Source organism: Camelus bactrianus, chromosome 3 (genome assembly GCF_048773025.1).
Source record: "Camelus bactrianus isolate YW-2024 breed Bactrian camel chromosome 3, ASM4877302v1, whole genome shotgun sequence".
NCBI classification, from domain to species: Eukaryota; Metazoa; Chordata; class Mammalia; order Artiodactyla; family Camelidae; genus Camelus; species Camelus bactrianus.
The window spans coordinates 116,351,185-116,410,378 of record NC_133541.1 but is presented as its reverse complement, the minus strand read 5'-3'; the positions used below and the strand labels follow the sequence as shown (position 1 = coordinate 116,410,378).

General features: G+C 42.4%; 2 protein-coding genes across 5 annotated transcripts; both read left to right on the top strand.

Moving 5' to 3' along the window:
* Window positions 1-12,140: 12,140 nt before the first annotated feature.
* Window positions 12,141-56,145, top strand: LOC105067789 (germinal center-associated signaling and motility-like protein). Of its 4 annotated transcripts, none has more exons than XM_074361066.1 (6): window positions 12,150-12,486; window positions 25,204-25,267; window positions 43,961-44,020; window positions 47,321-47,370; window positions 54,564-54,592; window positions 55,490-56,145. In XM_074361066.1, the coding sequence occupies exons 2-6, from the start codon at window positions 25,251-25,253 to the stop codon at window positions 55,730-55,732; spliced, it is 399 nt and encodes a 132-aa protein (XP_074217167.1). In that variant the 5' UTR covers window positions 12,150-12,486; window positions 25,204-25,250; the 3' UTR covers window positions 55,733-56,145. The 4 variants fall into 4 exon arrangements, with proteins under 4 accessions (XP_074217170.1, XP_074217167.1, XP_074217166.1 ...); XM_074361065.1 differs by lacking the exon at window positions 12,150-12,486 and adding an exon at window positions 16,315-16,390; XM_074361069.1 differs by lacking the exon at window positions 43,961-44,020 and having other exon boundaries at window positions 12,141-12,486.
* Window positions 16,316-32,780, top strand: PGBD2 (piggyBac transposable element derived 2). Its single transcript, XM_045523483.2, has 3 exons — window positions 16,316-16,390; window positions 25,204-25,267; window positions 27,522-32,780. The coding sequence occupies exons 2-3, from the start codon at window positions 25,251-25,253 to the stop codon at window positions 29,275-29,277; spliced, it is 1,773 nt and encodes a 590-aa protein (XP_045379439.1). The 5' UTR covers window positions 16,316-16,390; window positions 25,204-25,250; the 3' UTR covers window positions 29,278-32,780.
* Window positions 56,146-59,194: the final 3,049 nt, after the last annotated feature.

The window sequence follows — 59,194 nt, the reverse complement described above, 5'->3', positions numbered from 1 at the left end:
CCTAAACCCGCGGTTGCTTCTGCTGCCTGCGACCACACCGGGCCCGCCTCCCGGGAGCAGGCTGACCTGAGGACGTGCCTGGGACAGTAGAGGCTGCCTCCAGGCCATGCTGCGGGGAAGATGGGGACAAATCAACCAGTTCGCCAGGGCAGCGCCCCTCTCCCCCCGCCAGTGCCCCAAGTTCATGGGACACTTCCAGGTCAGTTGGCTCCGGAAGGCAGGTGCGGTGCGGTTAGAGGGCGGCAGGGGGCAGGTGGACTTGCTCCCATCTCCCCGGGGCCTGTCGTGGGGGCAGCCTCTGCTGCCCCAGGTTCACAGGAAGCATGTGTTCATGTCAGCCTGCTACTGGGAGGAGGGCGCAGTGCGGTCAGAGGGCAGCGTTAGCAGCAGGAAAGGACTTTAGGAGGACCCGGCTCTAGCCCAGGGTAACTCACTCTCCTTTTTTCTTCTCTTGCTTCCTCAGTTGGTGGCTGTAGCAGCTTTTCCAGTATAGGTTATTAACAGATTTTGAACATAGATTTCTGTGCTATACAGAAGAAACTTAAAAAAAAATTTATTGTATATTTAGTGGCTAACATTTGTAAATGTTAAATAAACTCCCACATTTAGCCCTTCCCACCCCCTTTCCCTGGTAACCATAAGATTGTTAACCAATTTTGCGAACCTGTTTGTTTTGTAGATGAATTCATAGTGTCATCTTTTTTTTGATTGCACATATGAGTCATATCATTTGGTATTTTTCTCTTTCTGGCTCACTTCACTAAGAATGACGATCTCTAGGTCCATCCTTATTGCTGCAAATAGCATTCTTTTAACCTTTTTAATGGCAGAGTAGTATTCCATTGTATAAATATACTACATCAGCTTCATCCAGCCACCTGTTTTTTCATTTAGGTTGCTTCCACGTTTTGGCTATTATATATAGTGGTGCTATGAATACTGGGGTGCAGGTACCTTTTTGCCTTGGAATTTCCTCTGAATATATACCCAGAAGTGGGATTGCTGGATCATAAGGTAAGTCTGTTTTTAGTTTTTTGAGGAAATTCCATTCTGTTTTCCATAATGGCTACACCAAACTACATTCCCACCAGCAGTGTAAGAGAGTTCCCTTTTCTCCATACCCCCTAGCATTTATCATTCATGAACTTTGAAGTGACGGCCATTCTGACTGGTGTTTTGTAGTTTTGATTTCCATTTCTCTGATAATTAGTGACAGTGAGCATTTTTACATGTGCCTATTGGCCATTTGCAGTCTTCACTGGAGAATTGCTTCTTTAGGTCTTCTGCCCATTTTTGGATTGGGTTGTTTTGTTTTCTTAAGTCATATGAGCTGCTTATATATTCTGGAGATCAAGCCTTGGTCAGTTTCATCTTTTGCAAAAATGTCCTCCCATTCCGTAGGTTGTCATTTTGTTTTGCTTATGGTTTCCTTTGCTGTGCAGAAGCTTTTAAGTTTCATTAGGTCCCATTTGTTTATTCTTGCTATTATTTCTATTGCTTGGGTAGACTGGCCTAGGAGAAGATTTTTGAGATGTATGTGAGATAATGCTTTGCTTAGATTTCCTTCTAGGAGGTTTATTGTATCTTGTCTTATGTTTAAGTCTTTGATCCATTTTGAGTTTATTTCGTGTATGGTGTAAGGGAGTGTTCTAACTTCATTGGTTAATTTTTGTTTAAATGTTTGGTAGAATTCTCTGCTGAAATCATCTCAGCCTGGAGATTACTTTTTCATGAATTTTAGAATTATGAATTAAATTTTGTTAGCAATTATAGGGCTATTCTAATGATCTGTCCTGTTGGGTGAGTTGTGGTAGTTTGTGTGTTTCAAGGGGTAGGTCACTGATCTGAGCTGTCAGATTTCCATGTGTGCTGTTGTTCGTGGTATCTGTCATCCTCTTCATGTCTGCAGGATTGGTGGTAAAATCACATTTCTTTCCTGAACTTGTTAGTGTCTTTCTCTCCTTTTCTTTGTCACGCTTGCTAGAGATTTATTGATTTTATGAATATTTTCAAAGAACCAGGTTCATTGCTGTGGGCTGGGCACCGTCCACTGCTCACATGTGGGGCCCAGAAACCCTCCACACGGTGCCAGCACTCAGGTGCTGTGACCCACTTACAGACACGAGGGCCCCAATACTGACGATGAGGTAACTCACCTGGGATCTCACCGCCAGCAGGTGGTGGAGCCACAGTTGCATCTCAGATCCCCACAGCAGGCCCCCCAGACCCTGCAGTGGGCGAGGATCCAGAAGGAGGGACCATAAGAGTTCTTTTCTTTGATAAGTGGAGAGTTTGACAGCATTCCTTCTTTTCTTCCCATGATCAGCAGCGGAAGGTGTTGAGAACAACTTCAGAAAACCTCAGAAACTGCTCATTTTTCTCTACAAATGTTGTCTACACCACCCCTGGGACATGCGTCAACAGGTACGATGGCACCTTCTGGAAGCCCGCCAGATGGAGCTGGAGATGGCAGACCTGCACGTCTCCACCCTGAAGTATAAGCAGGCTGAGCAAGAGAGGTGGGTGCCGGGGTTGGGGGGGTCGGAGGTGGCGGGAGCCTGAGGCCCTGGGACATCCTGTGAGCGTGGGTGCCGCCCTTCTCAACACCGCAGTGGTTCTGGGCATCCCCGTGCCCTTGGGAAGAGCCTGGTGTGTCTGGGAAACCAGGGCCACTGACGGGGTTTGTGTCTTGTACCACCAGCTTCAGGGCAAGCATTTCACCAGCGCCATCGCTCCGGCCCTGATTCCGGCCGCCTTGTTCGGCCTTGCCCATCTGCTAATAACCCCGCAGTGAGTGTTATTCTGGGTCCGTCCATCAGAGGTCGCCAAGCGTCGTTCGCTTTTCACGTTCAGGCTGGACTCCCGCAGTCACAGTCCCGTGGTGCCCCCGCCTCGGGGGGCAGCCTGCGCTGCACACCAGTGCCCCATTTCCTGGAGGAGGTGGCCGCACGAGCCTGATGGCCGGGGCAGGGCTGCTCCTTCTGAGCTGTTAGTTTTAAATGTACTCAGTTTTGCGACCTCTCCGTCCGTAGCACACGCACCACGTCATGACAGCCTCTGCGAGAGGAAACAGACCAAACGGGCACCCTGGTTTCCAGGTGCTTGTCGACAAATGTTCAGAAACATTAAAATAAGAAAAAGTTGGCTCTGGAAAGGGACACAAATACAATAACTTTAATAACATTTAACCATTATAACTCAAAATTGAGTTTGGCATTTTTTGTTCTTTATAAGGAAAAACCCCAGAAAAATCTGCATTTTCTCCACATGTCCCACTGTCTTCACACTTGATCTCAGCCAAAAGGCCGAGAAACGATTGTACCACTTTCTTAATGAACCTCCCGAGTGGAGTCAATTCAAAACACATGGCAGCCACCCCCACCCCCAGACACTGCACACACTGGCCACCTGGATGGCCCTACCTGGGGATCCAACTTTTTCTAGAAAAGTCCCCTCTAGATGAGGCCCAGGAAGAGGGCAGTGCGCGGCAGCCAGGTCTGTGCAGCGCTCGGCCTTCCTGCATGAGGAGAGTGCCTCTCAGGCGCTCCCAGGGCTAGAGGGACCCTGGGGTGGCAGGGAAGTGAGGGCGGACACAGGAGGGGCTCCTCTGCTAGAAGAGGACCAGCATGGGCAGCTCCCCAGACACCATTGTTGCTTCCCTGGGGCTGGGACCCGGGACCTGGGTAGGGCAGGGGAGGAAGGGCGGGGCCCCTGGCATCCTCTGGGCACACCTGACCTGGCCCAGCCTGCAGGGACTGTGTGTCATCTGTCCTAGGGGTGTGACCGTCCTGCTCCTCCTGGAGTTCTAAGTCTGCTTCCTGGTGTCCTGTGTCTGTACCTGCACGTCACCTGGTCCAGGTACGTGTGTGTGTGTGTGTGTGTGTGTGTGTGTGTGTGTGTGTCCTGTGCCTGCTCTTCACCTGGACCAGGTGCAAGTGTGTATGTCTCTTGCACCTGCCTATCACCTGGACAGGTAGGTGTGTGGCCTCTGCCTGCCCTCTTGGCAGGACAGGTGGAGGCAGGTTGTCCCTCACCTTCCTGGCAGGTGAAAAGAGTCGTCCATGGGGCACAAGCTCCTTAGGCCCCATCCTGTGCGGGTTGCTGTCTGGAGTTCTGGGAGCGCGCCCCGACGGGTGGGTGTGGATGGCGACTGAATGAATGAGCACAAGGGGTGATGCTGTTCTCCCCGAAAGGAGGGTCCTGTGCCCTGTCGGGTGTTCATGTTGTAGACGGGGTCCTCCACACTCTCGAGGACTCTTCCTTGGCTTAGGAACCAGGGTTGAGCTCGTGGCCCCGTGCTGCCCGGGGCTCCTGGGAGAGAGGAGCTCTGGCCTTGTCCTGCACACCGTCCACATGTCCTGAACCTTCTTTTTCAAACGTCCCGTTTCCCCACTAGACCCCCATTTGTCATGTCTGACAGACTCAGTGTTATCTTTGTACAGTTGTTGAAAGCAACTACTTCTTGGGAAGATTGAATCTAGATTTATTTATTTAAATTCTTTGTTATTCATAGGTACCCTGTTGATTGAAGTTGAGAAAAAAAATGCTGTTTAAATAAACAGCCACAGTCCAGCTCTTTGATTTCACAGACGGGGTGGCTTCTGGCTTGGTCAGCTGCAGTTTCCCACTTCAGGTAAGATGGCTCTACTCGCCTACTTCCAAATGAAAGCATGGCCAATAGACACTGGTTTGTAAGTCCTGTCACGCTCTTCCCCAGTGCTGGGAACCCATGTGCCTGGTGGACACATGGTTCTCCCGGTGGAGGCAGCCCAGGCTCCACCAGCCCCTTTCTTTCTGAATGTCCACTCTCCCCTCCTCGCCCTCCCTCGGCCCTAGCATTTTTCTCAGTGTGGGGTTTTGACCCAGCACCGCAGCGGGTCCCGCTCCCAGCTGCTGGGCAGGAAGCAGCTGGGGCGGAGCGCATGGTCCTGACGGCAGGCGGCGTGTGCCTGTTCAGGGGCCGACCCGTGTGCTCACATGCTGCCCTCCCCAGGCCCTGGATGTGGTAGCTGGGCTCTGAGTTCACGGGGCTTGTGCAGAAGACTGGGGCCAGGCGACAGGAGGTGACTGTGGGGCCAGGTGACAGGAGGTGACTGTGGCGCCAGGCATGGACGGCAGGATCCGGCTGGGGAGGATGGGGACTGGCAGGTGGGACAGAGCTGCCCAGCAGAGGCCCAGCACATACTGAGGAAGGGAGGTGCTACAGGGCACGGCTGTGCACGCAGCTGGGTTGGGGCCCATTGCAGCTGTGTATCCCCGAGAAAGCCTGGGAGTCAACAGAGGGCTTTCCTCTGTTTCATGGAAGTGGCCACAGCCAGGGCATCAAGGTCGGTGTGGCAGCTCTGGGACCACCTGGGACCTTCGCCCACCCTGCTGGCTCCCTCGTCACTAGGGGCTGCCAGCTCCAGGGCCTTCGTGTCTCCGTCTGTGAAAGGGATGGGAATTGGAGCTGATACTCATCATGTACTAGGAGCAGGGCCTGGGACACCACAGGCTCAACTGAACATTCTTAGAACAAGAGGAGAAGCTGGTGAAGCAAAGGGGTGGGATCCCTGTCGGTCCTGGAGGCCAGGATGCCGTGACCAGAGGAGGCGCTCTGCAGGGCTAGGGGCGGAAGGCGGGAGAGCAGGCAGCTGGAGAGTCGGTGGTGAGGGCTGGAAAGGGGCAGAGCTGGAGCAACCAGGCGTGCGGACCTAAGGGCTTGAGGCTGGGCGGCCTGCCGAGGGTGTTCCTGCAGCAGTGCTGGCCCTGGGTGGGGATGTGGTGGGACCAGGGCTGAGCCGGAGGGGCAGAGGGAGGAGGAGTGGGGAGGAGGGCACCAGAGGGGTACACACTGGACCGGTCACTGGGCATCTGCAGGTTTGGATGCGCTCTGCTGTGTGGGGCTCCAGGCCTCTCTGGTTCCTGGGGACGCGGGTGTGATGGGACTTGGAAGGAGGCCGGGTGTGCTTCTAACAGCACCCCCCAGCTCTCCCACCCAGGCCCAGTGCTCATGGTCGTGTGGCAGCCTCATTTTTCTGTCCACTGTCCCAGTAACCCCTTGGTGGTATTCTGAGCAAACGCAGAGGGGATCCTTCAGGAGGGTGAGAGTCCCGACCTGGCCTGCCTTCCCTGTGTTTCCAAGTCCACACTCATTCCCCTAGTCGCACGACAGGCCAAGAAATCAGGACACGCGGTGTCGGGGTAAAGAATAGTGACTTAATTGGGAAAGCCAGCTGACCGAGAAGATGGCAGGCTAATGTCCTGGAGAGCCACCTTCTCCAAGTGAGAATTTAAGCTCCTTTTACACTAAAAAGGAGAGGGGTTGTGGGTGGTTGGTGCAAACTTCTTGGTGCAGGAATTCTTTGTTTTTAGAGCTGTGGGTCAGGTCATGGGGCCCCTGTAAAAGCTATAACAAAACAAATGTTACTTTCTATTCTGCAGCTTGTTGTCTATAGGAGAGCAAAAGAGTTCGTCTCCTTAAGGCTGAGAGCCTTGAGAATAGGTGCTCCTGTGAATTTCAGGCTCCTTGAGAATAGGCTCTCCTGTCAATTTTAGGCTGAAGGCAACATTGTTTCACAAAAGTTGCAGAGCTGGTAAGACAGCCTGGAAAACAGCACAGGGTTAAAGGGAAAAGAACAGATCTAATATGCAGTCAGATTTGTTCTTTTCTATTACACCTGCTGCCCCAGCAGGGCTGGCCTCAGGGAGGAAGGGTGTCCCCCCAGCCCCCGAGAGCCGCCTGCAGAGTGTGGGGAAGGCAGGGAGGGGGTTTGCCTGCTGGTGAGATAAACTAGACATGGCTGATGAATGGACAGTGACTGGAAAGTTAGAAAACTTCTGGGGTTTCCCTCTTTAGGGAGGGAGAGGGAGCCTCAGTAGAGGGCAGTGACCCTGGAGAGAAACCCGAGAGCTCCTGCCAGTCCCTGCAGGTGCCCTGCCATCTCTCATCTGCTTCCCGTCCAGTCTCCGTCCTCGTGTTGCATCATGTCCTACCCCAGCCCCAGTGCTCACACTGTATCTGTGAGGGACAGGTATATTTAGCATAGATTGTCAGTATCGTTTGAACTCCGAATTGCAACTCGGGGGGGGGGCTGTGAAATTTTTTTTTTTTTCGTGAGCTGTGTATGAAAGGAATGGAATAGGAATGAATGAAACATCACTCTGTCATCAGGGTTTCCTGGAAGTTTCTTTCAGATGTGTGTGTCTGTGCGGCTGTGATTCACATGGTTCCTGATTTGTGGCCTGGTTGGAAGCCTTTGAGTGCCCCGCCCCCTGCATTGGAGCATGCGGTCCAGGGAGCTGGGCTGCGCCTGCTGGCCCCTAACACACACGGCAGGAGCCCTGAGCACAGGCCGGGAGTGCGGCCGGCTGAGTGGAGAAGGACGGGGTTGTGCAGTTGTCACGTTTGCCTGGAATGTTTAAACTCCACAGCCACCGAGCTGAGGCACAGCAGGGAGGTTGTCACTCAGCGGCCACCCTGCCTCCCACCGAGTGTTTGGTGCAGCTGCGGTGCTCCTGTGTCGTGTCCCGGTCACAGCACACTCCACGGCTTCTCTCCCTGCAGAGCACAGGCTGTCTCTCCATATTTGTCCTGCGTCTCCCTGCCTCGTGGCGTCGTCCCATTGTTGGGGTCCTTGGTGAAATTCAGCTCCGGCTGTGAACTGCCACTTGCCGTGGGGTCCGGGACTCCCAGCCGGGCCATGGCTGCAGAGTCGCTGTCTGAGACAATGAAAGCGAGCTTTGAGACGTTCCAACAGGTAACACCCCACTGGGCCGCCTTTGAATAACTGTGGGTCCTGTTCTAGGGGTGTTTTCCATCGTTCACATCTGGCCAGCTGTCTCTTTTTGGTGTTACGACAAGTTAGTTGTCGTGCTGCCGTTTGGTCTGTGTGTGTACCTGTCTCAGCTCACTGAGCTGAGCAACCCGCTCTGTGTCCTGGTCTGCAGAGGGAGTGCGGTTGGCTGGTGGTGTCTGGGCCCCGGTTCCTCACCTGTAGAGCAGGGACCGTAATGACCCCGACCTCACAGGGCGGGGGGGTTATAGGGCTAGCGGCATGCGCGGCCAGGGCACTTTGGTCCGTGCTTTCTCTCAGGTCCCGTGCTCTCTGTTTTTGTTTTAATTTCTAATTTCAGAAACGTGAGTCAAAGAAGACTTTCTGACTTCATCCATTAAGTCATTTGTTGAATTTTGCAAAAGTGTATATTAAATAGGCTTAAAATGAAATTTCTAATACTTCAGTAACAATTAGTATACAGGCTGTGTGAAGAAAATGATAAAATTTAAAGTATATAAAAGAAAACACAAATAAAGGGAAATTCTTACCTTTTCTGACAGAGAAGGATGCAATATTATGAAAATGTCAAGTTAATCTGTTCAGTGAACTTCAGGGCCAGTCAGTGTCACAGGGCCGGGCAGATGGTGGGAAGTGTTAGTATTTTAAATGTAAAGATGTCAGTTCTCAGTTTTTCAATTTGGCAAGATTAATTATATGAAAACAGCCAGGAAATGTGTGTGGAGGATGAATTGTGGGTGAGGATCTAGCTGCATTCAGATGGTTCTGGAGGTTCTGTATTATGGATTGTCTATTGTGGCCACAAACAAGTTTGTAAAAGAGGCTGTGTTTTCAGTAGTATTTTATTGCTTGGTGTTTTCCAGGGCGCCTGACGATCCAGATCCGCAATGTCTTGTGCATTTTCACAGTGGTCTTAATCTACTCCGTGGCCCCAGGATGTGTGGTGAGCATGTCTGCAGGGGCTGGGCGTGGCGAGAACCCTGAGGTGCAGGGATGAGGGGCACCTGCAGGAACTGCACTGAGGGTTGGTCCCTAGGATGGAGAGGAAAAGGGGGGTCAGAGATGGGCATAGGGTGCCCCAGGAAGCCAGGACGAGGAGGACATCACCCAACGGAGGAAATGTGATCTGGTAACGGGAGACCCGGCCCATCGTGGTGTGCGGGTGACAGAAGCTGGGCAGAGAGACAGGAAGGAGAAGTGGGGGGGAAACAGGATGGAGCTGAGGGGTTTAGGAGGATGGTAGGGGTCTCGTGTCCCCCGGCCCAGGTTCTGGGGCTCGACTTCTGGTAGTGAGAAGCCTTGAACGGCCGTGAGCAGGCGGGAGTGTCCAAGGCCCAGCTGGTGGCCCTCGGGGAGTGGGAAGGGCAGGAGGCCGGAGAAGGCAGGGGACAAGGGGGTGCAGTGTGCTCTGAGTGGGGCCCCTCTTCCCCCTCCAGGTGTGCTGCCTGCCCTGGGCCTGGAGCTCCAGCCTCCCAGTGGGTCCCTGGTGGTCCTGTCGTCTGAGGGCTGGGCCCCATTGCTACTTGCACCACCCTGCGAGCCTGTGCCACACGCCCTGCTCTGAGGCCTCGTGGGCACGCTCCTGCTGGCCATATTCCTGTGGGTCTCCTCATCCAAAATGATCCTGCTCGGCATGCTCACCACATCCTACATCCCGGTCCTGGACCTCAGTGGGTACACAAAGATGGAGGGGTAGGTACGCTGCTCCCACCAGAGCCCATGGGCGGGCGTCACAAATGTCCGCGCATGATGCCCTGTGTTCTGATTTGCTGACTAGAAGCTTGTTAGTGCCAGGCTTCTCGCTCTCTTCACTTGGGTGCCAGTTCTAGCAGGTCCTTGAGTTTCCCCGAGAGAAGTGGCTCTCGGCCCATGTCGGTCCCGGGTGCCTCTGGGGGTGTCACACCTGAGGGGCCCTCTGTGGACGGGTCCTGTGTTCTTGGCACTGACGTGGATTTTCCTCTTACTCTTCCCCAAAGGGCGGCAGTGGCTCTGGGGGCAGCTTCCAGCTGATCACGGCCATCCTGCTGTCCTCATGCGCGCTGGCCCTGCACGCCTGGCAGCTGGACGTCAGGCTGCGGCTGGACTACGTCTTGGCCTCGCAGGTAAGAGGAGCCCCTCTGCTTCCCTGGGGGTCGGCAAGGGGGTCCCTCGGGAGGGGTGTCGGGTGGGGGCTCCTGGCTAGACGCCAGCAGCCATGTGAGTGGCACCGTCGGGGTGACGGAGGCCGGTGCCAGGGACAGGGAGAAGGACCGCAGGAAAGAGGGAAGAGGGCACAGCTGATGGGCCGCGTCTGGCAGTCAGAGTTTAGCTCTCTCACCAGCAGCGAGCTCCTGTCCCCAAAGGCGCTCTGCCAGAGGGGTGATGGCCGCATCCTCTTGTCTGCAGAGTACACGATCATCGGAGCCGGGTCCTGTGGCTCCTGGGTTCCTCCTCTTGCCCTCACCTGCCGCCTGTCTGCCCGCTTTAAGGAGCAGGGTGAAACCCATCCTGTATGAGTCTCCTTGGTGAGTGATGACTCCTGTGGCCCACCCGTGTTGTTTTCCCTGAAAATGCACTAGAGGAGTCCTGGGGTTGTCAGGGATGGAGTATCTGGGTGAACTGGCTCAGCAGGGTTCTTGCTAAAACTGGACAATGTGGAAATGAAGAGGGACAGCGCAAAGTCATGGCCCAGTTGGGAAGAGGGTTCAGAGTCTGGTCCAGGAGAGAATCTTGGCAGGTGGCAGGTTGTCCAGTGAGTGAAGGAAGCTGGATGGGTGGGTGAGTGGCTAATGGAGGATCCTGCCCTCCCAGGCAGAGAGGAGCGGGACAACGTGGAGAGGGTGAAACTGGACAACAAGAGAGTCCTCTTCAACCTCCTGCCGGCCCACGTCACCCAGCACTTCCTCATGTCCAGCCCCCGGAACACGGTGAGCGTGTGGCCCTCATGGCAGCTGCTTCCCAGGCCCTGAGACACAGCAGGGTGCTCCTCCAAGCTGAGCTGGTCTGGTGGGTGCTGCAGGGCTGCAGCTGGAGGTCCGACCCAGAGGGACCCTCCCCACTGCCTAACATCGCAGAGGGTGGCCATTTCCAAGCCCTCAACTGCACCAAGAATGGGAGGCCCCCTCTGCCCATCCCCAAGGGGAGGGCAGAGGCTGGGCCATCAGAGGCTTCTGGGACGTGGGCTTGACAGGTGCCCAGAACTACTGTGTCCTCCCCTTTGATCCTGGAAGAAAGCGTAACAGTCACCAGCCCCACAAGGCAGGAGATCAGGCTTCAGGAAACCACAAGGGGGAAAGCGCTGTTTCAAGGCCGGCTTGTCCTGGGTGGCACCCCCTCTTGGCTGAGTTTGTGTGGCTGGCCTGGCCCTGCCCGCCTGGCTGCAGGGCTGGTGGTTCATTCCCTCCTCCGTGCTCAGTGAGATCTGGGGCCATGACCTGGAGGTAAAGCTCCAAAACCAGCCCAGCAGCACAGCGCAGGCTTAGAAAAGCTGACTCAAAAATAAAGAGGCTCAGGCTGGGTTTTAAGGTCCTAAAGGCACAAACACCAAGGCTTAGCTGGACCAGCTCTGGCCTGAAGTAGCTCCAGGGCTCATTTCTTATCCTGGGCCCGGGGGTGTCCAGAGAGGTTCATTTTCCTAGAACAGTGCGTACCTCCTGGGTGCCTCCCCCCACCCAACAGGGGCCTCTGCTCTCACCTGTGAGCTGGATGCCCTAGCAGCAGCCTGGATGCTCCAAGCCCCCACCTTGTGTGGCGCTGGTTCCCAGCCCATCCTGGCCGCCCTGGCAGGGGCTCCCGGTGGGGCCTGTCCCCAGCACCAGCCCTGAATGCTGCTCTGGTTACTGCTTTGGCCTTGGTGGCTGACTTGACCTCTGACTCCCAGGTCCTCTACTGCCAGTCCTGCTCGCAGGTGGGGGTCATGCTCACCTCCATCCCCAAGTTCAATGACTTCTACATCCAGCTGGATGACAGCAACGTGGGGATGCAGTGTCTGCGCCCCCTGAATGAGACCATCGCTGACTTGGATGAGGTAAGGGCCACCCCACTGCCCTGACTCTCTGGGGCCTGAGGGCGCCCGGGTGCCCAGCCCCCAGCAGTTCGGAAATGTGTCCACCACTGTAGCGTGTTCTCTGCGGATGGCGGGGGTGGGGGGAGGTGGGAGCACATGCACTTTGTCTCCTTGGGAATCCCGGCCGGCCGACCTTGACAGTTGAGGAAGGGGCTTTGCCCAGGGTTGGGGAGGGTGGGCGATGTGCCGGGAGGCGGGGTGCTGGCGCTTGTACCCTATCCATTCTCAAGGCCGCCCTCTGGCCGGTGTATCCTCTGCGGAGGGGACCCCCCCGGTACCGCGGCGCCCCGGGGACGCAGAGTCCGCCACAGCCTCCAGGAGGCGGGTCCCGGGCTGGGGCGCCCGCCGCAGCCTCGTGTGCCCTCCCCGCAGCGCCGCGCGCCCGCCCCCCGCCCGCGGCCCGGCCGGAGCGCCTTGGGGGAGGCTTGTCCCCGCTCGCGCGCCGTAGCGCGCGTCCCCGCGGGGGGCAGTGAGCGGGGCTGGCGGAGCGAAGCCGCACCGCGGAGGCTTCAGCCGCAGCGGGGCGGGGACGCAGGCCTGGAGGAGCGGGCGTGCCCCAGCCCTTTCCCGGACTGCGAGGCCGCCGCAGGGCCGCGAGGGGCCGCCAGGTGCTCGCCCCGCGCCCACCCGCGACGAGCCGGGCCTCCCCTTCCACAGCGACGGGAGGTGAGTCGCGGCCGGGGGCGGGGTGGGCTCGGGCCGAGCGGGGCGGCGGGCGCCACCACCGCCGCCGCCGGCGCCTATCCCCCGCCCTGGTGGCTCGCGTGACCCGCCGCGCCCGGGGTGTGGCCTGGGTCCCATGGCGGGGGCTCCGGGGACCGGGCGCGGAGCTGCGGTCCTTCCTGGGCGGCGTGGCCCTGCGGGGCTGGGGACACAGGCAGGTGGTAGGGCTGTGCTTCCCGTGTCTGGAGGCGGCGCGTCTCTTTCAGGATAAATAGCGCGATAACACCTTTACACACTTCTTTTAACTTTGTCCTACCTAGGGTTTTTTGTTTTTTCTTTAGGAAACATACATAATTCTTTTGATGTTACCCCTTCAGAAACATAGGCTTTATGGAGGCTTTTCCTTTAATCATAAAGTTATGTCTTGAAGGTAAAAAAGAAAGGCAGTCATGCTTTTCTTTTCGGGCGGGGGAATCCTTGCAGGCATAGCCCTTTAGTGCCTGCAGCTGCACCGGATCACTTGTGACCAGCCCCATCTGCTCCGACCCCTGGACCATAAAGAGAACACTTCGGAATCTGCACGGCCTGGGGGAGGGGGGCCACTTTCTTCAGTGGAGGTGCCGGGCCCCTTGTCAGAGCATGTCATATCATAAAGTCAAAAGTAACTGCAAGTCCCAAAGTGAGTTGTTAAAGCTGGAAGTATTTTCTCCAAATTCTCAGTCTTGCTGTAGAAAGAGATTCAAAAACAGAATTAATTTTTAATTCATCTACTCTTGCAAACAGGTCTCTCTGCAGGAAGTTAGGAGCTTCTATACTAATCTCGATCACACGCTCCCTTTATGTCCAGGCATGTGTTTGCCTTAATTTGAGGGGGCATTAAACATGGTTTCTCCCAAGTAATTCTTGGTTGCCTTCAATGCACAAAAATTAGCTTGTACGCCTTAGGTGGACTGTAATTGTCTATGAAACAATTAGAGATTGTGAACTTTTATTGCGCCTATTGGTTCCTATTCTCTTGAAACAGCTGAAATCAGGGCGCACTGCCATGGTCTGGATGCATGTCTGGCAGGTGCCAGTCAATGTTTGTTAAGGATGAGATGACTGAAGGTAATTTCCAAGCATTGGCTACATTTTGGTAACATTTTCGTTAAGGTTTTAAATCATTTCCTTGTATTTCTGGATTTCAAAATTGACTATCTTACATGGTTTAGGACATCTTACATGATTCATGTGTATATATCTCACACATTTTAGATATAAATGTAGAACTTTTGAACAGAAAGGTATTTTGTTATTAACTTTGAGATCTGAGAGAAATTTGGTTTTGTAGAGGGGAAGCTTTTGTTTTGCGTGTGGTTTTTTTTTTTGTATTTTTAAAAACTTGATGTAAATTAATAGTAAATAATCTAAAGTGATAGGGTTACTTGCAGCTTCAGGAACAGTTATTTTAGACATTCTCTGGGAAAACAATTTTTCTTGTGGGGTCGACCTTTGCAGCTCCAGAGAACCATCGTCCGCATTTTTATCAGACTGCGTATGTGTGAATGGGAGTTTGGAGCGTTGCAGGACCACAGTCTTTCTCCCACATCTCATGCCCCTGGCACCTGCAGCCAGCCTGTGGGAGCACCAAGGGAGGTCAGACGGGAGGGGAGGCGGGAGCCCTGTACAGGCTGTGGTTGCATCCTGCATAGATACATTGAATACCTGTGGGGACTTGTTTCCTGGATGCCTGGGGCCAGTGGTCTGGTTGGGCAGTGAGCTTTTCTCATAAATACAACATGGACTGGACGAGAGGCGGGGCGGGTGGTCAGAGGGCATTGGCAAGCTGGGATGCAGGCTGGCTGGGCTTTGAGAAAATTCAGGTACCTGATTTCACAAGGATTCTACAAAGAGATTCTTCATGATGGACACAGGCTGCTGAGTTGGGAGATGACTATATTCTAAGTTTCTCCCTCTAGTTACAAAAGATAACGTGTGCTCAGGGACCCCCTCAGGTGAATGCCTTCTGCCTGCCGCTCGTCCCTGCAGACAGCGGTCTTCCTGAAGGGCACTGCATGTGTCAGTGATAGCATTTGCTTATGTGTGGGCACGTGTACATTTGTGTGTGCATGTATGAGTGTGCAAAATATGCATTCAAAAATACATAAAATGTGCAGGAACGATTTAAAGAATCATGAAAGAACTTCAAGTATTCCATTCAGTTTAAGAAATCGAGCCTTGCCAAAACCTTAGAAATCCCTTGGGTGTCCGCCCCAATGTGTCTTTTCATATTAACTACTGTCCTGAAGTACCTCTTAATCATGTCCTTACTGTTCTTTGTAGTTTTACGTGTGTACGTGTCTCCAGATTGTTTTAACTTTTTGGTTCTTATAAAATGAAATCATGTAGCAAGTTTTCTTTCTTTCTTTCTTTCTTTTTTTTTTTTTTTTGGCTCAGTGTCTTTTTTTTTTAAATTTTTACTCCTTTAAAACTATATTTTATTTTCCAAGAATAATTTCCAAGTTAAGTTTTCTTTTATTTATATTCCAGACTTATATGTATGTATTCCAGGTTACATTTTACCTTATTCCAGTATGATTTCAGTATGATTAAGACTTTTTAAAGACCATATTTTGCCAAATAGAGTTCAGAGTATTATCCAGTAATCTAAACTTAAGCCTTAGAATCTACGAGTCATCAAGAAACATTCTTATTACAATGCTTTTTAGGACTTGTGTACTGCCCTATGTCCTATGACCTCAGGAATATTAGGACGAAACTATACCTATAAAGAGAAGTATCAAGTAAATTGTAAGAGAAAAATTCATTATATATTTTTACAAGGAACTATCTGGGGATTTGAATTATAAGGGAAGAAAGCATGAGGAATCAAAGTAATAGTTACTACTAATATTTTGAGAAAGCTTTGGCTCACTGTCTTTTGTTTGAGATTCACTCAGTGTTGTGTGTGGCTGAAGTTCCTCGTTCCCTTTTTCTGTGGTGGTCTGCTGCATCCCTTCTGTTGAGAGCTGTTTGGGCTGTTTCTGGTCTTTGCTGCTGTAAATAGATCGTGCTGCAGTGGGCACCATTGTCCTGTCTGGTGCACCGTGCAGGAGTTCTGCAGGGTGAGGAGGCTGAGTTGCGGGAAGGGAAGAAAGGGAGATGCTTTTGGCTGTCGGACCTGTGAGGTGATGTGCAACTGTCTCTGGTGGGTGGAGACCTGGCGTGCTGCTCAGCTCCCTGCAATGAATGCTCAGGACAGCTTTCCCACCGACTCCCACCCTCCCACACACCAAACAATTGTCTGGCTCCAAATGCCAGTGCTGAGACAGAGAAACCCTGCTCTAGGGTCGATACCTGGGGTGGACTGCTGGCTGGCTGGGTGGGTTTGTGCACGTTGAACTTCAGTAGATACTAACGGGCTGTTTACACCCTTTCAGCAGTACATGGCCTCTTGAATTACGCATTGTCCTTTTCAGCACTTGATCATCGCTGCCTTTCAGATTTTTGCCAGCTTGGTATATGTGGAATGATGTCTCACTGTGGAATTTTCGTATCCTGAATAGCAATGAGATTGAGCATCTTTTCGCGTCTGTCTGCTTTTTTATTTCCTTTGAGAAATGCCTCCTGATATCATTTTGCCTGTTTTCCAGTTGTTTTATTTGTGCTTTTCTTACTTGTATCTGGGATTTCTTTATATGCACTAGACCCTTCTCATCTCCAAGACACTAACCCTTTATATTTGTTGTAGGTAACTTCTCCAGTTCATGAGTTTATTCTGATGAACAGAGAAGTTCTTGGTTTAAACGGGGAAGAACTTACTTTATTTATGGTTAATGCTTTTTACAGGTAGGTGTGCTTCCTGCTGGATCCCCAGGCAGACAGGACTGCCTCCGAGGAGACCACACTGGAGCAGCACTGAAACCAGGTCTCAGTGAGGGTAACATACCTGCTACCAGGGGCCCAGATGGGATGGGTGTTGCTGGGTCCCTGGGTGAGCAGGACCGAGAGCAGAGCTAGAGCCTGGTCACTGGGTTGCTTCAGGATCTGAAGTCTGGTCCAAGGCTGGTGGGCCTGTTACTAGAGGCTTGGATGGTGTGACTTCTCCTGAGTCCCTTGTCAGATGGGACTGGTTGCAGGACCATGGCCAGGGAGGCCTGGAGCTGAGTTCATAGGAGGTTGGGGCTGCTTTCAGTTTGCTGGCAGAACCATGTGAGCTTGCCACCAGGCTGCAAGCCTGCCTTTTCAAAGCAGTTGTCCTTGGTCTGAGGGTTCATTTGTTTTTTGTAACCTCCTACCTGGATCCCAAAACTTCCACAAAGGCACTTTTGTCTGTGGTTGCCAGCCAAATCATTGTTTGTGTAGGGAGATGCAGACTGGGGACTTTTTGTTCCACTATCTTGCTAGGGTCACTCCCTGTCTCTCTTTTCCTAGGATAGATCAAACGTGTCAGCTCTGCTATTCAAGGCTCAGTAATTTTATCTGCTTGACCAGTTACTGTGTTGAAATCTCTTACTATTATGATGCATTTGTCAATTTCTATGATTATATTAATTTTTATTATATTTTGAAGTTATATTAGTAGATGCATAAAGTTTAAAATTATTATAGTTTTGATGAGTCATACCTTTTTTCCTGTGAAGTTACCTCATTACCTCTGAAAAGACTTTGTTTTAATCTTATTTGTTGTTTTTGATTGTAAAAAACACATGAAATAAAATCTACCACCTTAACCACTTTTAAATGCACATTTCAGTGGTGTTAATTCACATTGTTGTGCAATCTTCAGAACTTCTGTATTTATTAACAAAACTGAGGCTATACCCATTAGACGTCAACTTTCCATTTTCCTGTCCACCCACCCCTGGTAACCACCATTCTTCTTCCTGTTTCTATGAATTTAAATACTTTAAATATCCATTTAAGTGGAATGGCACAGTATTTGTCTTTTTGTGACTGGTTTATTTCACTTAGCGTAATATGCTGCAAGTTTCATCCTCAAGTTGTAACATGTGACAAGATTTCCTTCCTTTTAAGGCCGAATAATGTTCTGTTGTAGGTATACACCACCTCTTGATCCATTTATCTATCTGTAGGTGGACATTTTGAGTTGCTCTTATCTCTTGGCTTTTGTGAATGGTGCTGCTGTGAACCTGGGTGTCCCTTTGAGACTCAGCTTTCAGTTCTTTTGGTTAAATGCCCAGAAGTGGGATTGCTGGATCCTATGGTAGTTCTATGTTTAAGTTTTGGAGGAACCACCATACTGTTTGACATAGTGGTTTCACCATTATGCATTCCCATCAGCAGTGCACAAGGGTTCCAGTTTCTCCACATCCTTACCAGCATTTGTTATTTTCTGTTTTCATGATAGTGGTTATCCTAGTGGGCATGTGGTGATACCCCATTATGGTAAGGTTTGCATCTCTCTAATGATTTGTGATGTTGAGCATCTTTTCATATCCATATAATGGCCATTTATATATCTTCTTTGGAGAAATGTCTGTTCATATTTTTTGTCCTTTTTTAAAATTGAGTTACTTTTTGTTATTGTGAAGATATAAGAGTTCTTTATACATTATTGATATTAACTCCTTTTAAGATACATGTTTTGCAAATATTTTCTCCTATCCCATTTGTTGCCTCTTTACTTTGTTGATTGAATCCTTTGATGAACCTTTAAGTTTGATGTGGTCCTATTTGTCTCTATTTGCTTTTGGTGTCATAGTCAAGAAATCATTGCCTGATTCAATGTCACGAATCTTTTCCCCTATGTTTTCTCCTAAGAGTTCTGTAATTCTACCTCTTAAGTTTAGGTCTTTGATACATTTTGAGTTAATTTTTGTATACGGTATGAGATAAGGCTCCAACTTTATCCTTTTACATGGATATCCAGTTTTTCCAACACCATTTTTTAGAGACCATCCTTTCCCTATCAAGTGTTCTTAGCACTGTTTTTGAAGATTACCTGACTGAATACATGAGAGTTTATTTATGGCTCTGTATTCTGATTCATTGATCCATATGTCTGCATTTATGCCAGTACCACACTCTTTTGATTGTGGTAGCTTTGTAATATGTATTGAAATGAGGAAGTTTAAGTCTTCCAACTTTGTTCTTCTTTTTCAAAATTGTTTTGGCCATTTGAGGTTCCTTGATATTCCATATGAATTTTTGAATGGATTTTTCTATTTCTGCAAAAAATGCCATTGGGGTTTTGATAGAGATTGCATTGAATCTGTAGGTCATTTTAGATAGTTTTAACATATTATCAATATTAAATCTTCCAGTCTATGAGCATAAGATGTCTTTCCATTTTTTTTGGTGTTCTTTAAAAGTTGTTTTCATCAATGGTTTATTATAGCTGTCAGTGTACAACTCTTCACCTCCTTGGTTAGGATTGTTCCTGAATGTTTTGTTCTTTTTAATGCTGTAGTAGATGGAGTTGTTTACCTAATTTCCATTTCAGAGTGGTCATTGGTAATGTATAGAAAATGCAGCTGATTTTAGTGTGTTGATTTTGATTCCTCCAACTTTGCTGAATTTGCTTATTTGTTCTAACAGATTAAAAAAAACTCCTTAGGAATTCCTTACATGTAAGATCGTGTCATCTGCAAACAAGGTAATTCTATTCCTTCATTCTCAATTTGGATGCCTTTTATTTCTTTTTCTTGCATAATTGCTCTGGCTGGGACTTCTAGTACTGTGTTGAATAGGATGGCCAGAGTGGGCATCCTTGTCTTCATCCTGTGTTTAGAGGAAAAGCTTTCAGTCTTCCACTATTTTATGTGACGTTAGCTGTGATTTTTTTCATGCATGGCCTTTGTTATGTTGAGATGGTTTCCTTCTCTTCCTAGTTATTAAGTGTTTTTTATCATGAAAGACTGTTGAATCTTGGTAAATACATTTTCTTCATCAATTAATATGAACATATGGTCGATTTCTACCTTTTAATTGGTTGAAGTTTATACATTGAACTATTCTTGCATTCCAGAAATCCCACTTTGTTGTGATGCATAATCTTTTTAATGTGCTGTTGAATTCAGTTTGCTAGTGTTTTATTGAGGCTTTTTGTATCCATATTCATCAAGGCTGTTGGTCTTTAGTTTTCTTCTAGTGTTTCCCTGGCTCTAGAATCGGGGTAAGTTTGGCTCATTTATCGTATTTTTCAGTTCCACAATTTTTTTCAGTTTCTATCTGTTGATACTTTCATTTTGTTTATGCATTTCCTGATTTTGTTCAGTTGTCTTATTTGTCTTCTCTTTTAGCTCACCGAATACTTTTAAGAAATTGTTTTGAATTCTTCATTAAGAAATTCAGCAATCTGCTTTTCTTTTAGGGTGCATTCTGGAGTTTTACTTTGTTCCTTTGATTGGGCCATGTTTCTTTGTTTCTTTGTCTGCTTTGTGATCTGTTGTTGAGATTTTTCCAAAAACAGTCTCCTTACCTGGTCTTTATGGACCAGGTTTGTTCAGAGGAATATCTTCACCAGTCACCCCACTGGAACTTTGGGACCTCTCCATCCTTTTGTAGTGAGGACTCTTCTCTAGACCCGTGTGTGTGCTTTTAAGTGTCTCCATTTCCATACGCTGCCTGTCTGTCCTTCTTCTCAAGAGCTTGTCATTTCTTGCTCTCCCTGGCATCTACCTCCTGAATTGCAGACTCTGGAGCTGCTGTACTGTGACACCTGCCTACGTTTTCAGGGTCTTCCAAACTCTGCTGCCATGCCCGGTAGTGCCCCAGGTCTGCAGAGACACAGGTCTGTCCTCCCCGCAGCCTCCAGGCAAACCAGATGTTGGGCACATAGCTCACTTGTTTCCATCTCAAGGGAGGAGCCCCCACATGCAGGGTTTTCTCCCGGTTGCACCTGACTGCACTGAGTTGGGCGAGAAGCGTGAGTACGCAGAATGCCATGAACTCTCCTCCTTTTTTCAATGGAATCCCTGCTTGGTTCTATATTGGCTTGGGTTTTCCATTGGCCCCTGGCTCCCTGGCTCTCCGCCTGCCTGCCCTTGTTTCCTGGGACAAGAGAATGAGGAAAGGCAGAGGAAAGAAGCAAGAGACTGGACTTGGGGTGGACGTTTTTATATGATTATTAGGAAATAAAGTGAATAAAGCAAATACTGATAGGGGTGAAACAAAGAGGGAAACAGGAAGGGAAGAGTCAATAGGACTTACTTCAGCAGGTAGAAATCTTTAGATAGTTACTAAGAAATGGGATGAATAAAATGGACATTGATGGGATTAAAACAAAGGTTTTAATACAGCCCTGCTAAAGGTTAGGTGGAGCAAAGGGACCTCCTGCTGGTCCCCCAACATTTAGGGGTCCCATACAAGTCTGCTCTGTTTACCTCAGTTTCGAGAAATAAAAAGCCAGAAGGCAGAGAATACAATGAGAAACCACACCAGCGGACGCCTGGGGCAGTGGGTAGGCAGATTAAGTTAATAAGTGACAGAAGGGCGAGGGTCACTTGGCTCAACCCTGGCTGAAAACACTTGGATAGGCCTACTGGCCTGGTTCCCTGCCCAAGCAAGGCTGTGACATGGGTTCTGGGGTGGCTGGGTTTCCTGGTAAGTCCTCTTTGATGGCTGGGACTGGGTAGTGTCCTCAGCGGTAGGCAGTGCTAGGAATTAATTAGCTTTGCTGCCTGGATGAGGCAGCGGAATAGGTGCTGAGACCAGCACAGCTCATTTGTTTGCACAATGAAATAGCTCGTGAGATAGAGTGGCTAGTTTCGTGATGCAGGTAGAGAGAGTCATGGGCTGTGCTCTCTGCTCAAGTGCCCCTGTGAGTGGGGCAATGGAGTGGGCTACCCAGCTTCCTGTGTGCTGTTGTTAGGTTCCCTGGTGAGGCAGGTTCACAGCTGCGTTTAGCAGTGGGCAGGGATACAGTTAGGTGCCCAGTCAAGGCAGGGCCAAAATGTCTTTATTGATTATCTGCCTTTGATGCAGGAAAATGGATGTGGGGCGTGAGGAGGGCCGTGTGTCAGGTCTCGGTTGAGCCCCTGGGACGTGCCCCGCCAGGTGTGGGTCCTTGGCTTCACGCAGGAAAGAATTCAGGTGCGAGCCACCGTTGAGTAAAGGTGGATTTCTTTAGAGAGATGCATACTGCATTGAGTGTAAGGCAAGGAACGGGGTGTGGGAATTGGGTGCTCAGGTTAAAGTAAAAGTAGGCACGCACTTCATCTCCAAAGAGGAGGGTTCAAAAAAGGGCCACTAGGCATGGTGATGTCAGTTTTTATGGGCTCAGTACCTTCACACGCCTACAGGTGGGACCATTCCAACTGCCCTGGGGAAGGGGCTGGGATTCCCAGGGATGGGGCCACCGCCCATTCTTTGGCCTTTTGCAGTTAGCCTTGGGGCTGTCATGGCGCCTGCGGGCATGTTATTTGATCACACTGTTACAATGAGCATATAATGAAGCTCAGGGTCTCCTAGAAGTCAAACCTCTTAATCCTCAAGGCCAACTGGGATTTGAATCTTCCACCATTTTGGTGTTAAATTGCTGTCATTCCTTGAGTGGCTGTGCCCTGCCCCCTTCCCTCCTGTCTCACTTGGTTTCTTTAAACCTTACATTGTGGGCACAACGTGACCACTGGCTGGTGATGCGGGTTGGTAAAAGAATCTACCAGAGGCCAAGGAGACTTTAGGAAAATTTAAGTTACGTTGCTATAGGCAACAGTGGGCCACACAGGCAAGAGGTGCCTGCGTGAGCGCCGAGGGTGACCACGAGTGTTGAGGGTGGCCACACAGGGTCTTTTATTTGGGGGGCGGGGGCTGTGAACACCAGGAGTAGGGGGCTGCATGATTGGTTTGTGCACAGGTGCCGGATTGGTTTTAAGATCTGTCAGGGGCTATTCTGAATAATAGGATTTACAACTCTGATAAGGGCAGGATGTGAGGCCCGGCCACCTAAGCTATTGTGAGATGAATTATTTCTTGGAGCAGTTTAGCTTTGTTAGGGTAAACGCACATCACATCAAGAGAAGCTGTTTTGTAGCTTGCAGAAATGCAGGGATGTGAAGGGTCCAGCAGTGGGGAGTCCGGGTTAAGATGTCCATAGGCCCCAGGCACACAGAGTGCCCAGGGGTGGGGGTTTTATGACTCTAGAGAGGGCCAGCCGCTTCACACCTTTAACTGTTTTCAAAACTCCTACAAAGTTGGTTCAGACAACTTCTGGTTGTTTTTTCAGTGTTTCTGTTGGGAGTGAGAGTTTCTAGTCCTCTCATTTCGTTGACATCACTCTTGTTTTTGACTCATTAAGTTGTTATTATGTGTTCTTAAATTTATATTTGATTTTGGTTTGTTGATGTTGTTTTGGTGTTTTGTTCTTTTTAAAATTTGCCTTATATTGGCTATTTGGTATTTTGGTATTTTTTATATTAATTGGGGGGGGTCTTTCCGTTTTATTTTTTTTCTTTTTAAACTTTTATTTGGTTCTTATTTTTTTCTTTATTTTAAAATTTTTCTTTGGTTCCCTTTAACTGTACTTGAAGATTTTCTTTTCAAATTTATTGTTTTTTTGTTCATATTGTTGCTTGTAATTTATAAAATACATGTATTTTATGTTCTCTTTCTCGTGGTTACAGGATCTGGATCTGTGGATCTGATTCTCCTGTCCGTTGCTTCTGCTGGTTCCCACTCATGGTGCTTTGTTCCCTTGTTTATTTGTTCCCTTGTTTATTTTGTGACCTTTCTTTCCCCAGCCGCCGCCGCCCCCCCCCCCCCCCCCCCCGCCCCCGACCAAGTTCATGTCCTTTGGAACTGTTATCAGTAGAGTTCTTTGATGTCTTTGTTGGAATATATTCCTTCTGAGGGATTTTGTTTATCTCTACCTCCCCCCACCCCTGACAGGGGGCACTACCAGTGAATGTCATTTGCAGTTAAAATTTTCACTTGAGGTTGTTGGGATCAATGAGAGATGTGAATTGGCCTTATAAACCTTCATGGTTAGATTCTTGGGAGATTCTTCACTCATGAAGTGTTAAGTTTAAATCAAGCATGTTCACTTTTCTGGCCACTTCTGCACAATGGGGTTATTTATCATTCGTCTGCATTCCCGGGGTACAGCGCTTTGGCAGTGCCTCTATTCAGTCCTCCATTAGCCCTTTAAGTGGTCCTGTTTCTGGTCTCTAGATTACACGCAGCCCTCAGAATCACCTCAATATCACCTGGGTTCATGAGAGCTCAGGATGAAAGCTGGCTAATGAACAAACTCACTTATTAGAGTTACCTTTTTCTCATTGTTTTATGGGAGATTTTTTTATGTGTTCTGGATATTGGTTCTTTGCTGCTTGTATACATCGTGAGTAACTTCTGACAGACTGCAGCTTTGGCGTTAGTTTTCTGTGCTTTGTTGTAAGATGTTATATTAGTCATTTATTACTGCATCACAAATTAACCCACAGCTTAGAAGCTTAAAAATGACAAACGTTTTTTAATCTCGTTTCTGCCAGTTGGGAATCCAAGTGTGACTTAGCTGAGTTCCGGTTGGCCTGGGGTCTTCTATGAGGTTGCAAACTGTCAGCAGGGTCTGTGGCCTCATCTGAAAGCTTGACTGGGCGGGGGTGTTCCTCGTGATACAGTTCCTTGTGGGTCAGTGGACTGAGGGCTTAGTCCCCTCTGGTTGTTGGCCAGAGCCCTCCCTCAGTTCCTTGCCCCGTGGGCCGTTTCCTCAGCTAGCTCAGAAACATTGTAGCTGTCTTCCTTTGGAGTCAGTGAGTGAGAGAGCAAGAGAGACAGTGTGCATAGATGGTTCATTTATAGTCTAATCTCAGAAGAGACATCCTATCACTTTTGCCGTATTCTATTTGTTGGAAGTAAGTCACAAGGTCCAGCCCACTCAAGGGCAGAAAATTACATAAGGGTGTGAATGCTGTCAGGTAGGGATCTTTGGGGACCATCTTAGATGCTGCCTACCACAGGTGTGTTGCAAGTTTGGTGTGGTTAAAATTATCCATTCTGTAAGTTTCTGCGTTTTTTATAAGAAAGGTAATCCTATGCTACAGTCATTAATATACTTACAAGTTTAAATGTTTTGCTTTTTTCTGATTAGTGCTGAATACATCTAGGACTTCACTGTCTAATACAGTAGCTACTGTCCACACATGACTGTTTAAATTAAAACTATTTCATGTAATTTTAAATTAAAAATTCAGTTTTTCAGTCATACCAGCCAGTGCCTAGCACCCACGTGTGGCTCATGGCTGCCATGCTGGACAGCACTGATAGAAAACATTTCTGTCGCTTTGGCAAGTTCTGTTGGCAGCACTGACGGAGGACAGTTTTCAACCAGGAGAGATTTCTCCTCCCACCTTCCCCACCAGGGGGCACCTGGCAATGTCTAGACTGTAGAAACCTTTTTGCTTTTCACAGTGAGGGGAGTGGTGGTGTATCTAGTAGATGGAGGCCCGGGATCCTGTTAAATATCACGTAATACGTAAGACAGGTCCCCTACAACCAAGACTTCATCCAGCCCCAAATGCCAGTTCTTCTGACTACGGGAAACCCTGCCGCAGAACGTATTTTGCTGTGTGTCTTGTTGTGTAGTGTGAGATGGGGAGCCTCGTTCTTTTCCCTCTGAAGAGCCGGCCAGCTGGACACCACTTCCTGTGTGTACTTGTCCATTTCCTTCTGGTTGGTAGTGAACCTGAGACGGTTTTTTCCCCTTAAATGGTAGAATAGATCCCATTGCCTTGCTAATTAAGATATAATTTCTGAAAACTGCCTTCTGTTGTCTTACAGGTTTTTAGACCCTGTGAGTGAAGACAGCCTCGTGTTCCCAGTATATCATGGCTTCATCTTCAAGGTAGGAGTCGTATCTGGCGAACGGCTTTCTGCAAGGACAGCTCACTCTTGAGCACATGGGGGTTAAGGGTGCTGAGCCCCGTGCAGTTGGAAATCTGGGTATAACTTTAGAGTCGGGCCCTCTGCACCAGGAGTTCCAACCAACTGAAGATCATGTAGCGTTCTCGCATGTATTTATTGAAAAAAATCCGCATTTAAGTGGATTCAGGCAGTTCAGACTCATGTTATTCAAGGGTCAGCTGTGTTTACGCCTTTGCTTTTGAAAGGCTCCGTCTGTGACATTTTCAGCTCTTAGTCCTGCTGGTCTCCCTAAGCAGCTGGCATTTGTGAAGCGCCAAGGAGGGAGAAGAAAGAGAAAGATTGGAGGAAAGACAGACAAAGGAGTGTGTATGGTGTGGTACGGGTACGGTTGTGTAGATCTGGTTCCGCACTGGATCTAAAAATGTGATTTACTTTGTTCATCTGTCATCGTGGAAGGTGGTTGTCCTTGGGGCTGCCTCAGTTCCTGCGGGCTCTCCCACTGCAAGGGTTTGAACAGCCATGTGCAGAAAGTGTTCGGAGACCTGGTGAGCAGCAGCTCGGATGGCGAGACCGGCAAAGACTATGTGCCTGGCAGGCCTGGATCTGCCACTACAAACCAGGGGAGGCCGTGCGAGGCGGGGAGATGACTGATGCCCTTTGAGAACGTGTCTCAGTTCGAGGTCCGTGGGAAGGAAGGGCTTCTCAGGGTTCCTCTCCTTTGAAGTCTGGTCTTCCTTCCTGGCCGGCCCGTGGAGAGCTTGAGGCATACCTCACCTCCCCAGAGGGCAGACCTCTTGCACCCTAGCCTCCAGCATAGGGGCTGGCGGATTCAGTGCCCTGGAAGTAAGGTTGGAAGTAAGGTTGGAGTGAGTGAATTTCTTAACGCAGCCTAAACTCCGGAGTCTAAGGGTAGGTCTGCAGAGAAATAGCCTTCGTGGAAAAGCCTGCATCCTTCATCCAGGGCGGGGCTTCGCTCACGCAGAGGCCAGGGTATAGGGCAGCAGGATTGCCCACTTCCCCAAGTCTGGTCTGTTCTCATAGCTAGAGTCATGTATCTGCCCCTCACTGCCATGCTTCACCCTCCTCGTGGGTTTCCTGTGATAGCTAAGCAGAACTCGAGGTCCTGATCAAGGCGCCTGGAGCCCTTTGGGGCCTTGACTTTGGACCCGACCACCTCTGTTCTGCTCTCCTCCCCTCACTGCGTCTGCAGCCTCACTGATCTCGCTGTTCACAGACATCACGTCCCTTCAACCGCAGGGCCTTGCACGTGCTTTCTTTCTCTCTTCCTGGGACATGCTGTCTCCAGCTGTCTGCAAGGCTCACTCCTTCACCTCTCCAGGCCGCCTGACCTGTGAGCCTTCCCGCGTCACCTGTGTAGCACCCCCCAGCCCTATTCCTTTGCTGCACTCCCTCTCCCTTCTTCAGAATGGCCCTCATCACTACCAGGTAGTGTAGCTGTGTGTTTGTTGATTTGTCATCTGCCTCCTCCATCTGGAAACAAGTGCTCTGCAGGTCGGGGGTGGAGTGTGCCCATTGCCAGCCCCTCAGCGCCTGCTCATGGTTGGCGCTCCTCAAATACAAGTATCTCTTGCCATTCATTGGTTCCCACATGGTCAGGGAGAGGTAGAAGGGCAGGGGTTTCCATGTTTCCAAATCTGTTTGGCTTGTGAACTGCAGTTAGTATGCAGTAGTGTGTCAGATATTGAGAGAGCCTTGTGAAAATCTGTCGGAATTGGTTTAGCTCCTGAATTTGGGTGGTTGAATGTTCAAGCAGGGAGAGTGTGAGAATTTGGGAAGTAAGGAAACTTTGCCAAATGAATAAGAGAAAGGGAAGACATAGATACGGCAAAAGTCTGAAAGTAGAGTATCTGGGGCCACTGGGTCAGGGGACATTAGGGGACTTCAGTGGCCCAGGTTTCCAGTTGCAGGTGATGACAGTGGCCCAGATTCATCACCAGAGGGTGTCCTCTATACGGAACATTTTATTTAAGAAGGAAAGGGGTTATGGAATACCTCTTTAGAATGCCTCTTGTCATTGAAATACTTTTGCGCTTAAAGCGGTAATCTGTGTTTGTCTGGAAAATTCACTTATCTGGCGCTGTGCCTGGCAGTGCCCGGTCCGAGGTGCCATTGCAGCAGGAGTCTTCACTGTGAGCAGTGCTTTAACGGGGTTTTCTGCTAAAGCACCGGCTTTCCTGCGTGGCCTCTCTTCATTCTGTTTCCTGTCACTGCAGCAGCCTCACTCCTGGGAGAGGTGCTGGCTCAAAGCTCAAGTCCATGAAGTTGCTCGAGGTTCTGAATGCCCTGGAGGAAGACGAATCTGGCCACGGCAGGGAGGAGATCTTCATCGCACCACCCAGTAACGCTGCAGGGGACTTCACTGATGAGGACTCGGGCGATGAAGATGGCCGGCGAGGAACCCACCTGCCCGGCAGCGTGCTGCACGCCTTTGTTGTGCCCGAGGACTCTGGCCCCAGCGAGGATGAGGAGGACCTGCAGCCAGCCAGGAAGAAGCGGAGGGCAGGAGTGGAGCCTCAGCGCATTTGGACCAAAAGAGACATCCGGCCGGACTTCAGCAGCTGGACAGCATCAGATCCTCATATGGAAGATCTCAGAAGCCAGGAGCTGAGTCCTGTGGGCCTCTTTGAATTGTTTTTTGATGAAGGCACAATTAATTTTATTGTTGATGAAACCAATCGTTATGCTTGTCAGAAAAATGTCAGCCTGGGTCTCACGGCCCAGGAGTTGAAGTGTGTTCTGGGCATTTTGATCTTGAGCGGGTACATCTCCTACCCAAGGAGAAGGATGTTTTGGGAAACGTCTCCTGATTCCCATCACCATCTCGTGGCTGATGCAATCCGGAGGGACCGGTTTGAGCTGATCTTCTCATACCTGCATTTTGCAGATAATAACGGGCTGGATGAAAGTGACCGGTTTGCCAAGGTCAGGCCTCTCATCGTCCGGATGAACCGCAATTTCCAGAAGCACGCGCCCTTGGAAGAGTTCTACAGCTTCGGCGAGTCCACGTGTGAGTACTTCGGACACCGGGGATCCAAGCAGCTGCCCGCAGGGAAGCCTGTGCGCCTGGGCTACAAGATCTGGTGTGGGACGACCAGCAGAGGCTACCTGGTGTGGTTCGAGCCCTCGCAGGGCACGCTGTTCACGAAGCCCGGCAGGGGCCTGGACCTGGGAGGCAGCATGGTGGTCAAATTTGTAGATGCGCTTCAGGCACGTGGCTGTCTGCCGTACCACATATTTTTGGACAAGGTTTTTACAAGTGTCAAACTGATGTCCATTTTGAGGAAGAAAGGAGTGAAGGCGACAGGAACTGTCCGTGAGTACAGAACCGAGCGATGTCCCCTTAAAGATCCCAAGGAACTGAAGAAGTTGAAGAGGGGTTCGTTTGATTACAAAGTGGATGAGAGCGAGGAGATCATTGTCTGCCGCTGGCATGACAGCCGCGTGGTCAACATCTGCTCCAACGCGGTGGGCATAGAGCCGGTGGGGCTGAGCAGCCATCACTCGGGGGCGGCCAGAACGCAGTCCCAGGTCCACCAGCCGTCCCTGGTGAGGCTGTACCAGGAGAAGGTGGGGGGTGTCGGCCGGATGGACCAGAACATCGCCAAGTATAAGGTGAAGATCCGGGGTATGAAGTGGTACTCGAGTTTCATTGGCTATGTCATCGACGCCGCTCTTAACAACGCGTGGCAGCTGCACCGGATATGCTGCCGAGATGCCCAGGTGGACCTCCTGGCCTTCCGGAGGTACGTGGCCTGTGTGTACCTGGAGAGCAACGCGGACACGTCGTCCCAGGGGAGGCGAAGCCGGAGGCTGGAAACCGAGAGCCGCTTCGACATGATTGGGCACTGGATCATCCACCAGGATAAGAGGACCCGCTGTGCCCTCTGCCACTCGCAGACCAACACCCGCTGTGAGAAGTGCCAGAAGGGCGTGCATGCCAAGTGCTTCAGGGCGTACCACATCCGGTGAGGCGTGCCCCACAGCCCCCCCCCCCCGCAGGTCTGCCTTATGCTGAGATGTTTACAGCTGATGACATGCAGCACTTGCAGCACTTGTACTTTGTGTTGGAAAAAAAAAAAAAGACCCGAATCCTTGATGATTTGGTTTTGTATGTTTCCCCGTCTTCATTACAGTTTACCGTTTCATTGTCTGTTGTGTCTACATGTACTATAAATTAATATTTATATTAGTAATTGTAAATATTTATGGATATGTATTTTATACTGTTACTTATTTCAATTTACAGGCCCCCTTTTTATTCATATAAAAACTTTGCTTTGGAGTATAGCTGAGTCCCGGTAAGAACAAGTAAATGTAATCCAAAACTTCAGAGAAACTTTCATAGTGTATGCTGTCAATTGTAATCTAACGTTTAGGCAATGGTATATAAATGTGTCAGTATGATGAAGGATATCTTAATCATATTTATTTCACTTTAATCTAATGGAAACTGTCCAGAGATAGAGAAGATGATCTGTCATGTATTTATCCAGATGGCTAGATTTGTAGAGTTCGTATTTTCTTGATAAAAAGTATTTTCCTAATACGTGTATATCCAAGTGGAATCGTTTTTATAAATAATGTGAGGTAGGAAGTTTTTTTTCCCCCAAATGGACTGTCGGCATCATTTTACTAAAAGTTTTATTATATATTTCCCCAATGATTTAAATTCTGTCTTTAAAAATTCCTGAACTTTGGAGGAAAATATTGAAACAGAAAAAGTTTATGTTGGAGAAGCTAGTGGAATATATTCCAGAAGAATTAAAGAAATACATGTAAAAATTTGAACTTATCAGAAATCTAAGAGAGCATGTTGAGTGTCATCTCTTTATTTGGGAAGGAACTTTACAACAGCACACATATGAATGGAGCACATCAATGTATTTGATTGTGAAGAACTGAATTGACATCTGTTATCAAAGGTAAAGTGCAAAGAAATTGAGAAGATGTATTCCAAATTATTACATTTTTGGTATAATATCCTCAGTGTAAAGAATCTCATATCATAAACACATAGATGGCAAGGGTAAAATGTGTAAGGGTAAAGAAATGTGAAGAAAGATGAAAAATGAATGAACAGTGAAGTAATGGAAGAAAAAAACGAATGAACAGTGAAGAAATGGACGAGACTTCACTCTGGTGGCCATAAAATGCAAAGATAAGCAATTGCTAGGTATCTTTTATTAAAGAAATGAATTTGTTTATTTGTACATAATTACACTGAATTTGTTTATTTGTACATAATTACACTGCTGTGAGTGTAGAAAGGCGGCAGACTCTTGGAATATCTGAGGGAGTGTGACTCTGCACAGCCTTTCTGAAGGCAATTTAAGAGTCCATCCTAACTCTTAAAAATTGCTCACACCCACAGAAAAGCAAATATTTAGTCCATAGTGATCTAAATAAATTAAAGAGGGTGGGGAAGGCATAGGTCCTCCCTTCAGTAGGGACCTAATTAATAAATACAGAAGGAAGGATGGAAATAAAATACTGCTATTTGGCAAACACCCCAGTGGTAATTTTAGGGCATTACACATATTTATTACACATTTTACCCTTGCCATCTATGTGTTTATGAGATGTCTTTACACTGAGGATATTATACCAAAAATGTAATAATTTGGAATACATCTTCTCAATTTCTTTGCACTTCACCTTTGATAACATGTCAATTTCACAGTTCTTCACAATCAAATACATTGATGTGCTCCATTCATATGTGTGCTGTTGTAAAGTTCCTTCCCAAATAAAGAGATGACACTCAACATGCTCTCTTAGATTTCTGATAAGTTCAAATACAATTTCCTTGTATTTTCTTCTCTGTGTTTTTTTTCTTAACTTTTTTTGTTGAGTTATAACCATTTTACAATGTTGTGTCAAATTCCAGTGTAGAGCACAATTTTTCAGTTATACATGAGCATGTATATATTCATTGTCACATTTTTTTCTCTGTGAGCTACCATAAGATCTTGTATATATTTCCCTGTGCTACACACTATAATCTTGTTTATCTATTCTACATTTTGAAATCCCACTTTGTCTCTTCCCACCCCCCGGCTCCTTGGCAACCACAAGTTTCTATTCTATGTCTATGAGTCTGTTTCTGTTTTGAACTTACTTTTTATTCTTTTTTTTAATTCCACATATGAGTGATCTCATATGGTATTTTTCTTTCTCTTTCTGGCTTACTTCACTTAGAATGACATTCTCCAGGAACATCCATGTTGCTGCAAATGGCATGATGTTGTTGGTTTTTATGACTGAATAGTATTCCATTGTGTACATATACCACTTCTTTATCCAGTCAGCTGTTGATGGACATTTAGGTTGTTTCCATGTCTTGGCTATTGTAAATAGTGCTGCTATGAACATTGGGGTGCAGGTGTCATCCTGAAGTAGGGTTCCTTCTGGATATATGCCCAGGAGCGGGATTACTGGGTCACATGGTAAGTCTATTCCTAGTCTTTTGAGGAATCCCCATACTGTTTTCCACAGTGGCTGCACCAAAATGCATTCCCACCAGCAGTGTAGGAGGGTTCCCTTTTCTCCACAGCCTCTCCAGCATTTATCATTTGTGGACTTTTGAATGATGGCCATTCTGACTGGTGTGAGGTGATACCTCATTGTAGTTTTGATTTGAATTTCTCTGATAATTAGTGATATTGAGCATTTTCTCATGTGCCTATTGAACAATTAGTATGTCTTCTTGGAGAATTGCTTGTTTAGGTCTTTTGCTCATTACTGAATTTGGTTGTTTGTTTTTCTCTTATTAAGTCATATGAGCTGCTTATATTTTCTGGAGATCGAGCCTTTGTCAGTTTCACTTGCAAGAATTTTCTCCCATTCTGTAGGTTGTCATTTTGTTTTTCTTATGGTTTCCTTTGCTGTGTAGAAGCTTCTGTTTCATTAGGTCCCATTTGTTTATTCTTGCTTTTATTTCTATTGCTTGAGTAGACTGCCCTAGGAGAGCATTTTTGAGATGTATGTCAGATAATGTCTTGCCTACATTTTCTTCTAGGAGGTTTATTGTATCTTAACATATTTTAAAGTGCACAGTACCTTATTATTGACTATAGGTGCTATGTTTACTACAGATCTCTGAAACTTACGTAGCATAGCCAAACTTTATATCCATTGAACAACGCCCCATTTACTCCTCTCCCCAGCCCTTCGCAGCAACCACTCTACTTTCTGTGCCTATGAGTTTGTCTATTTTCAATTCCACATGTAAATTGAAATTATGCATTATTTGTCCTTCTGTGACTGGCTAATTTCACCTAAGCATAATAGCCTCAAGTTTCACCCATGTTGTTGTAAATGGTAGAGTACTTTCTTTTTTATGGATGAATAATATTCAATTGTATGCATATGCCAGGTTTTCTTTATCCATTCATCTATGAGTACACATTTGTGTTGTTTCTATATTTTGGCTATTGTGAAAGACGCTACAATAAACTTAAGAGTGAAGATACCTCTTTGAGATCCTGATTTTGATTTCTTGATGTATATCCAGAAGCAGGGTATATACTGGATCATATGGTTATTATGTTTTTAATTTTTTGAAGAGTCTTTATACAATTTTCCATAGTACCTGCACCATTTGGCTACCTACCAACGATGCACAAAGGTTCCAATTTCTCCACACCATTACCAACACCTGCCGTGTGTGTGTGTATGTGTGTATAGATTTATTTATATATATATGTTTTTGATAACAGCCATTCTAACAGGTGTGAGGTGATAACTCAATGTGACTTTGATATACACTTCCCTGATAAGTAGTGATGTTGAGGACCTTTTCATGTACCATCTGTATGTCTTCTTTGGCAATGGAGGGAAAAATGATACAACCGTTCTTAAAGAGTTTAATTCAAATATGTTCTGCAATGAAAAATGCTTCCTTCTTCTCAAGGTCAATCAGTATTTATGGAAAGCCTATACGTGACAGCACTCTTGACCTCAAGAAAAAATTAACACAGAGGACAGATTACAGTCCTCTGATGCTGATGAAAAAATTGCTAAACCACTTCAAGAAGCACTGTATTTAATCACTGTTCTGTAGCTTTAAAAAATTAGAGATTATATAGCTGAGAAAGGATAAAAACTTTTCAAGTTGACTTCTGCTATAAAGTGTAATTTTTAAGAGTGTATAGAATGATGATTTAATACATGTATATGTTGCAAAATGATTACCAGGGTGTGATTTCTGATGTCAAGTCATGTGTAATTTCCACTACATCACAACAGCCTCTTTTCAAGATAGGGCAGACGTTAATGTGTTCTAGGTAGAAGCATAAATACTGTGCTGTAGAAACAAGAGGAAAGAATGAATGGAATTCTGAACTGGAAAGACAGGAAGGAAGGACATGTTTGAGGAACTGCTGTTTGGATTGTGCTGCAAATGTTAGGAACGTTGACCAAACTGGAAAAGACTTTCTAAAGTGCAGGGACAGTGTGCGAAAATGTATGAGTTTGAAGTATATAGTGGTTCAGGAAATACAATTAATTAATTGTCTGGTAATTATAACAAATTGTTCATGAACAGATCCAATTGGAGAGGGACTTGAAAATGAGATTCAGCATTTGATGATAAAGTCTTCTACAGATACTAACTACTATATATAAAATAAACAGCAAGTTTCTTCTCTGTAGGATTATATTCAATATCTTGTAGTAAGAATATATGTATGTATATTTATGACTGAAACGTTATGCTATACACCAGAAATTGACACAACATTGCAAACTGACTATACTTCAATAAAAAACCAAACACAATAAAACATAGCTCACGAAAATTAAAAAAAAAGAAACATTCTTGTGTAAAAAATACATTTCATTAGACAACAAAATATAAAAAGTCTTCAAAAGCACTTGGGAAATGATAATGTAGTGAAAATTTATGAGTTGGAGAAAGATGTAATGTGGCTTATATTTTAAAGAGAATTGTATGTCCTCAGTGTGTAAGGTGAAATGAAAGAGAAAAAATGGACAAAGTTAAGGAACTCTTAAAATACACCAGTCAACAGATGGTGAAGAGCTAAAATTCAGCAGGAACAACCAAAATGAAAAAAAGACGTTTGGTGAAAGTAACTGCATTTCCAACGCTTGGCAGTCATTTAGATCACAGATGTGATGTGAGAGAAGGATAAAATTATTCCCCCAAATGAAATTTAAGATTATTCCTGGTGTTTCCAGGGGACCTTTCCGTAATTAGAGAATCTTGGCAGATGCTGTATATATTTGGAGATGGAGGAAACACAGAAACAGAGAGGCAGTGATAGATCTTAGGTGAGATGGAACTGGAGAGTCCCAGCTTCCTCTTACAGCTGTCAAACAAATCCCTATCAAATCTGCCAGATGGAGGAAACAGAAATGATAAGAATCAGACTCAACCCACTCCCTTTCCTTTTCCTATGATAACGTTCTTTACTTTCTCCAGACGCAACCGTGACCCCGTGCCTCTGTGTGGTCATTCACCCAATGAAAGAGCTATGAGTCTTGCACCAAGGGTTTTCCAGATCTATTCTCAGCCACTCTACTCCAATGGTACTGAGGGGAAAAGGAAATGGTATTTATCAAGCAGCTGAAGAGTGCCAAACATATTGTACAGTTGGGTTAAATCCTCCTAATAATACAATGAAGGAGACATTGTTATCCCCATTTGTACAAGTTTTGAAATTTAGAGCACAAAGGTTTCAGACTCACAGTTAGCAGAGGCAGTTTAAGTCATTAGACACAAAATCAGCAAGACGCCAAAGCTTGCAAGCCTTGTCTGCTTACTTGAGAGAGGACTTATGTAAGACTTCTTTTCAAGAAGAAGGTATATCCAGGCTGTGCTCTAGGCCTTCTGGAACATGGGAGGGTGTGAAGCCTGATGATGGTTCTCTGAGGGGACCGAGGGGATGCAGGGTTAGCCTTCTGCCTGCTGCTCATCTAAAGGATTCAATATTAAATGGATAATCAGGAATGTTTCCTTCTTCTGGAAATCTGTACCTGACACACACATTACGTTTAGAATGTATGAATCTTCTCTCCATCTACTCAGTGATGGAGTTCACAATGTCCTACCTCCAAATGCAGCATCTTGGTATATTGACTATTTTAAGCTGAAGGAGTTTGAGGAAACAGCAGAAGCAGGACAGTTATTCTGACCTCCTCACCCTTTCCGTTCTTCCCTGAAAGCATGAACTAAATCGCTCACTTGAAACATGCTCTCCTGTACCAGGAGGAAGGGAGAAATTCTTATCACCAGAGACAAGGAACTGAGGACCAAGAAAGCTATATAAATAAACCGTGTTACATCGTCACCATTTATTTCCCTTAGCCCAAACCCCTTTGCCTTGTCAATTCTTCACAGATGTTTTGTTTCTTTGTCTAAAAGGTATAAAAGCTTCCTGTTCTGCTTGTTTCTTCTGGTCTTCATTCTCTTGTGAAGGCTCCCATGTATATGCAAAAATTAAATAAAATTTGTATGCTTTTCTCCTGTTAATCTGTCTTATGTCAATTTAATTTTAGGCCCAGCCAGAGACCTAAAGAAAGCAGAGGATAAGTTTTCCTCCTTTACATCATCTAACTATCTATCTGAAGTTTGTGTGTACCTATGAACACATCATGCAAACGGGCCCTAATTGATGAAAAATAATAGGACAATTTCTTAATAATGGCACAAAAAAACTTCAGAACTATAGATTGATAGTTTTATTATTCTTGATCATCTTGAATATCTTATGATCTCTCTATGACCCAGAATTTCAAAGGTGATAGTTTAAAGGAAGATTCAATAACAGAAAATCTATACTACCTCTGGTGGAATTAGACACAGTCTTAATTTCCTCAGACAAGATGGATTTAGAACTTGTAGAAGTTTTTTGGAGAAATCTTCATAACTGAATCTCTATAACTGTTCATAAAGAAGCCATGCATTCCTGCTCAGGACTAAAATAATCAAATTAAAACCTTGGATATTTCCCAGAGAATAAAGCTTTAGTGTGCCCCTGACTTTAGAAAGCAGAGACAGTAAACAAAATATAGGAAAATCGGCCTTAAGACAAACTTGATTCATCGTCTCATCAATTCTGCCATTACTTTTTTAAAAATTAATTTATTTTTTACTTGAAGTATAGTTAGTTTACAAATGAAGATGAATTCTGCCATTACATTTTAAATGCACCAAGTGCTTGGCCAGACATTAGAGACTGGAGCATCTGAGGCAAAGTTCCAAGGCTGAAGCAGGTGAATTTTCCTCATGTAGGTGATCACGTAGACTTCCCCTCTTTATTCTCATTAGCTAATATTTAAGCAACGGTAGAATGTAATGAATTTTGGTGATGCTGTTATGTTTTCCAAAAAAAAAAATAAAGAATGGACTAGAGATTTTCAAAACTAACTCGTCCTTGAGACCACTGAGAAGTATTTTGTATTGCCATTCTCATTCAATTTTTAATAAAGTTGTAGGTGCTTTAAAAGTGGAGAAAAGAATAAGGAAATCACCACAAAGAGAGAAACTGAGGCGTGGTAGAAAGTGGTAGCAAGTGTAAGATGTCCTTAGTTTAAGCCCCTGTCATGAGATTCTTTTGCCTATTTTTAAAATTAACCATACTCCCTAGTTCTTATTTATTTAATTTATTATGTTATTATGATATATTTGTTTTATATATTTTATAATGTATATTATATAATATGTAATGTTTATTATATATTATATTCTTTATTATTTTATTATTTGTTATTATTTTCCCCAGTTTTATTGAGATGTAATTGACATATAACAGTGTATTGGTTTCAGGCGTACAGCCTAATAATTTAACATTTGTTTATACTGCAAAATAATTGCTACAGTAAGTTTAGTTAACATTGATCACCTCACACAGTTGCAGTTTTCTGTGTGTGATGAGAACTTTTAAGATCTTCTCTATTAGCAACTTTCAAATCTATAATAAAGTGTTATTAACTGTAGCCACCATGCTGTACGTTACATCCCCAAGACTTACTTATTTTATAACTGGAATTTTGTGCCTTTTGACCACCTTCACATATTTCTCTCACTCCCTGCCACCCCTCACTTCTGGCAACCATCAATCTCTTCTCTGTATCTATGTGCTGGTGACTTTAAGATACCACATTGAAGTGCGATCACATATATAGTATTTGTCTTTCTCTGTCTGATTTTTTTATTTAGCATAATGCCCTAAAGGTCCATTGCATACTCCGCAGTTCTTAACCTATTATCAACTTTCACCTATGGAAGACCATTCTCACTATTTTTTCTCCTTCCTCCCTGATTCTCAATCTCACTCCTGTTCCCATAAGTATCAATTTTAGCATATTTCACCTGTAACCTTAGGGAGAATGGATCTATTTATCTAAAATTTGAATACATACAAATGATAATATGATGTCAGATGAGTCTATTATTTACTTTCTTTACTCATCAATATCTTTGAGATCTATAATTGTTAGAGTAAGTGCATCTGCTATGTAGCTGCTTCTGCGTGTTCATTATCTGCACTCACTTCATACCATTCATTCACTGCCAACCCTCACACCAAAGTCTTTCTGTGGACATTGAGAACACACCTCTTATATCCCTTTGGAAGGAGTGACCTGGAATACACCCTGTTTCTTTTCTAAGAAGAGGCTGCACCTTCTACTCCCCCTTTCTGGATAGCTTCTGAATCTCCACATCCATTCCTACACTTGGAATACGCATGTTTCCTAATTTTGCCATTCATTCATTTTAATATAAATTTGTATCCAAGTGCTATTTTAATTTTCATTTTTCTGGTTGTTTGTTGGTGATTTTCTGTATTTATTCATATGCTCGTTAGGCACCAAAGCTTCTTTCAAATGTTTACTGTTCAAATCCTTTACTCATCTTTTTTTTTTAATTTGGTTTCTTGCATTCTTGTGGATTAGCAAGCACCTTTTGAATACTGCAGACTCACCTCTTGAGTGTTAACCAAGTTAAAGTAAAAAATACTCAATGACACATGTGAAAGATGGCAAAGAAGACCTGATTTTACAGTCTAGGAGAGAGATGGGGCTCAACCCCAAGAATGGCATGGGCAAGTGGGGATTTATAACTATGGAACAGAGTTGGGGGGGTGGTCAGTGGGTGAAAAATTGCTAAGAAGAAATAGGGATAAAGGTGATTCGGCTAAACCAACGTGAGTGAATTCTTGCTGAAGACAGGCCGGGATGATCAGATATTACTTGGGGGATGGTGGAGGATGAAGAATTTGAGCTATCAGGGGCGAGGTTTCTAGTAAAAGTTTCATAGCAAGATTCTTGTTAAAACTGGATTTTACAAGGAAGTGCATAGATGGGACTAGGAGGAGGTTCAGGAGACTGACTAATGTTGGCTCACACAAAGAATTTCTGTTAGCTATTACAAATACCTGTTCTTACTGAGCATCTATATATTAGTTACATTTTTTATTTACTGGAAATCCTAAATGTTGATATTATAGAATTTGTCATCTTTTTGCCTCATGGTTCGTGATTTGGTGCTTTCAAAATAATTAAATTTCCTTTCATTGATTTCTATATTAAAGCAAAATTTGCATATAGTGAAACAAGCAAATGTTAAGTGTAAGACGTGAGTTTTACAAATGTGGATACCTATATAACTGGTACCCCAATCATGATATATATATATATATAATATATATAATTTTTTCATTATCCCAGAAAGTTTCCATGCCTCTTGTCAGTCAGTCACCTCCAAACACTGTTCCGATTTCTATTCCCATGTTTGCCATTTTGTAAATGGTCCCATACAAAAGAACATACTCTTGCATTTATCTTTTACTTAACATTAATGAAAGAGATTCATCCACATTGCATGTACCAAAGTTCATTCTTTTTTTATTCTTTAATGTTCCAGAGTTTATTTATGTGCAAAGATACAAGATTATGATTATACATTCTTCCATTCATAGCATTTGAGTTGCTTCTGATTTTTGGCTATAATGAATCAAGCTACTAAAAATACTCACGTACAAATGCTTTTGTGGATATGTGTTTTGAGTAATTTCCTAGGAGTGGAACTGAAGAAGTTTTTCCCCATTCTTATATGACAAAGCTATTATTCTGACATTTCTTTGATTGACTTTGTTATTTACATCATCAATCCCTATTAGTATATAGCTTAAATTAGGAATTTTGCTTTTTTCTCTCTCTCATACTAAGCCACACTTTGCGATTTCATCTACTAGTAGAGCCACTCTTTTCTCTTTGAACTGTAGTTCCTTCTTTATTATATTCAAGTTTCTACATATAGATGGTTCTGTTTCTTTGTACTCAATTTAAAAAAAATTGGCCTATATCTTTATTGGCAGCACACAGTTTTTATTATTATGACTTTGTAGTATGACTTGGTATCTGGTGTGATGTTATCCTCAATGACATCATAGAGGTTTGACATAAGAAATACAAGACAGAGCAGCTTTTTTCCCCCAGTCAGATGGGTTTTAATATAAAGAATTTGGTTCTTACAAAATCATTGGAATGACTCAAGTTGTAGGTTTGAGGCTGGGCCTCTTATAAAGATACTCTCACCCTACAGAACTGACTGAGGGGAGCTCCTCCTGCCCAGGAGGCTTCTAGAAGGACTGTCCACTTAAGAATTCTGCACCCCCTACCAACAATGTCTATGAGGCTGGAGAATGGACACCAGAATGTTTATGTGGAGAAAATTCCTCTCTGTGAGCCTGATTTTCAGAGGAAGAGCCATAAAAAGGCCTCTTCTCACTCTGGGCAGCACCTAATTTGCAGCTTGAATATTGGTGGCAAGTGAGTCAGAGGAAGATGGTAATTGCTTTCCTTTCTCTGAAAAGAAGGTAGAATAGATGTTGACATTGCCCATCAACTGTGTCCAGAACCTGCTCTCTTCATCACTCTTCGTTTCAAAATTGATTTAGCTCTTTGAGGACTTTTCCCTCCCATACTCATTAAAAACTTAATTTGTTAATTTTATCAGAAGTGCCATTTTGAATTCTGATTGGGATAACGTTGACTACCTAGAGGGCAAAAAATGCGATGTTAATGCAAATACACTATTCCAATCAAAAATTGTTTGTAACTGTATTTATTCAACTCTTTAATGTGTTTTAATAGAGTTGTAATTTTTGTTTTTTTCTTGCATTCTTTTGTTAGGTTGATTTCGAGATACCATTTAAAACAGCAAATCTATGAAGTACATTATTCTCTAGCCTGGTATTGTTGAAGTGCTACTGAATTTTGTAAGGTCATTTTGTGTCCACCAGCCTTGCTGACTTTCTCATTTATTTTAAAGGTTTGTTAATGTTACTGGGTTTTCTACATAGTTAACACATCAACTATAAAGTTAAAGATTTTTCTCTTCCTTTTCATTTCTTGCAAAGCCTACCTGTTTCTTCTTTCGTTTTTATTAACCTTGCTGTATGTTTTTGATAGATTGCTTTTATCAAAATAAGGAAGTTCAAACTTACATTTTATGAGGATTTTTATTGTTAATGGGGCTCAATATTAGCAAATGGATTTTTTGAAACTATTGAGAAAATCGTGTAATTTTTTTTCTTAGATTCTAAGGTGGTAAATTATGTTAATAGACTTTGTACTGATGATCTACCCTGTTTGGTATAAAACCTTATTGATTGTCATGTGCTTTTTGTTGTTGTTTTGATTTCCTTTTTATTGAAGTATAGCTGATTTACAACATTATATTAGTTTCAAGTGTACAGGATAGTGAGTCAGTATTTTTATAGATCATGCTCTATTCAAAGTTATTACAAGAAAGTATCTATAATTTCCGGTGCTATCTCCTTGTTGCTTATCTGTTTTATACATAGTAGTTTATCTCTCTTAATCCCATACCCTTAACATGTCCCTCCCCCTTTTCTCTCCCTTTTGGTAACCACTAGAATGTTTTCTGTATATGTGAATTGGTTTCTGTTTTGTCTATATATTCATTTGTATTATTTTTTAGATTTCATATATAAGTGATATAAACAGTATGACTCTTTCTCTGTCTGACATTTCACTAAACATAATTTTCTCTAGGTCCGTCCATCTTGTTGCAAATGGTAGAAATCCATCCTTTTTTATGACTGAGTAATATTCCATTTTATCTAGATGACAGAGTAGATATAGTATAAATATGTATGTCTCACAGCTTCTATATCCTTTCATCTGTTGAGGGCACTTAGGCTGTTTCTATTTCTTGGCTATTGTGAATAGCGATGTTGTATAAACACTGCAATATGTGTGTCTTTTTGAATTAGTGTTTGTGTTTTTGTTTTTTTCCAAATATATACCTAGGAGTGGGATTGCTGGATCATATGTAGTTCTATTTTCAGCTTTTTGAGGAATCTCCATACTGGTTTTCATGGTGGCTGCAGCAATTTATGTTTCCACCAACAGTGTATAACGGTTTCCTTTTCTCCACATCCTCTCCAACGTTTGTTATTTGTAGTTTTTTTGATGATAGCCATTCTGACAGGTGTGAGGTGATATTTTATTGCTGCTTTGATTGGCATTTCTCTACTAATTAGTGATGTCAAGCAACTTTTCATGTGTCTGTTAGCCCTCTGTACGTTTTCTTTGAAAAAAATCTATTCAGAACTTCTGCCCATTTCTTGATGGGTTGTTTGTTTGATACTGAATTGTATGAGCTTTTTATATAGTTTGCGTATTAACCACTGGTCGGCCACATCATTTGGAAATGTTTTCTCCCATTCTGTAGGTTGTCTTTCCATTTTGTCAGTGATTTCCTTTGCTGTGCAAAATGTTCAGGTTTAATAAGGTCCATTTTGTTTGCTTTTGCTTTTATTGCTTTTGCCTTTGGAAACTGATCCAAAAAATATTACTACAATTTATGTCAAAGAGTATTCTGCTTATATTCCCTTCTAGGAATTTTTTGGTTATGGATCTTACATGTAGGTCTTAAAATATGGAAAAATCAGCCATTATCTCAGTACTCTGGCAAACATACATTTCTAGGCTTAACTTAGTATCTGCTATTTTAATGATAGAATATTGATAATTTATTAATTCAGTCAACAAATCTTTGTATATCACCAATGTCTGATGTTACCTGAATTCTGCTTGATTTAAAAAAATCTTTTACTTCATGTACAGCAGAATTTAATGCCCAGTTATGTTCAGTAATATTAATGACATCAAACTCTAACTAGGTTCCTACTAAGTTAAGAAGTTTATGCTCCTACTTTTTTTAAACTTTAAAATACAAACATCCCTTGGAAGGTTAAATCTGTGAATCATTAATAACCTCAAGGACAATTACTTTAGTAGATTCTTTCTTCATTGACCAATTTAGGAAAATGAAATCATGAGAAAACTGGACTCTAGGAAGGCAGAAAAAGAACAGAAGACGGCGATGCTGAAATTAAATTTTACCTGATTTTACAATCTATCCTACTAATAATCATTGTATCAAAATCTGACCACTTTTGAGTATTATCCAGAAATCTCTATAACAGAATATATTCTGTAAAAGAAAAGGGTCCCTTCCTCTGCAAATCTGATTTACTTTGTATTTAACAAATTCTATTCCCTGCTTAGTGGTCCTATATGTCAATATCTAACAATGTTTCTTTAACTGTAAACACCAACACTGAGGAAATGACTTCTCTGAATAAAGCCAGTAAACAAGTGTGAAGCTCATAGTCTGAGATATTTTATATGCAGCCCTATATAGAAACAGGACAAGAGACCAACGTTGGGGATTTGATGACAGCGGAAAAAGACCAAAGTAATGCTATGCTTGTTGTACAACAGGTGTAGTGAAAGATTTGATTAACTGAATTATGAGCCTGGCTCTATTGCTAACTGTTGCATAACCACAGTGTAATCACGTTGTCACTCTGGTCACAACTTCATCATTCAGTCTGTGTTTGATTCTCATAAGAATGATTTTTAATTTTTGGGAAAACCCTAAGAGTAGTATGTACAACAAAAATTCCTTTCTTTCTTTCTTAAAATTTTTCCTTTTTTATTTATTTTGTTGAGGGAAGGTAATTAGGTTTATTCATTTACTTTTATTTTTGGAGGAGGTACTGGGGATTGAAACCAGGACCTTGCGCATGCTAAGCAAGTGCTCTATCACTTGAGCTATCCCCTCCCCCCAAACTTTCTTGAATACTGGTGAAGATTACATTGCCCTATATGTACATGGATGGCAAGACAGCAGGGTTTGGAGGACCTTGGTCTGGCTCAGGACCAGGGTCGATAGTCCTACTACTACACATGGATGTTCATAAGCTGCTGATGCTACTTGGGCTCAATGGAGAGTCTGCACCTCCCCATTATTAAGGTCCTTCTACCTTTTTGTCCCCTCCTACCTCTTCTGGTGACTCAGGAAACTTGCATTCCCAATTATGATCAGTTACAACCTTGGAACTTTCCTGATTATTAAAAATGAGACGTTGAGATCAAAGATCACACTACAGACATTTTGCCCCATCATCAGCCTGGCCCCTGTGGTCAATTTCCAAATTGCATTCTGTAACTACGACTGCCAATTTCAAAGGAAAAGAGAAGTTTGACAAAATGGAAAGGCAGGCTTGGTTTTCATGGCAAGGAAAGCTAGAAAAGGAGATGAAAATATTTGGAGGGAGGTAACAGTCTCTTTCTTTGTGTTCTCCTATAGTTGCCTGAAAGACAATCAAAAGCAGCTCGGGAAGGAGAACCCAGATGTGAAAAGTAAACGGTAAGAACACAGCATATCAGAGCATTTCCCTCTCCCAAAGATTAACTTCCAGAATCTCTGTCCCAAGAGAGCTAACACCTTATCTTAGACCTCTTAGAACCACAATGATCCAATTCTTTGGTGATTGCTTCTAAGACCTTCGCAGAATGTTGGATGGGGACTCTATCTAAACACGAAAGATGGGGTATTAGTGGGTGTACATATTTTGTTTTTTAATAGCTATATAAACCAAATGCATGAATGTATAGCTGAAATAAAAGATGTTTGGCTTTGGTTGGCTATTTGCAATGACCACACTTTTACCATATTCTTTATGCTTAGCCAGAATAGTCTTTGGGAAATATATGTCTAATTATGACTTTCCCTTAAGACTCTTTAATGGTTCTCTATTACATCCAGAATAAAATCCAAATTCTTCACCTGGGGCTTCAATGAGGATTGACTCCTGTGTACCTCTCCAATCTCCTTTCTCACCCTGCACGCTCACCCATTATCCCCCAGGGAGTCACACTCCTCAAGCCATCAATCATTTTCACCTCAGGACCCTGGTACATACAGCTCTGTTAGGGCTCATGGTTTTTGTTTTCCTTGCTTGGGCTTGATGTCATCTCTACTGGAGATGCTGGCTCTTGTGATTTCTCTGAAAAATCTCCCTGACTAGACTATGCGGTAATGCTTTTTCCACACCTGGTGGATTTCCTGCACTGCCCACCCCACCTCCCCCACTTATATTTGCCATGCCTTTATCTTAACTTGTAACTTTACATACATACATGCATATATATATCTTAGACCTTAGACCTTAGATATACACACACACACACACACATACATATAATTTATTTATTAATAGACTATTTTGAGCAGTTTCAGGTTCACAGCAGAATTGAGCAGAAAATAGAGTTGGCACATAGCCCTCCCCACCCACACACATATACTCCCCTACCCTCAGTATCCTTCATCAGTGTGGCATATTTGGTACAACTGATGAACCAACATGGGCACATTATTATCAACCAAAGTCCATAGTTTACATTAAGGTTCACTCTTGATGTTGTACATTCTATGGGTTTTGACAAATGCATAATGACATGTAGCCACCACTATAGTAGCATATAGAATACTTTCATTGCCCTAAAAATCTCTTGTGCTCCATCTATTTACTCCTCCCTCGTAACTTTATATTTGTTAATTTAGCTTTTTATAGTCCATCTTCCTCTACAGGCCATGTGTTTGTCAAAGCACTAACCACTGTTTGACTCGTAAGTGCCTATCTGTTGCCCAACCCTCACAAGACACTCAATGGAAAAAAAGGAAAAAAAAAAAAAAAAAAAAGAAGCAGTGAAAAAAACAATCTGTATCTGGACACCGGTATCTTGCCTTGGCTTAGATGAACAGAAACACCCTGACTTGCTTATCGGTCATGGGCTTTTCATATCTTTGCACTCAACCTCTTTCCTAATCATTTCATTTCAAGGTCTGCGTTTCTACCTCTGAGATGGCCCCTCCTGCAGCTACAAAGCATAAAAGGATGAGGGATTGAGAGGAAGGCCTAGGTGTTTGCTGGTGATGTGAAACAATGTTTGCAGGAATCAGTAATTTCCTACGTGTTTCGTATCTGCTTTCTCTGCACAAAGGAAAAAGTAGAAACAGTAGAGTGACTATGCCTGCCCTGTGACTCTTTGCAACTCTCCTTTACATTTTGTGGTTGGAAAGGAGATAGCAAGTATCTGGTGATGTTATAGAACCAACTTTCTGATTCTTATCTGCAGTGTTTTCCCCACGGATGTTCTGGGATTCATTATTTATTCTTGAAGTTCAGAAGGCATTACATAACAATGTTCCATATGATTTGTGCATTTTTCCCTATAAAATCAATATTCAGCTCCAAGTCTTTAAGTTTTATTTTTATATATTTGAACACTTTTGTTTTATTTGTTTGGTTCTCACCTCCAGAAATAACAACTATGTTTATATTAGGCCTTCTTTTTTCATAATTAACGACCTGACCTCCTCATTTTATACCATTTAATTTTCCAGTGTGCTTTACATGCTCCTGCTTTGTTTTTAGAGGAACTGATTTTACTTTTCCATGTTTTTAATGCTGTTTTAATTTCTCTAAAATGTTGTCATTTCTTTCAGTTGTTTTCCTGATTTATGCTGGCCCACTTTCCCTCTCCATGTCTTACTATTCTTAATATTTAATAACAGGCAATCACTCTTTATCTGCCTTTAATACACTGTTTCTGCTATTTTTGTGTTATGTTTGTTATGCAGGTCATTTTTGAGATAAAGTGATATGTATGTGTCCACCTGGGCATTTGCTTGGGGAGGGTGCAGAGGAGAAGTAACTTAAGATTCAGGCTTTGATTTTAGTATGAATCTCAGACTGCCTCCTCACCAAGTATTCTCCCTCTGCCCTGGGCACATCTCTGTTCTGTGTGTATTACCTTCTTTGCGGTGGACAGGTCATTTCAGGTTGTATCCTTTGTTATCTCCATATTTCCTCTCAAGTTTAGCAGTCCGGGAAGCAAACAAAAGGTGATGTGTTGGCAACCCCAGCCCCTTTGTCTCTTCTCTTGTTTGGTAAAGAATTGTGTCCCTATGGAAATAATCTCTATTTCTCTCATCATTAGCCCACATAATGTCTGTCACTGCAAGTTGGCAGTTAGAATTTCTAAGACTTCTCATTTGTCTTTGAAGATATGTACTCTCTCATGAAGAATAGCAGAGAAACAAATTGCATTTTAATACTCTTCATTGAATCATTCCTGATTTCACCATACTGCACATATGTTCTCTGTACTATGATAATATACAATATGCATGGTCTAAGAATTTAGTAATTCCTAAAGTTTCATAAATTATGGAGTCTGTTCTTCACATTTATCATTCTTATCCTAGATTTTTGTGGTTTTTCTTTTTTCAGCTTTACCGAAGTACCTTGTCATATAAAATTTTAAGATATTTAGAGTATTTGATGATTTGATATATGTACACATTTGGAAAGTATTTTTCGACTGAAGTAATTCACACATCCATCACTTCACATATTTGCCTTGTTTTATGTGAGAGCGTTTAAGGTTTACTCTAGCCATTTCAATTATATAATACGGTGTTCTTAACTATATTTCATACTTTTTCAGAAAGAGACAAAGTAAGCAGGCTTTTAATTTTACTTAACCTTTGAAATGTAATCTAGCAATGACCTTAGGTTAAGAGCAAAGAAACATTCCTTTCAAGTGCAATTTTAGCTTTGAGAACTGGAGTGTCTCATGTTATTATCTCTTTCATTTGTAGGCAGGAAATGACTACACTTGAGAGAGAAAATCAAGGTCAAGATAAGAAAAGTAAGTCATTGCTTCAGAATATTTCTCATACTAGGGATGCTGTAAATCTCTCTATTTCTAGCACTTACAAATGTTGCTCAACATCTCCCTCTTGAAATTCTTCCTTCCTCCATTTGTTTTGACACCACATTCCACTGTTTGGGTTCTCAATTGCTGGCCACTTCTCTACGATCCAGTGCTACCCTTTCTTGGGTACATCTAAGATGCCAGTGCTTCTTAGGTGACCCAGATTTAGAATCTTTCTACTCTCTTGAGGAATTTGTGTATGAATGATTTTACTTCTTCTACTCTTTGGTATAACTTTCTTGTAAAAATCATCTAGGGGAGGTCATATTTATTGTGAATAATTTTTTAACATATAGATGTAAATGCTTTTGCAGTTATAGACTATCTCCATTTTCTAATTCATCTTGTCAGATTTGAAAGTTACATTTCTTATCAAATTTGTCCTTTTCAATTAAAATTCAGAAGCCCTTAGCTTAAAATTGTTCATCATATCTTTGTATGTATTTAATGTTTGCAGGATCTATAGTGATGCCCTCTGACTTCTAACATTGTTTCTGTGTGTGTGTGTGTGTGTGTGTGTGTGTGTGTGCACGTGTGCACATGCAGATTTTCTATTATTTGATTAATCAGTTTTACTAGAGTTCCTTTATTTCATTAATATTTTATGGAATCAAATTTTGTAACTAATTAATCATTTATCACAAGAGATGCTCTCTTTCTGGGCCTAATTCCAACTGGTATATAGCTTACCGAAATTCTAAGAGGCTCATCAAATATTGTGCTATTTTGATTTATAAGAAGAGGAGATGCAAGTTGAATCCAATGTGGTTATCCTGAAATAATTCAGGCTACTAACCCCCCTCAAACTTCCGTAAGGTGCAGATTCTTTCATTTTCCTTTGGCAACCTATGTGTTTAAAGTGGCCTGAGGTACCTGCTCCTTTCCGTTCACTAGGACCTATCAGCCTTATGTTCTCCATGTAGTAGACCATTAGTATGTCCTGTGGATATATGAAATGATCAATGTTTGTGCAACTCAGATTTTGACAGAGAGACAGAAACTGATGAAGCTCTGAGACACACCAATGAAGCAGCACTGGTGTCCCTCCACATGAAAGCAAATGTATCTAGATATCTGTCATTCTGTTGCTTTAGTGAAGTAAACAGACCTTATCCCAACAGTAAATGCAATCAAAGTTGCCACCGAATTAAATCTGAGAAACTGTCCAAGACCTAGCCATCCTTTACTAAGGCCAAAATATAAAGAAGATTCTTTCAGGGCAGTCTCCTTGGTCCCTTAATCAGTTCTTGAACCACAAATTTAAAGACACTGACTAAAGAATTTGAACATGACACAAACAGATGGAAAAATATACCAGCGTTCTTGGGTTGGAAGAAATAATGTTAAAATGATGATACTACCCAAGGCAATCTACAGATTGAAAGCAACCCCTATTCAAATACTAATTTTGGTATTTTTCACAGAACTAAAACAAATAAAAATTTGTATGGAAACACAAAAGACCCCAAATAGCCACAGCAATCTTGAGAAGAACAGAGCAGGAGGAATCATGCACCTTGACTTCAGACAATAAGCTACAATAATCAAAACCACATAGTACTGACATAAAAACAGACACAGATCAATGGAACAGAATAGACATCCCAGAAATAAACCTATACACTTACGATCAATTAATCTATGACAAAGGAGGTAAGAAAGCACAAAGGAGAAAAGATAGTCTCTTCAATGAGTGGTGCTGGAAAAACTGGGCAGCTTCATGTAAAAAAATGAAATCAGAGCATTCTCTAATACTACATACGAAAATAAACTCAAAATGGATGAGAGACCTAAATGTAAGACCAGAAACTATAAAACTTCTAGGGGAAAATGTGGGCAAAAAACTCTTTGACATAAATCGCAGCAATGTATTTTTTGAATCTATCTCTTAGAGCAAAGGAAATAAAAGCAAAAATAAACAAATAGGACCAAATTAAACTTAAAAGCTTTTACACAGCAAAGGAAACCACTGACAAAACAAAAAACAACCTACTGGATGGGAGAAGATGTTTGCAAATCATATGGCTGACAAGAGGTTAATATTCAAACTATATAAACAGCTCATACAATTCAACATCAAAGAAACAAACAAACAACCCAATTTAAAAATGGGCAGAAGAACTGAATAGATATTTTTCCAAAGAGGACATACAGATAGCCAACAAGCACATGAAAATATGCTCAATGTTGCTAAACATCAGGGAAATGCAAATCAAAACCACAATGACAATTATGGGTCTTCTGTGATTCCATATAAAGTTTTGGATGATTTGTTCTAGTTCTGTGAAAAATGTCCTGGGTAATCTGATAGGGATTGCATTAAATCTATAGATTGCTTTGGGTAGTATGGCCATTTTAACAATATTAATTCTTCCAATCCAAGAACATGGGACATCGTTCCATTTCTTTAAGTCATCTTTAATTTCCTTAGTCAGCATTTTGTAGTTCTCCACATATAAATATTTCACTTCCTTGGTCAGATTTATTCCTAAGTTTTTTTTTTTTTTTTTTTGATACAATTTTAAAAGGGATTATTTCTTTACTTTCCTTTTCTGATATTTCACTGTTAGTGTAAAGAAGTGCCACTGATTTCTGTATGTTGATCTTGTACTCTACCTTGCCAAGTTCTTTTTTCAGCTCTAGTAGTTTTTGTGTACAGCCTTTAGAGTATAGTACCATGTCACCCCCATATAATGACAATTTCACAAATCACCCTAAAATTTACATGGAATCACAAAAGACCTAGAATTGCCAAAGCAATATTGAAGAAAAAGAATTAAGCTGGAGGAATAACCCTCCCAGACTTCAGACAATACTACAGAGGTACAGGAATTCAAACAGCACGGTATTGGCACAAAAACAGACATGGATCAATGGAAGAGAATCGAGAGCCTAGAAATGAACCCAGAGACTTATGGTCAATTAATCTTCGACAAAGGAGCCAAGAATATACAATGGAGAAAAGACAGTCTCTTCAGCAAATGGTGTTGGGAAAACTAGACAGCAGCATGTAAATCAATGAAGTTAGAAGACTCCTTCACATCATACACAAAAATACATTCAAAATGTCTTAAAGACTTAAATATAAGACAAGACACTATAAACCTACTAGAAGAAAACATAGCAAAGCATTTTCTGACATACATCTTAGCAATGATCTCCTAGGGCAGTCTACCCAGGCAATAGAAATAAAAGCAAAAATAAACAAATGGGACCTAATTAAATTTATAAGCTTTTGCACAGCAAAGGAAACCATAAGCAAAACAAAAAACAGCTTATGGAATGGGAGAAAATACTTGTAAATGATGTGACTGACAAAGGTTTAATTTCCAGAATATATACACAGCTCACACAAGTTAATAAAAAAAAGTCAAACAACCCAGTTCAAAAATGGACAGAAGACCTAAACAAGCAATTCTCCAAAGAAGACATAAAAATGGCCAATAGGCACATGAAAAGATATTCAATATTGCTAATTAGCAGAGAAATGCAAATCAAAACTACAATGAAGTATCACCTCACACCATTCAGAATGGCCATCATTCAAAAGTCCACAAATGACAAATTCTGGAGAGGCTGTGGAGAAAAGGGAATCCTCCTACACTGCTGGTAGGAACGCAGTTTGGTGGAAAACAGCCATTATGGAAAACAGTATGGAGATGCCTCAAAAAACTAAAAATGGACTTAACATATGACCCAGCAAACCCACTCTGGGACATATATCTGGAGGGAACTCTAATTTTAAGACACATGCTCCCCAGTGTTCATAGCAGCACTATATACAGTAGCCAAGACATGGAAGCAACCTAAATGTCCATCAACAGATGACTGGATAAAGAATTTATGGTATATTTATAGAAGAGAATACTACTCAGCCATAAAAAAGAATAAAATGATGCCATCTGTAGCAACATGGATGTCCCTGGAGAATGTTATTCTAAGTGAAGTAAGCTAGGAAGAAAAAGAAAAATACCGTATGATATCACTTATACGTGGAACTTAAAAAAAAAAAAAAAAGGAGAAAGAGGACACAAATGAACTCATCTACAAAACAGAAACAAACTCGTAAACATAGTAAACAATCTTATAGTTAGTGAGGGAAAGGGAGTGGGAAGGGAAAAATTGAGGAGTTTGAAATTTGCAAATGTTAACCACTGTATATAAAAATAGACAAAAAAATTCTTCTGTATAGCACAGGGAACTATATTCAATATCTTGTAATAAGCTTTAATTAAAAAGGATATGAAAATGAATATATATACGTATATGCATGACTGGAACATATGCTGTACATCAGAAACTGACACACTGTAACTGACTATATGACAGTAAAAAAAAATCTTGAGGTGGGGAGAGTATTCAGGATTATCCAGGTTAACACAATATAAACACAAAGGTTCTTAAAAGGTAGAAGAGAGAAGCAGAAAAGACAATGTCAGAGTGATGCAGCATGAGAAAAACTCAAATAGCCATAGTTGGTTTGAAGCAATGCAGATGTCCATGATCCAAGGAATAAGGGCAGTCTATAGAAACTGGAAAAGGTAAAGAAATGGAGTCTCCCCTAAAGCCTCCAGAAAGGAATGCAACCATGTCAATACCTTGGTTTTAGCCCAGTGAGTGTCTTTTAAGAATTCTGATCTGTAGAACTGTAAGATAATAAATCTGTGTTGTTTTAAGCCATCAGGTTTATGGTAATTTATTACAGCATTAATAGGAGACAATTACAACCTGAAATAGTAATGCTATTTTATAAGGGTCATTACTGAGGTCAGTTCCTAGGCAGCCGCTCTAGTTAATAACTTCAACTCTGAGCTAAAATACTGAGTCCAGATCTTCTGGTACGTGCACCAATATCTAGATACTCATTCAGTCCCATAACGTGTGTGTTTTCCTTCATAATTTAAGACTCACGGAATCAATTCAATAAACTACCATGTTGTTGAATTCACCCTGTTGTTTATTTGATTTGGGCAGGTAGTTAATAAATATTAAAGAATAAAAAGGCATATATTCTCTTTCTGTTCTAATCTCTTCCATTTCAAGGGCATGCTTGGATCTGATTTTTATTTTCAGTCTGAATACAATGATGTGTTTTGTTGAGGGACACTGGCTGGCTTTCCTCTGCAAGATGACTTTCCGCAGGGTTTTTAATCAAGGAAGGAAGAGTCTCACTATTTATTCAGGATGAGAGGCAGCCCTTCATCTAACAACATAGTCTTACTTGCTGGTTTTGGAATTCAGGTTAATTGCAGTCATCAGAAATTTTCTGATATTCCTGTTCTAATTCTAAGGTTCATATTCTTTTCCAATCAATGCCTTAACCTCAAATAGGAAATCTACTAAGGATGTTAATTCAGCTGACCTTTAGCATAGTGATGGCATGTTTCACATCTTTACTCTGAGAATAAATATGATACTTCTTTTAACACCTTCAGCACCAAAAGCTGCAACCACTTCACCCAACAGCGTTTGATTTCTTCATGCCCTTCATATTGATGCTTAGTTCCCCAGATTCTTGCCTCTAATGCTTTAATTGAATTGTATTCAGGCTACATAATTCCCTCAGTTTATAAGATGATATTAATTAAAAACATTTGTTAATTAAATTATGTATGATTATATTTATAAAGATATGTGATTATATGGATTTCATATTTTAAAATTTTTTAAACATTTTTTATTGAGTTATAATCATTTTACAATGTTGTGTCAAATTCCAGTGTAGATCACAATTTTTCAGTTATACATGAACATACATATAGTCATTGTCACACTTTTTTTCTGTGAGCTAACATAAGATCTTGTATAAATTTCCCTGTGCGTTACAGTATAATCTTGTTTTATCTATTCTACATTTTGAAATCCCAATCTGTTCCTTCCCACCCCCCACCCCCTTGGCAACCACAAGTTTGTATTCTATGTCTATGAGTCTGTTTCTGACTTGTATTTATGTTTTGTTTGTTTTGTTTTGTATTTTTAGATTCCACATATGAGCGATCTCATATGGTATTTTTCTTTCTCTTTCTGGCTTACTTCACTTAGAATGACATTCTCCAGGAACATCCATGTTGCTGCAAATATTTGAAATCAATGCATTGGACATGATTTTTTTTTTGTGAAGAACAGTGAGCTATTAGAAATTACTAACAAACTTTGTTATACAAAGTATGTTTAGTTTATTTAATATATTCTAAGATTTTGCTAAGAATCACTACCAAGTTTAGTAGGCTGTAGACTTAAGAATTAGTCAATGTTCCTTTAATAAATTGGGATTTTGATATATTTAGTATTCTGTGACCTCTCTAATAACTTCTTTTTTAAAATACTAGTAGTGGATCTCAGATTAACACATGTATAAGTTGCTCCAGTATTCATAGGTATAATCAACCTGAATCTGGATTTAACTGGAGATACTGTTGTTACTTTAGTACTTTCTTTGTAATGTACTTTTCTCTATAATGATTGCTACTTAATACTTATCTCTATAATAATTGTTCATCTTAAAAATCATGTGCTTTTCCTGTGATAATTTTATACAATTTATATTTTAAATATCACAGCCATAATTACTCTTTAAAAAAATATTCGCCAAACTCTATTGTCATAGCATGTTTCTGGACAAAGTTGTGTTACTCAGTTCCAAAATCCACTTTTATTCACCAGCTTTGGTGTGTGTTGCTTACATAGGAACAGTATTGACACTGCCTCAGAACATTTGTTTTTCCTTGATTTTGTCATATAGCCTTGAGAACGTAGTAATAATATGGAATCATGTCTGATGTTTAGATGAAGTTTTATCACTGTATTTTATTCTTTCACCATCTCCTTACCACCAGCCTGTGAAGTTCTAAAACTCTTAGGTTGCTTTCTTTTTTTATATGTATACATATATTTTTATTGACGTATACTCAGTTTACAATGTTGTGTCAATTTCTGGTGTACAGCACAGTACTTCAGTCATATAGGAACATACATGTATTAATTTTCATATTCTCTTTTACCATAAGTTACTATAAGATATTAAATGTAGTTCCCTGTGATATACAATATAAACTTACTGTTTATCTATAGTTAGTATCTGCAAATCTTGAACTCCCAATTTATCCTTTTTATTTTTTATCCTCCAGGTAAAGATGTCCCATCCACTTCTAATCAGGTAATAGAAAAATTATTACATTTGTCTGAGAAATGTCAAAATACAACTTCATATAAGCCTAGTTGTAGCTCTTCCTTTACTTGTGACTTCTGAATGGATTTGTCAAATTTTTCATATTTTAAATAATATTCTTGTTCATTTTAATGCAGACATAAAAGGAAATTAAAATATTGAAATATTTTAACAGATTTAGGTAATCTGTAAATTCTTATTCTTGTCCCAAGTCTACTGAAATCTATTATTTTCATTTTCAAAAACCTTGTAACAAAAATAAATGAAATCAAATTCACAGCTGTAATGTGAGAGCATCAATTCTTTTTATCTTTTCACATTCCTCTTTAATCCGTATGTCCAGGAATTAGCGTTTATATTTATAGACATTGTGAATATCAATAAACATATTAAAATGTCTATTATTTTTAATACATAAGCATTATACTGATTTAATTAACATGTAGTATTCATGTTTTAAATTTTCTTTCATGGGTCTATGCAACTGACAATGTATTTAAACTGTAAATTTTATTAATTGCATTTTATCCTATGAAAATGTATCACTATGTAACTTGAATACTTACTTATTGAGATCTGATTGCTGCATATATTGCATCTCAATACGTGTGACCTAAAATATACGACTGCTTTTCTCTAGGTATTCAGGGAGACAACAGTGACTTTTTTTCCTCTTTTATTATCCTGAGGTGAAATGAAAGCAGAATGCGTAATAGTTTGGAGCACAGTTCATGTTGCTAAAATAAGGTCTTTAAGAGGCTTGGAGAAAGGGCTTTGAACACTTGAGGTGTAAGATCACCATCAGACAAGCAGAAAGGAGGCGTGGGTCACTGAGTTAAAACCTGATGGATGATTCGATCCTTGATTTATTTTTTTTCTTGGCAGGAAAATGAGAATGGCAGTGGTTCTGAAGAAGTGAGCTACACTGTCATTAATCACCTGCCCTATCGGAGACCCTCTCTGAGCTCCAATGATGATGGTTATGAGAACGTTCTGTCTACCACAGGAAGAGGGAGACCATTAAGAGAAGGGTCAGAAACAGAATATGCCCGTCTCAGGACAACTTCTGTTAGTAGGCCTTCTTCCTGTACCCCTGAGAATGATTATGAATTTGTACTTCCTCACTAGAACCTTCATTCCTCACCGTCTTCCAGTAACAAAGATGATACAGCATAGTGGCCTCCAGGGGAGCTTCGCTTTCAGCAGTTCATGAAACATTCATTTCTGGCCAAATCTTAGAAATTATGTCCTTTTACTATATTTGCATCGAGAAACTCTGAAATACGGCATTTCTGTGGTTTGGGTAAAGCCATATAGATTGACATAATGAGATAGAGTATTCTGCATCCTCTTGTTTGTAAGGTTTGAGGACATGGAGGTGGTGGGAAAACCTTCCTAAGACAATAAACACCCACAGATATACAACTTAGAATATCCAGTTTCAATCCTGCTTTCCACATTTCAAAAGCCAACATTCATACTCCTAATCATCTATTTCAATTTTTGAGGTTTAATATATGAAATAAACTCTTAAAATCTAAGACGAGTGACTAGACCATTTGCTAACCTGATATTTACTTCAATCTTGTCTTTTCCATGTATTAGAGATTCTTGCCATAAATTTGAGGTAGTAGTTCAAAACTAATACATTTTGATAACTGGCCTTTCTGAAAGGAGAAACTGGGAGTGTCATTAAGACAAAAAAGAGGAATAAATGAATAAGGGTTAGGGTCTTTCTTTCCAATAGTAAATCACAGAATTCTGCTTGAAGATTACTAAGAAAATGAAAGTATACATGCTTTTATAGTTTTGTTCACAACATACTACTTCATTTAACCTATGACTAGTTATCTCAAATGAGGAAGGATGAATAGTGTCTGGTTTTAAAATTTAGGTAAATTCATAAGTAATCCATCTATTTTACTTTCATTCCCAAGGATATTCCAAATGATATGCCAGCTTCTCAACTAGGACACAAAGGCCGTAAGTGACAAAACATTTATGATTAGTTTTTTACCAAAGTGGGTATAGAGGGAACATATCTCAACATAATAAAAGCTATTTATGACAAACCTACAGCCAGCACAGGACTCAACAATGAAAACCTGAAAACCTTCCCACTAAAATCTAGGACAAGACAAGGTTGTCCACTCTCACCACTCCTATTCCACATAGTCTTGGAAGTCCTAGTCACAACTATCAGGCAAGAAAAAGAAATAAAATGGATCCAAATTGGAAACGAAGAGGTAAAACTGTCACTATATGAAGATGACATGATACTATATATGGAAAACCCTAAAAGCTCCACACAAAAACTACTAGAACTAATAAAACAATTCAGCAAGGTAGCAGGATACAAGATTAATGTACAAAAATCAGTTTCATTTCTTTACACTAATGATGAATCAACAGGAAAAGAAAGTAAAGAAATAATTCCTTTTAAAATAGCACCCAAAGTAATAAAACAACTAGGAATACATCTAATCAAGGAGGTGAAGACTTATACATGGAGAATTACAAAACATTGATTAAGGAAATTAAAGACTTTAAAAATGGAAAGATATTCCATGCTCCTGGATTGGAAGAATCAATATTGTTAAAATGGTCACACTGCCCAAGGAAATCTACAGATTTAAAGCAATCCCTATCAAACTATCCAGGACATATTTCACAGAACTAGAACAAATCGTAATAAAATTTATATGGAATCACAAAAGACCTAGAATTGCCAAAGCATTACTTAAGAAAAAGAAAAAGGCTGGATGAATAATCCTCCCAGACTTTAGACAATACTACAGAGCTACAGTGATCAAAACAGCATGGTATTGGCATAAAAACAGACATATGGATCAATGGAACAGAATAGAGAGCCCAGAAATGAGCCCATAAACTTTTGGTCAATTAACTTTAACAAAGGAGGCAAGAGCATACAATGGAATAAAGACAATCTCTTCAGCAAATGGTGTTGGGAAAACTGGACAGCTGCACGTAAATCAATGAAGCTAGAACACTCCCTTACACCATACACAAAAATAAACTTAAAATGAATTAAAGACTTAAACTTAAGGCAAGACACAATAAACCTCCTAGAAGAAAATATAGCAAAACATTATCTCACATATATCTCAAAAATGTTCTCCTAGGGCAGCCTACCCAAGAAATAGAAATAAAAGCAAAAATAAACAAATGGGACCTAATTAAACTTACATGCTTTTGCACAACAAAGGAAACCACAAGCAAAACAAAGCAACAGCCTATGGAATGGGAGAAAATTTTTGTAAATGAAACCGACAAAGGCTTGATTTCCAGAATATATAAACAGCTCATATGACTTAATAAGAAAAAAACAAACAAACAAGTTGAAAAATGGGCAGAAGACCTAAACAAGCAATTCTCCAATGAAGACATACACATGGCCAATAGACATATGAAAAAATGCTCAATATCACTAATTATCAGAGAAGTGAAAATCAAAACTACAATGAGGTATCACCTCACACCAGTCAGAATGGCCATCATTCAAAAGTCCACAAATGACAAACGCTGGAGAGGCTGTGGAGAAAACGGAACCCTCTCACACTGCTGGTGGGAATGCAGTTTAGCGCAGCCATTGTGGAAAACAGTATGGAGATTCCTCAAAAGACTAGGAATAGACTTACCATATGACCTAGCAATCCCACTCCTGGGCATATATCCAGAAGGAACCCTAATTCAAAAAGACACCTTCACTTCAATGTTCATAGCAGCATTATTTACAATAGCCAAGACATGGAAACAGGCTAAATGTCCATCGACAGATAACTGGATAAAGATGTACATTTATATAATGGAATACTATTCAACCATAAAAATGGCAACATAATGCCATTTGCAGCAACATGGATCTCCCTGGAGAATGTCATTCTAAGTGAAGAAAGCCAGAAAGAAAAAGAAAAATACCATATGATATCACTCATTTGGGAAATCTGAAAAAAAAAAAAAGAAAGAAAACAAATGAACTTAAATATAAAACAGAAACAGACTCACAGACATAGAATACAAACTTGTGGTTGCGAGGAGGGAGGGGGTTGGGAAGGGACAGACTGGGAGTTTGAGATTTGCAGATACTGACAGGTAGATATAAAACAGATAAACAAGTTTATACTGCATAGCACAGGGAAATATATATAAGATCTTGTAGTAGCTCACAGTGAAAAAGAATACGAAAATGAGTATCTGTATATTCATGTATGACTGAAAAATTGTGCTGTACACCAGAAATTGACACAACATTGTAAACTGACTATAACTCAATAAAAAACAAGAAAGAAAAAAGGCAATATCATGGAATTTATTTCATTTTAGGGCCAACTAAAAACAAATATTTATGGGTAAAGAACATAATATTTGTGTCACAAGCCATAATAATGCAGAAATAAAACAAAAGTTTTGAGGAAAAAACTAAGGAAAGTGGAAGATGGTGTAAACATACCAATTTCATCATCTTTTACAGCAAGGAAATGAATGGTATTAATCAATAATGATAAATTAGAAAGATTATAAGTAAATACTAGTATAAAGATAGAGTAAGGAAAAGGTTTTCATATACTG

Coding starts and splice junctions, on each gene's coding strand:
- LOC105067789 (XM_074361066.1), top strand. Junction 44,021..47,320: donor CCAGATGTGAAAAGTAAACG/GTAAGAACACAG, acceptor TTTCATTTGTAG/GCAGGAAATGACTACACTTG. Junction 54,593..55,489: donor TCCCATCCACTTCTAATCAG/GTAATAGAAAAA, acceptor TTTTCTTGGCAG/GAAAATGAGAATGGCAGTGG.